This window comes from Phodopus roborovskii, unplaced genomic scaffold, assembly GCF_943737965.1.
Source record: "Phodopus roborovskii unplaced genomic scaffold, PHOROB, whole genome shotgun sequence".
Classification (NCBI taxonomy): domain Eukaryota; kingdom Metazoa; phylum Chordata; class Mammalia; order Rodentia; family Cricetidae; genus Phodopus; species Phodopus roborovskii.
In genome coordinates, this window is record NW_026126434.1 from 29,271,348 (window position 1) to 29,332,436 (window position 61,089).

General features: G+C 44.4%; 2 protein-coding genes across 2 annotated transcripts; one reads left to right on the top strand and one right to left on the bottom strand.

The window, feature by feature from the left end:
• Positions 1 to 17,252: 17,252 nt before the first annotated feature.
• On the top strand, positions 17,253 to 22,946 carry LOC127224285 (H-2 class II histocompatibility antigen, A-D beta chain). Its single transcript, XM_051187255.1, has 6 exons — positions 17,253 to 17,392; positions 18,703 to 18,972; positions 20,398 to 20,679; positions 21,115 to 21,225; positions 21,622 to 21,645; positions 22,221 to 22,946. Exons 1-6 carry the CDS (start codon positions 17,302 to 17,304, stop codon positions 22,232 to 22,234), a joined length of 792 nt encoding a protein of 263 aa, XP_051043212.1. The 5' UTR covers positions 17,253 to 17,301; the 3' UTR covers positions 22,235 to 22,946.
• Positions 22,947 to 39,310: 16,364 nt separating this feature from the next.
• LOC127224286 (H-2 class II histocompatibility antigen, A-F alpha chain) lies at positions 39,311 to 45,010 on the bottom strand. The gene is made up of 5 exons (XM_051187256.1): positions 44,884 to 45,010; positions 40,849 to 41,097; positions 40,239 to 40,520; positions 39,784 to 39,958; positions 39,311 to 39,623 (listed from the first exon to the last, which is right to left on the bottom strand). The coding sequence occupies exons 1-4, from the start codon at positions 44,966 to 44,968 to the stop codon at positions 39,804 to 39,806; spliced, it is 771 nt and encodes a 256-aa protein (XP_051043213.1). The 5' UTR covers positions 44,969 to 45,010; the 3' UTR covers positions 39,311 to 39,623; positions 39,784 to 39,803.
• Between the last annotated feature and the right edge of the window lie 16,079 nt (positions 45,011 to 61,089).

Here is a 61,089-nt window from a genome sequence, read left to right on the forward strand (position 1 = left end):
ATGATAAAGGGCTTTGGAAAATGGCATCAAGCAGTCAAAAAAAAAAAAAAAAATGACTATGGAACAAAATATCCCTTGATGAGTTTTCAAGGGTGGGAAGTACTCCACTCTCTCATGGTCACAAGCCTGACAGGGGAAGGCTAGTCTTCCCACACAAGCAGCAGCCCCGCCCTGTCTGACCCTTCTAGTCCTGAGTGGTTTTGGATCTGCCCAAGCCATCCTTCATCTCATCTGCAGATGGGAAATCTCATTAGGTTCCTTCATATCCCAAGAGTTTAGAAGCCTCCTGATGTTTCTTTTTCTCAGTTACTGATGGAAACTGTTTCTTTAGAAACATTGTGTTCCACTGTTTTGTTTGTTTTCCACTGTTGTCTTAGTTAGGTTACTATTGCTGTGATGCGATGCCATTGCCAGACAATTTGGGCAGGAAAGGGTTTATATGGCTTATGCTTCCATATTACTGTTCATCATCAAAGGAAGTCAGGACAGGAACTCAAGCAGGGCAGGAACCTGGAGGCAGGAGCTGATGCAGAGGCCATGGAGGGATGCTGCTCACTGGCTTTCTCAGCCTGCTTTCTTATAGAACCCAGGACCCCCAGCCCAGGCATGGCACTACCCACAATGAGCTGGGCCCATCAATCACTAGGTAAGAAAATGGTCAACAGCCAGATCTTGTGGAGACATTTTCTCAATAGAGGTTCCCTCATCTCAGATGACTCTAGCTTGTGTTAACATAAAACTAGCCAGCATAGGAGTCAAACTCCAGGACTTGTGCATGCAAGGCAAGTGCTCTACCACTGAGCTACATTCATAGCAGAGAGACAGAGACTCAGAGAGGAGAGAAAGAGAGAGAGAGAGAGAGAACAGAACAAAATAAAATTGTGGGTGTTCAGTAGATTTGATAATTAATTTCACAGGGAGACAGAAGGGACAAGTCAGAAGGTCCTCAGCAGGAACTGTGGGAGGCAGATGGCAGACAGGGAGGACAGAGACCATCAAATGGTCACAATTCAAGTCCTATTTGGTGTTTGTTTCCATGTCAAACTGTGACAAAATACACTGCCCATGCCATTCCCAGGACAGCTACAACTCTGAGTGTGAAGTGGACGACACACCAGCAGGTGGCCACCGTGTGCTTCCAATGGTCAGAGCAAGCAGCTGTGGTCTGGTCCCTGGCTCACTGGTCCTGACAGGGAAGGTCAGCGGTCCTGTCCAGAGGGTGTGGCCAGGTGGCTCTCACGGACTGCTCTGTCAGGGCCCAGTGGACAGAGAAGTGGTTTTGGATGCTGCAGAAGCAAAGAAGCGTGAGACTGAGGAGCTTGAGTCCGAGTTAGCGTGACGGCCCTGAGGAGAAAAGTCTCACACTTGAAGCCGAAGCAGAGAACCTGGGTTCACTTCCCAGCTCCACACAGTGGCTCATAGACATTTGTAACTCCTGTCCCAGGAGATCTGACACCCCTCTGGGCTGCGTAGACACCACACACACACATGCTGCACAGACATGCATGCAGCCAAACCTTCATACACATGAAATGATACATGAGTATAACAAACAACTTGATAAAAAGAACACCCCACCCAGGGCTGTCACTTGGTGGCTCCTTTTCCACACCAAGTTTTTGTGATTCGTTGTCAAATGTATTCTTAATACTTTAGCAAATGTGAAATTTTATCACTTATAGTTTAAAAATATCAGGATGCATGTATGTATTTTAAAAACTAAACAACAGATAGCAATTTTAATGAAAGTTAGAGCCCTTCTTACATTTAATGTTAAGAATATTTTACTGAGTAATTTTAACATGAATGGACCCTGAATTATGTCAAATGGTCTTTGGGGATATCTAAGGATTGATGAATTGTAAGGATTCAAATCACAGGAGGTTTACTGTGTGGGCCTTTTTTTTTTTTTTTTTTTGTCAACTGGAGTCACCAGGGAAGAGGGAAACTCAGTTGAGGAATTATCCTCATCAGAATGGCCTGAGACTAATGATAGGTATAGATGGGCCCAGTCCTCCCCGGGGTGGTTCTGGGTTCTATAAGAAAGCAGGTTGAACAAGCCATGAGGAAAAAGCCAGTGAGCAGTGTTTCCTCCATGGTCTCTGCTTCAGTTCCTGCCCCCAGGTCCCTGCCCTGACTTCCTGCCCTGACTCCCTTCCTGATGGAATACAGCCTGGGATATAAGACAAACCCTTTTCTTGCCAAGTTGGTTTGGTCAGAGTTTTGACACAGCAATAGAAAGAAAGCTGGGATATTTATTCACTGGCAAAAATGAAGTTTAATTAGCAGTTAATACAAAATATATCACCAAATATTTGTAAGTGAAAAACTGGTCTTATTTTGAATGAAACATAAGGCAGAGGAGAAGCCAGGGCAGGAATTTAAAAGTGATGGTACACACCTTTAATCCCAGCACTCAGGAGGCAAGGACAGGTGGATCTCTGAGTTTGAGGCCAGCCTGGCCTCTACAGAGTGAGTTCTAGGACAGCCAGGGCTACATAGAGAAAACCTGTCTCACAAAAGAAAAACAGCATTTTTTCCCACAGTGTTTCAATCAACAGTGACCACAGGGCTACCCAGGCCAGAAATGAAGAACTCAGGTCATCTGGCTAAGATTTTATCTTAAGAAATTAGAGCATGAAATATAAGCTATGGCCCAAAGGAATAGAACAGGAGGGATTATAAAAACCAGATCGTAATTCTGTCGTGTGGAAGTCACAGACAAAAACAGTAGAACAAAACCACTACTGTTTAGGAAATCACTAAGGTCTGGGAATTATCACACTAGGGGTTGATAGGGAGGGGCCCAGGCTGGGTAATCAAGGTGGTGACTTTCCATGATGGCCAGTGTCTTCCTTACACTTCTGATAAGGTTTGTATCCCATCAGCAGGCTCCCTGATGATGGAGTGGTTCACCAAATTCAAGGCTGGAATCAGGACAAGTCACACAGCAGTTGTGGACACATCAGTCTTTAAACTGGCCATCCCTAAAGAGGGGGAGGGGAACTCTCTAGAGCTTTAAAACCCCAGCACTGGAGAAGAGACTTCAGATCCGCTTTGCAGAGAGTCCTTTACACACACCTGCCACATGTGTGTGTCTCCTCACCCACAACAAACACCTTTCTTCAACATGTGTGTGTCTCTTCACCCACAACAAATGTCTTTCTTCAACTGTCAACTACTGATTGTGTCAGCGGTGGATGGAATCTCTCTGCCGCTACCAATGGTGCTTGAGATTTTTCCTGCCCTTCAATTCTTTAACTGGAAGGGAAAAACAAACTTGATCCAGACCCTTAGGCTACATCATCTTGAGACCCCGGAGTGTATCAAAACTAACCAAGAAAAACGAAAAACACAGTAATATCAAGAACAAGAGAAGGAGCATAATTATGTACCTGTATGAAAACCTTTATGTGGTTTAAGAAACTAGATCAAGGTTTGTATACAGATGTTCAATAACCAGTCCAGATACATCCAAAACAAAACAAAACAAAAAACCCAAAAACCATCAAAGCCATTTTCAGAGCTCATATGTTTTAAAAACAGGCAGTTGACCGGATTTGGTCAGCTGGCCACCACTTGTCAGTCTCCCATATAAAGTATCTTACAGAGTTCATTTAAACAACAACAAAAAACCAAAAACAAACAAACAAACAAACAAAGGCAAAGGGGCCAGAGAGATGGCTCAGAGATTAAGAGCACAGGCTGCTTGCTCTTCCAGAGGTCCTGAGTTCAATTCCCAGCAACCACATAGTGGCTCACAACCATCTATAAGAAAATCTGCTGCCCTCTTCTGGCATGCAGGTAGAACACTATACATAATCAACCAATAAATCTTAAAAAAAAAAAAAAAAAAAGGCAAAAGAAAAGCTCAGGATACAAATTCAACAATGGCTGTCAACTTTATATCATATTTCATAATAAAATATAAAAAATTAAAATGTAAAATTTTACTTATAATACATCACAAATTTTTATTTGAAATACCACCCAAGATGTAAAATATTCAGGAATAAACTCGACAGTATAGACAACTCATATAGTGAAAACTATGAAGCAGGGCTGAAGAAACTCATAGAATACTAAAAAGAATGGAAAGGTGAACCATCTTCATGGAGAAGAGCCAGTGTTGCTGATGGTTAATTCTCTCTTAATTTATGTATAGATTGGGCACAGTTTCATTCTAAATCTATGTGACTATATTGCATGGGAAATAAGATTCGTGGACACAATATAGGCAGATGATGTTTATTCAGGGAGAAATTGCTTACACCAGAAACAGATGACAGCTGCGGGTTCCCGTTCCAAGGGTGCTCCGGGATGCTCTCTGTCTCCAACCAGAAAGTAAGAGACTGAGCTGGGGTTCGGGACCCCAGACCTAGACCCCACAGGTCACACCAGCACCTCTCCCCATGCACAATGGGCACGGTCAGTACAACAGGTGTGGGCGAGGTGGATATCTCACTACAATTTCTCTTTTAGTCTAGAGAAAAGATTTAGGCTTGATACAAAACTATATACGAAGACAGTAAATATCAAGTATGCTCTAGGAGAAGGAAAATGTAAGAGCTTACATGTTTAAGATCTATTGCCAGTGAGGTAACAAGAGCAAATGGCAAGAACGACATATCCAGTCCTAGGGTGAAGGCATAACAGATTACTATAGAGTTGTCCTAAGCTGGAAAGTTTAAGTCTTGTACCTAATATTTATATCTAGGAAGAGAGAACAAGAATTGTGACAGTCTAACCTTCAACCTCATCAAATGCCTGAGAAGGAAAATAACAATACTAGGGTAGGCAGGAAGTGCAGATGGGCAGTTTCCAAAAGGTGCAGCGAAAACAGAAACAGCAGGCTACCTGGACAGTCACCCAAAGTCTCACAGCATCATAGGGGCAGCCATCTTTGGCTAAGTCCTAGAGTATCTGACAGACCACTACAGAAGCAGGTAGGTAGAAAGGCTGTCTTACCCTGACTTGACAAGGTTCAGCAAGCACAGGAGGATAGCAAGTCCAAGTCAGTGGTCAAGGTGGGGGCAGTTCTTTGCCTGAGAGGAGAGAATGGACTCCAGAAGAAATTGATAAATTTACATGGGAAATGCAAAGGATGGAATAGGAAGAACAATTTTGAAAAAGAATAAAGATGAGGTTCAGGATGCTGGATTTGTAAGACTTTATGCAGTTACATCAGGACAATGTCGTATGACTGTAAATATACGTGTGCACATCTGTGTCTGCTACATCTGTTCCAAATATATGTATATACTTGTTCTTTGACAAAGGTTCCCAGTGGTGTTGAAAAAATTGAATATCTATGCACAAAAATTGAATCTATACCCTATCACACATAAAAGTTGGTTCAAGATGGATCATAGCTGCCTAGGTTCCAATATGCAATGTCCCCCATGGGAGTACGGTTGGACATTTGGTTACCAGCTAGGGGCATTGTCTTGAGGGGCTTAGGACCTTAGGGACAGTAGCCTATCGAGACGAAGTGGGTTGCTTCTAGTTCTAGTCCACTTCCTGATCTGTCAAGACATGAACAAGCTGCACAGGAAGCTGAAGCTGCTATAGAGGAAGCTGCCATAAACAGCACCGTCATAACTGCCATTACCTCCATGATTAGCTGAGCTGCCTCCTAGTGGTGGGCAAGAATTAGTCTTTCCACCCTTGTTATCCTGGGGACATAACTCTACTCTTAAAAAAAAAAATAAAATAAAATAATCAACAAGAAAATGAGAGCTCAGAGGCACACACAGAGCCAATAGGGCTGGTGGTACTTCAAGAACAGAAATAGGCAAGAGGCTGAGGAGGGTGTGGTGCCAGGCTCTCCATCGTTTTCCATGAACCCATGAAAAGCGCTGATTATGAACAGTGCTTACTTCAGCAAAGAATGGGAGGATCAATGAAGCCCGAGAGGAGAGAACTCTGCCCTCCAGTGGCCGCAGAGGGATTTATAGATCCTGGCAGGGAGGGTGAGATGGGAAGACCACACTGACTGATGAGGTCAGGAAGAGAGGAAGGATTGGAGTGACAGAAAGCAGGGTTGGGGTTTTTGTTGGATGAGCATGCAAATCATCCAAAAAGTGTTCAGTGTGGAAACTGAGCACAGCTCACAGATGACTGAGTAGCTTAGCCATCCTGTGTGCAGTGACTCCGTGGGGAAGATCATGGAGGATACAGGAAGCAGCTGGAGATGCAAGGGAGGGCTTAATGAGCATCCATACACATATGACATTTATTTACACAGTCATATGTATATAGACACAAATAAAAATTGTAAAACATTGATCTGAAAACTTCCTTTTAGTATTCTAGGGGTTTTGTTTGTTTAAATCTTAGAATATGACACATCTTCCCAGTAACTCCTTTACTACAACATCTCACGTGTTTGTGATTTCCAAATACTCTCTCTAACATATCACTTATTTTATGCTGTTTCCCCCTAATTGCTCTCCCGGGCTTCTTGCTGGCGTTCTGGGTGACTTAGTCTGCCAGAGTCCAATGATGCTGCCTCACATTCCCTTCTCATTGGCTGGACCAGAAACCGCCATCTGTAAAGCCTCTTTGTCATCAATGTCTTTATTTCCGCCTTAGTGGTAAGTATGGGGTTTAAGTGTTAGAGTTTTGGGGAAGGGAAACAGCCGTGGGAAGTCCCCTGTAGAGGCACATGCCTTCCAGAGTGTCCTGATTTCAAAGGGACACAGTGGGATCAGCATAGGATTGGGGACACATCCCACCCTAAGTCACAATCAGGCGGTGGACCTTAATCCCAGGGTGGTCTACGAGATCTGTTGTAAGAAGCAAATATTCAGAGTCACTGCTTCATCGTGTTTCCCTGTTTAAAATCTAGGAGACAGTCTAACAGAGCGAGACTGGCTCACAGTCATCTTGTGCTGTTTCTGGTCTTGGCTCCAACTGATGAAAGGGCATGGCTCTCTGTGAGCATGTGAGCTCTGATTCTCATGGCTTCTGAAGCAAATGTGATTTCATGGTTTGCTAGGGGTGAGAAGGGAGCTGGGGATAGGAGAAACAACTAAAGCATCCGTGTCCCCAAGGAGTCCAGGAGGGCTGTAGAGGGCAGGCTGTAGAAGGACTAGTCCAGTCCTTCACTCCACAAACCCAAATAAAACTTAGCTTCTTTCTGTCCTGTACTCTTGGAACTGGGTCCTTGTTCCTGAACCCACAAGTGTCTTTTAGACCAGACATGTGGGCAGGTGCATTACCAGGGCTCATAATCACAGCAGTACCTTGCTGTGTACTTATAAGTACTGACTCACCAAGCGAGGTGGCCTTGTGACAATCACCATTCACATTTAGGGACGAGGAAGCTGGGGCAGAATGGCTAAAGAACCTGTGAGATGTTTCCTGAGTAAATGATGAAACCACAGTCAGCATCCCGGCAGTCCAGTTTCAGAGGAACATGCTCTGACACCCACACCATGACTTTCATTGCCTTTCATATGACCACACTCACTGCTCACAGAGACAACTGCATGAGTGTGCTTCGACTTCTCTCCACCTTTCCCCATGTCCTGCACGGATTCTGTCTTAGGGAATTTCATTGCTGTTGCTGAGTGGGCTCTTTCCTCTCAGCTTTCTTTCTTTCTTTTCTTCCTTTCTTTCTTTCTTTCTTTCTTTCTTTCTTGTTTTCTTTTTCTTTTTCTTTTTTTTTTTGAGCAGGGTTTCTCTGTATTGTTTTGGAGCCTGTCCTGGAACTAACTCTGCAGACCATGCTGGCCTCACAGAATCCACCAGCCTCTGCCTCTGCCTCCTGAGTGCTGGGATTAAAGGCATGTGCAGACATGCTCTGCTATACATGCCTTATATAAACATTTAAAGGAACTGACACCATCTAAGGTTAATAAAAATTGTTTTCACATAATTAACCATAATCAATTGAAGCTGAAGACTCCAGAGCTGTGTGCACAGCACACAATACTTTGATAGCCGGCCCCCCCCACCCGCCCCCAGAGGCTGCTCCCTCTTAGTTTTCCCATCTCAGCACTTACATTTTCCAAATGGATGGAGCTTGGCTCACGGGGGATCATGAGAGCTTCTTGTCTTCTCAAGTGACAGATGAGGTGAAGGCATTATGAAAGATGATTGTGTGTGAGAGGAAGGAGAAAGACCAATGACTAAAGTCATGGAAAAGGACTGGGCTGTGGGTTTAACAGGTCAGATGACGATGTGTATTGCTGTGACCACAGGAGACCCTGATGGAGATGAACACTCGGAAGATTTGATTCCTTGGCTCTGAGAATTCTGTGAGTTTGCGCTGTGCTCTCACCTGGACTCTGGTTTGGGCCAGTGAGGAACAATTGGGTCAGAGGAAGGTGGGAAGTGGCTCTGCCATGTCTTCTGTATCCTGTCTCCAGCCAGGCTCTGGAAAGCTGTCAGCACCAGGCTCCCTCTGGCTGTACTCTGACTGCAGGGCCCTCCATCACCTCCTTCAGCTCTCAAGCTTGAGATGTGTGTGTATGCTACTTTGTTTTCTGTTGCTGTGATGAAACATCCTGACTTAGGAGAAAAGGACTTGTTTGGCATATGGTCCTAGCAGAACAGAGTCCTTCAAGGCAGGATGGCACTGGACAAGGCAGGAATGGTGGGGCACAGGCAGGGATGGCCCATCAGCAGGGGCAGGTCTTGGCCCACTGTCCTTTGATTGCCTAGAAGGAGAGTGTGACTGTCCTGACATGTCCTGACCTGCTCTCTCCGGTGGAGGAGGCACCCCAAGCAAAGGCCTTCTTTTCCCAGTCGTACCAGGAGCTGGAGAGCTGGCTCCATGGTTAAGGGCACTGGCTGCGGAGAGTCTGGATTCACCTCCCAGCAATCTAATGCAGCCTTTATCACTTATAGCTCCACATCCAGAAGATTTGATGCCCTCTTCTGGCCTCTGCAGGCACTGCATGTATGTGACATACAAACATTTAGGCAGGCAAAACACACTAAAAAAAAAAAAAAAAAAAAAAATATATATATATATATATATATATATATATATATGCAAGCCAGTGTTAGCTGTTTCATTTCTATGAAGAGACAAATGACCAAGGCAACTTAAAGGAAAACAATTGGGGGCTGGCTTATAGTTTGAGAGGGTGAGTCTGTGACCATTGCGGTAGGGAGCATGGCATCAGGCAGAAGGCATGACACACACACCTCCTCCAGCAAGGCCACACCTCCTACTCCTTCCCAAAGAGTTCCACCACCTGAAGCTTCTGAGCCTGGAAGTGGAGAGCCAGCTTTCAAGTGCTGAAGGTAAGAACTGTTGTTATGAATTTTACATTTGGCCAGACAGTCTGTCAGGAATGAAGACAAACACGTACTCAGACAAAGGGAATGAATAAACGTTTCCCCTAGAATCGGTGCCACCCCTCTTCCCACCTTAGGCGCCTCACTGACCCTGTGGGCCTCTGACTTGTCTTCTGGCTCACGTCCTGCTCACTCCCACTACCCACTGCCCTTTACCCCTCAAACCTGAACTCCTGTGGGTTTTATTACGGTCTGTTCACACTTTCTGCTTTGTTGACCCTTCCTCCCCTTCCTCCCCTCCTCCAGCTCTGCACCTGCTGGTTTTCATGTCACACGCTGTCTTAGCTGGGGTTTTCATTGCAGTGATGACTTGTGATGTTAAAGGTTTATTTCATCTTCACTTTCACACCACAGTCCATCACCCAGGGAAATCAGGGCAGGAACCTGGAGGCAGGAGCTGAAGCAGGGGCACGGAGGAGTGCTGCTTACTGGCTGGCTTTTCATGGCTTGCTCAGACTACTTTCTTATATAACTCAGGACCACGTCCAGGGTTGGCAACACCCACAGTGGGCTGGGCCCTCCCACACCAATCATTAATAAAATGTCCTACAGACTTGCGTACGGCCTGATCTTATTTCACAATCAAGTTTCTTCCTCTCAGATGACTCTAGCTTGTATCAAGCTGAAGAAATCCTAGCCAGCACACATGTATTCTATTGCCCTCTCTTTCACTTTGTTTCCCCCTCACCTCACACACTGAAGAGCTCTTTTTCCTTTCTCATGATCTCCCTAGCTTCATAACTTACCTGCTGCCCCCACATGTAAAAATTAAAGTCTAGGATCCTCCTATGAGAGAAAAGAGGTTCCATTTGTTTTTCTGGATCTGGGTTATTTCATTTAATACAGTAATTCCCAGGTCTATTTCCTTGCAAACTTCATGATTTCAGCTTTCCTTATGGATGAATACATGTCCGTTCTGTGTATGCACCGTGTTTTCTTTGTCTGTCACGATGGACATCTAGGCTGGTTCTTAACTATCGAGAGCAGTGCAGCAATAAGCATGGTTTGCAAATCTCTCTCTGGCAGGACTGAGGCCTTTCAGGACACACCAATAAGTGGAGCAGCTGGGTTGTTCTGTAGTTCTACTTTACTTATTTATTTTGCTTTTCTAGACAAGATTTCTCTGTGTAGCCCTAGCTGTCATGGAACTCACTCTGTAGACCAGGTTGGCCTCGAACTCACAAAGATCCCCCTGCCTCTCCCTCTCGAGTGATGGGGTTAAAGACATGCAACACTTGTTCTATTTTTAGCTTTTTGAAAACCCTCCACACTGATTTCCATGGTGGCTGAACCAGTTTACACATCTGTTCACAGTAAACATGGGTGTCCTGCCCCAGAGCATTTGCTATCATTTGTTTCCTGGTTGGTGGCCAGTCTGACGGAGGTGTGTGGGGAGAGACCGAGTCCATGCTCAGCTTTAATTTTCATTTTCCTGATGTTTCAGGATGTTGAACATTTTTTCAAATATTTGTTGGCCATTGTGTTTCTTCTTTTCAGAGTTCTTCATTTAGTGCCTCACCCATTTATTGACTGGAAGTCCTGAGGTTTTCTGGTTTTGAATTTTTTTTAAGTTTTTTTTTTTTAAAGTCTGGAGGTATTAATCATTGTCTGAAGTAGGCTGCCAAAGGTTTTGTTTTTGTTAGCAATTATTTATATGTGTTTATTGCTACTGAGAAAACAAAACAAAACAAAAAACATAAAATCAAGTTAATGTTCAAGTTAAGGCACGCCATGTCTGCCGATGTTTAGGAAGGTTCCTGTAGAAGAACCCGATGTCATCGTCTGCTCGCTTACATGGCTGGTGGATATTTTATCATCTGTTGCTCCTGCACTTGAACCTTGTCCTGAAGTTCACTTAGTAGCCTTCTCTGCCTGAGACAGGGGAAGCTGCCTCACACCCATGCGGCTGGACCAGGGATGCTGTGTGATAATCTGACTGGAACAACTTTTAATCTTTTTTTAAAATTAATTAATTTACTTTTTATTTAAAAAAGGACACCCCACATTTGCTTCTGTCCTTTTGCCAAGACAACCTGCTCTTCAAGGAGGGCCTGACATGTGATAAAAACACCTTTTGTGTAGCTTGTTATACTTCTTGTCCTGCCTATATGGACTGCTAACTGTGTGGACCCATTTCCTTCTTTTCTGTTTTGAAAAGAAATTTTTATTAAAGAATTTGGAGGAGCAGGTTTTTGGGTTTTTTTTTTTTTTTTTTTTTTTTTTTTTTTTTTTTTTTTTTTTTTTTTTTTTTTTTTTTTTTTTGGTTTTTGTTTTTTTTCGAGACAAGTTTTCTCTGTATTGTTTTGGAGCCTGTCCTGTAACTGGATCTGTATAGACCAGGCTGGCCTCAAACTAGATCTGCCCACCTCTGCCTCACTAGTGCTGGGATTAAAGGCATGCACCACCAACGCCCAGCTAACCAGGTTCTTACTATTAGTAAAAATGCTGAATTTGAATGTTGTAAAGAACAGCGTGGTGCAGCAATGGCCACAGCGTTTGGCTGGGAGGGGACAGGCCAGGGTGACAGTAGGGACAGATAAAGAGCTAAGAGATCCTGTGAGTCTGACACTCTCAGTGCACACACCAGGAGGGAAAGCGCAGGGCTCTCCTGTCACCAATATTAACGCCCCAAATGCCATTGTACAGCACAATACACAGTAGCAAACTGAATTCTTATGCCCGTGTCAACCTGTGTGAGCCCAATCCAGCCCTAGTGCTGAGGCCGCTCTGTGTCCACCCCTCACCGTTGATATGCACCCTTTCCCCAAGGGGAATCTTACTTCTTCTCCATCCTCCTCCTCTTAGTCCACTCCTCTTCTTTGCAATGCCTGGTTAGTTCTGACTTACAAAACACCATAGGTGCACCTATAATGTAACTTCCCACAAATGTGAAAAAAGAAAGTACAGCACCCTCAACTGCTGAGCTATCCCCCCTTTTCCTACAAATTGTGTTTCTCTTCAGAGGTGTCATCTTGAAGAAGTTGCTGTAATTTATGAGAATTTGCTGGTGCTTATATTTTGCCAGTTGAAGTGAAATGGGAAACCTTACCTCCTTTTGTAAACCTTACCCTTTGCCTTAGTCAGTGTTCTGTTGCTGCCAAGAGACACCATGACCGTGACAAACTCTTATGAAGGAAAGCATTTGATGGGACTGGCTTACAGCTTCACAGGTTTAGTCCATTGTCGTCATGCTGAAGAGCATGGTGGCAGAGACGCTGACATGGTGCTGGAGAAGGAGCTGAGAGCTCAATATCCAGATGTGCAGTAACAGGAAGAGAGATTCTGGGCTTTAGATGCCTCAAGTCCACCCCTAGTAACACACTTCCCCCAACAAGGCCACTGTCCTTATCCTTTCAAATATGCCCCTTCCTGATGAGCAAGCATTCAAATCTTCTTAGATTTGACCCCTATGAGGGTCACTGTCATTCACACCACCACACACATTTACAATAGAATGTTCTCAGCATTTCCTCTCTATAAGTGAGAACTACACAGGCCATTGGAAAAGGTTTGCTCCATACACAACATGATTTAGAAATCACAAAGGAAACAGAAGACTTATGCTTACATGTCTCTATATTGCTCTTTTTAAGCATTTTTATTTGTTTTTAAATGTGTGTGTGGGCACACGCATGCATGTGTGTGCGGGTGCCCTTGGAGGCCAGAAGAGGGCATTGGCCCCCTGGAGCTGGAGTCACAGGCAGCTGGGTGCCAGCTGATATGGGTGATAGGAACCAAGCTTGGGTCCTGTGTGACAGCAGTGTGTGCTCTGAAGCACGGAGCCATCCTCCAGCCCATCTTGCAAGCATTCTCCAACCTTTTACAGATGCTTGGGTGAGTTCACTTTGCCATCTTTTTGTAGCTAGTGGTAACAAATTCTCACAGTTCATTTTTTGGAAGGGCATCTTCATGCCACATGTGTTCTTGAGTTCACAGTTCATCTCTTTCAGCACTTGAAGACATGGTGTTTCATTCTGGCCTCAATAAGAAATCCATTGACACTGGGATTATTTTCCCTATACAGGCAATGTGTCTTCTCTTTTGTTTTGTAAGGATAGAAAAATACAGTCTAACTCTCCACTGACCCCAGGAAGCTAGAAGTTTAAAAACACTAAATACCTTAAATACCAGACCCTGCCCTCAGCCAGTAAATAGGCTAAAGGTCACACTCCTTGCCGCTTACCAGACTTTGTAAACTGGCTGTGAAACCTCTGCCCCAGTGACCTAACTTAACTGCCATTTGTCACCCCACCTATGAGCCAACACAAATGCAGACCTCCAGGGCTATGGGGAACTGATTGGTCTATAAAGCATGGGCTTGGATGTTTTAAATTGATTGGTCTGCACTGTGCGGGCTCTGGATGCTATTAGATGATTGGTTTATGATGCGCCGGCTTTGTTGTAACCCTATAAAAGTTGTCTCAATTCTGTACTCTGGGTCCTCAGTCCTCTACCCCTGTGTGGCACATGACTGTGGACCCCAGTGTATTTGGAATATAAAAGACCTCATGCTTTTACATCAAGACCGCTTTTTGTGAGTGACTTGCGGAGGCCACCTTTCCTGAGTCAGAGCGTGAGGGCCCACGCTCTGCGGGTCTTTCAGTTTCACAGTTTATAAGGTTTGATTTAGTTTTCATAGGTTTCATTATCATATGTCTTCCCATAGGTTTTGTGATTAACCTGTTTGGTTTAGTTCTTGGTGAATAGGTAGGTTTGTATTTTGAGGATAAATTTCATGATGTGTGTTAGTCAATTTTCTACTACTATAACAAATGAGTTTGTAGAGACAAAAGGTTTGTTTAGGTTTTGGTTGGCAGTTTCAGTCCATGAATAATTCCTGTTGCTTTGGATGTGTGGTGAATGCATGGCAGGGGAAGTCTGCTTACTTCATAGCTGAGTAAAGACAAGAGAGAAGGAGAAGAGGAGAGGAGAGGACAAGAGAGGAGAGGAGGGGAGGAGAGGAAAAGGGGAGGGGAGGGGAGAGGAGAGGAGAAGGAGGAGAGGTAGTTATCAGAGTCAGTCTATAGGCAGAACGCTTGCTTTGGCTCCCAGCTCAGAGGTTTCACACCATGGTCCTTTGGCCCCGTTTCCTGTGGTGGGACACAGAGGGAAGGAAACTGCTAGTTTTATGCAGTCTGGAAACAAGGAAAGAGGAAGGATCCCGAGCCTCTGTATTCCCAACACACCTGATGGCAGGCATCCTTCTGGTCTCTACCTCCTGAAGGTTCTGCCTTCTCTCAGAATGTCCTGGGCTAGGAACCAATCCTCTGATACGGATTGTCGGTAGCCATTCAAAATGTAAGTTGTAGAGCAGAAAGTGATGTGTTTGCAGGTTATCAGAGATCACAGGGATGTTCAAGAATTGCATCTGCTTCATGCAGTGGTCTGTGGTGTGCATTCCTTCTGTCAGTAAAATTGAATCTTCTGAGTTGAAATGGCTTTTCTGAACCTGCTTTGCTGCCCATTTGACTCTTTGAATTTTCTAAAATGTGACTAAAGAAAAAACTTCATAATAATGAAAAGCATATTTTATATGTATAGCAGACGTTAATACAGCTCATTGCTCAGAGTTGAATAGTGGAAACGTAAATAACCTCAAACAGACTAAGGAAAACTTGGGGATAGTTGCTTGATATACTTTTTATTAAAGGAAATCCCTTCCTGTTACATGAATACTGGGGGTCTAGGAGCCATGGGGCCCTGCAGGTGCACTTGATTCCTGAGGTGGGCACAATAGAGTCGTGGGTGAGCTTCGGTGACAAATCGGTTACTAGTTTCACAATCAGCCTCACTGACCAAGTACTGATTCCCAGGGATGCTGGCAGAGGAGAGGGTTTCTTCTTGAGTTCCCTGGAAGGAACTCAATTTGTCTTGAGCAGTCAGGTGGGGTCTACCTTGTGTTGTTCTTCTGTTACAATTATAGGAATAAAGCTGGAAGGGGGAGTCCCACATGGGGGACTGCCAGGCAAGGGTGACTGAGGTGGAGGGACATTTTTGCCAGGCAGACAGAGCTTGAGTGAGAGGTTTATTTAGAAGGGGAGGGGGAGGAGGAAGGTAAAGAGACATAGAGGCACCAGAAAGAGAAGAGAGACAAGAGCCGGCAAAAAGAGCGTAAGTAGGCAGGGGTCTGTCTTTTAAAAGAGCCCTTCGCACCTGCCTGCAGACTAGTACTCATGGAACCCTGGGCTGACTAGAGTATTGCCTGAGTGCACTCTGCCAGGGGACAGGGGCGGGCCAGCCAGGGTAATGCCTGAATCCTTACACCTTGCACCTCACTCTAAGTGTCCTACAGTGTGATTCAGGGAAGACACTGTGGGGTGAGGCATTGGGATTCCTTTCAAGCCAGGCCAGTAGTGGGTGACAGTCCAGTGTGACATAGAAGGGACATGAACCCTGCCCAGAACTCTAGAGAAGTCTGGGCTAGGCAGAAGGAGCTGGCAGAAGCCCAAGGCACCGCCTTCCTAGTGTGACTTTTAGCCTATCAGAAAAAGATTCCTGGTGACACTTTTGTTGCTAGATGCAACACCAGTGTGAAGCAGCCTGGAAGAGCTGGAAATCCCCTGTGTGACACAGACTTCCCTCCACAGCACTGGGACAAAGACGAGGAGCCCCCCCCCCAGGAAAGGAGCAGGAGAGGCAGAGCCCCCAGATTATTGTGTGGAGGTGTGAGGTAGGTGTGAGGACACCATTCATCTCCAAGGTCCCCCTATGGCCACATTTGTCTGCTCTCTGCACAGGCTGAGGTGATCTGTGTCCATCCTGAGCTGTTGGGAGCCCAGGAGCCCAGGGCCATCTGTCTGGTCCTCTGTATCAGCATGGACCCAGCAAGATTGCAGTTAATCTGTGCTGCCAGTGTCCTCCTGAGTGGTCTTGCTCCCTGTTCCTACCCCTTTCCCGGGTCCATTTTGCTTTTATGTCCTGTCCCCTGTTTAATTAGGATCTAAAACAATAAAAGAGTGTCAGTGAATGAGGGAAAGAGACTTACTGCTTACTCACTGGTGTTTGCCAGGCATTGCTCTAGCTGACTGATCAGGAGTGTGTGCTTAGATGAGGAGTGCACATTGATGGCTGCCATTCAGGCTGGCACAGGGTGACAAGCCTGTGGACATCCTTCCTGAAGCTGCTACTTTGTACCTTTGGCCTTGAAACTCCAGGTGACCAGTCTGATAGTCCTAAAATGTTATGGAGCTTTCCTTTGCTGACACCAGTGGACCTACTTCATGGTTGTGAGGGATTTAAACAGCAGAAGAACCCATAAGAGAAAAGATGGACTAATTAACTTCTCAAGTGTTTTCATTGGGATACCATGAATGCAGTAGATTCCTGAGTCTGCAGGGCTAGGCCACACGCTGACCTGCTGTCTCCAACACTCACACACAATTGTTTTCACTATTAACCACTCCACATCGCTCTATACCCCGTGCATACGAAGCTCTGGGTGTACGGTGCACAGGGCATGGTTCACAAAGAGAAGTTCACGGTTAGGAAGAGGCTCAGTGACTTGTTGATTCCCTAAGAACTCTGCTTTCTCATTTGAGGTGCCTCAGAGTGTCAGACATAACAACAGATAACCTCTGTCACCTAAAACATGGCTTCTATCTAATTTCCCTACTACCCACCCCCAAGCGTAAGGACAGTTTTTAAATATCTATCCCAAAGTTGTTTATACAAAGTCGTTTTCTCTTTTGGCTCTTTAAACCCCAAACACAGTCAGTCTGCACTGGACAGGTTTGCTTTGTAACTCAGAGGAGCTGTCACTGCAAGTTTCACCCAGTGGAGCTCCATGAAGATAACAGACCACATACAGCATAGAGAGCCTCTGTAAATAATGTCTGCCCAGAGACGGATGACACGCTTCAGCTCTGGTGCTGATTGGTTCTTCTTCTGGGACCTACCCTGGTACTCATAGAGGTGTCTGCAGATTTCTGCTCTCTGAAGGGGGCACAGCAGGTGTGAGTCCCGGTGACTGTCGCTACCTTTTTCTTTGAGATGGCTCTACAGGTCCCCAGCCTCCTCCTTGCAGCAGCTGTGGTGCTGATGGTGCTGAGCAGCCCAGGGGCCGAGGGCAGAGACTCCCCAAGTAAGTGCAGGGCACTGGGGGACCAGCTCTGAGGGACACTGGAATGTGTGTGTGTGTGTGTGTGTGTGTGTGTGTGTGTGTGTGTTGGTGGTAAGATCTCAATTTTAGTACTGTCTTTTATCATAGATTTCCTTTCTCTAAAGAGGGGTCGAGGCTACATTCTCATTTCTATGTTGTAATATTGAAGCTGGGATTGTGTCTAATACACAGGCTGATCCTGGCATAATAAAGTGGAAGGAGACGGAGTTTAAATCTAACACCAAGAACGGGCAAAGGGAGCACGGGGTAGTAGCGCCCCCCACCCCATTGTCTGGATCCTGACAGGATCTTGGAATTGCTAGATCCTGAGATGGGGAAACACGGGCCAGTGATGGTCGTGTAGTCCTGGTATTTGAGGAACATTCCTGACATGGAGTGGAGATTTAAGGGAGGCAAACTCTGGCGTCTAACTCCGAGAGCAGCCAGCAGACAGGAGTCTAAATTTCTTCATCAATTGGGAACTTGAGGTCTAGGACACTTAGGTTGGCAAATTGAATTTCCAAGGGAAAAAAATAGTCATGGAAGGGAAGTGTGTGACACTCACAGGGACCCCCCTCAATTCAGAGACAGGAGAGTACTTTATAGGAAGCCCCAGTCCCCTCCCCACAACCACCACCGTGCACCATGGTGACTTCCCTTTTGCAGTTTCACTTAAGATGCTGCCGGAGGGACCCGCCCAAGCAGGCAGTCCCGGAGGTCACCTGGAGGCAGCTCACCTGGGGTCACCTAGGGCTCTTTCTGAGAATAAATGCCCCCTCGGGTGTGTGTTGGGAGCTGGGCCGTTTGCACTCGGGAGAATCTTATGCGGTTGGGTTGGGTAGCAGAAACAGCCGAATAATTTATTTTTCTTCCCATCGTTTTATCAATTCGTTGAGAATCTCGTACAGTGTATTTTGGTCATATTGACCCCACTTCCAACTCCACCCAGACCCCTCTCCCCCACCCAACTTTGAATGCTGTCTTAAAATACCCTCCCCGCCCCCCCTGCACCGAGTACAATTTGTGCTTCCGGAGATACCCTTACCAGGACGAGCTCGGTCCCAGGGTCCCACTCCCTCCCTCGAAGTCTTCTCTGCGGGGAAGCCTCTCGGAGCTGCCCCGGAGCCGGCGGAGGCGGGGTTCACCGGCGCCCCGGCCCCGGCCCTCTGAGTCAGGCGGGGGCTCCCTCCCGGCTGCCCGTGCCGGGGCTCTGGGGTCTCAGGAGACCGCGTCGTCCCCTGTCGGTCAGTCCGCGGGGTCCGGGGCTGACCGCGTCGGCCGCCCGTCCGCAGGGGATTTCGTGTACCAGTTCAAGGGCCAGTGCTACTACACCAACGGGACGCAGCGCATGCGGCTTCTGAACAGATATATCTACAACCGGGAGGAGCACGTGCGCTTCGACAGCGACGTGGGCGAGTTCCGCGCGGTGACCGAGCTGGGGCGGCCGGACGCTGAGTACTGGAACAGCCAGAAGGAGATCCTGGAGCAGAAGCGGGCCGAGGTGGAGACGGTGTGCAGACACAACTACGGGGTTTTCGACAGCTTCATCGTGCAGCGGAGAGGTGAGCGCAGGGCGGGTCCTCGGGGGCGGGGCGTGGGCCCGCGGACCCCGCAGCCACGGTTCCCCGCTTCCCCGCGGGAGCAGCTGCCACAGACTCCCCGCCGTGGGCCCCGCACCGCTCAGCCCTCCCCAGAGTCTCCCCCTTCCTCACCTTTGCCCTTTGACCTATGCCCCTTGCGGCCCAGGCTGCCCTCTGACCCGGCTCTGCTGCAGCCAGGAAACTCCTCAGTGCGGGCTGAGGGAGCTAAGCGGGGGACGGGCCCGGGGCGAGGCCGCTGTCCTCCGAGCTTTAGCTTCCGGGCCTCTGAGGCCCAGGTTCGCTGCCCGGCACCGACCCCAAGACGTTCTCCGTGCTCTGCAGTAGACTGTGTAGACTTGGATCGTACTAGAAGTTTGTGAATCAAAATCTGAGGGGAAAGTACGTAAGAAACAAAAGATGGCGTCGTCATTGGAGCCCTGGGGCTGGAGTTACAGGCGGTGCCGGGAGCTGAACCCAGATCCTCTGAAGGAGCAACAAGCGCCCCTAGCTGCCGCTCTCTCAGCCCCCGGGCTGCCTTTCCCGAGGGGACCTGCTAGATGAGCCATGAGGGCGCCGTTACTTTATGGGGCAGGGGACAGCGCTGGGGTAGCCCTCAAGCTGAATCCCTTACACCCTGCCTTCCTGGGCTCATTTCCACTTCCGGACACTCCCTCGTACTCCCAGAGCCTCCTAGAGACGCTGCCAGTTAAAGGGTCGTGTTAGGCATCGTGTTCGAATTTAATACCGTACATTACAACTGCGTGAATGATTAACTAAAAAAGTTGCCATGGCTTCCCAGGAGACTTTGTATTCCACGGAAACAATCCACTCTTGAGTCCTATTGGCAGCTAATTCCTCACAGCAAGGGAATGCAGCCATGTCAACGGTATTTAACACACTTAGCTTTGGAAAGACAATGGGGTGGGCGGGAGGAGAAAACCAGAGAACATAGTGTGTTCTCCGTTCATAAGATACATTATGTATGTTTGCTGTTTGAAGCTGAAGTGATAGGAGCACACACTGAGAAGGCTTCTGAGGTAGTGAGCACGGTAAAGTCAGTCGGGAAAGATGTCTGTCTGACTGACAGTCTGAGGAGATGAAGGAAGTAATGATGAGCTGGGGTTATTTTCACATTTTTCCTCAAAAATAGTAAACTTGAAATCATATTTTTTTCCTTTTTTTCTTACTACATTTCGTGTCATATAAGAGCAGGGCTACTCCTCCTATTTCCCTAGTGACTGTTAAGTTTATATTTGTGGAGTTGATCTTCATTCAGTGTTAGAACCCAGGCATTTCCATCTTGCCTCTTCCCCATGGGGACTCTTCACATGGCCCCCACCTCACTCACCCTCTCCCTGACCATGTGACCCCATCCCACTCACCATCTTTTCTCCTTTGTTCCCCTAGAGCAGCCCAAAGTGGCCGTCTCCCTGTCCAGGACGGAGGCTCTCAACCACCACAACCTGCTGGTCTGCTCGGTGACAGATTTCTACCCAGCCCAGATCAAAGTGCGCTGGTTCCGGAATGGCCAGGAGGAGACTGTGGGGGTCGTGTCCACGAAGCTTATTCAGAACGGGGACTGGACCTTCCAGGTCCTGGTCATGCTGGAGATGACCCCTCAGCGGGGCGATGTTTACACCTGCCATGTGGAGCACCCCAGCCTGCAGAGCCCCTTCACTGTGGAGTGGAGTAAGGGAAACTTATTTCACTATGGGCCCCATATGACAGGATTTTAGTTTTTATCCTGTCCCTCCAATGCCACCAACCTCATCACTTGTCCTGTGCATTCTGATTCCACTACTGAGCTGAAAAGTACAAGAAACCATATCTCTGGCCTCATAGTAAGGGCGGTAGTTCTGGGTGATCACTACATACACAGAGCCCTGGAACTTGTCTCTAATACCCATATGAGCTGACAGTGATAACTACTGGATATTTTGGCCCAAAGTTACAGGTATGTCTATAAGGTGCACTTAGCCCCTGCGTGCTAGATTTCTTATCCGGCCCGTCCGTGCTCTGGAATGGGTCCTCCCAGCTCCTTTACCTCATGTGACTCAGGCTGGACTTTAGGCCCTCAGTCAGGATGTGTGGAGACAAAGCTGACACCAAGGCTCCGTTCCCCAGGCGCACAGTCTGAATCTGCCCAGAGCAAGATGCTGAGCGGCATCGGGGGCTTCGTGCTGGGGCTGATCTTCCTCGGGCTGGGACTGTTCATCCGTCGCAGAAGTCAGAAGGGTGAGGATTCTGGGGAAAGTGGGGGCGGTGGGCTGTGCTGAGGGGAGGAGCTGGGCTGGGGGAGGAGCTGGGCTGGGGGTTGGAGGGCACAGGAGACGTGGAGTGGGAGGGGGCTGTAATCGGACTTTGCTGGTTGTGTGACTGCCACAGAGTCATGGTGGAGCCCATTCTGAGACTTCCACCGCTGTCCAGCACTGTCGCAGCCTCCTTTCCAGAGCATGGGCCTTGCTTTCTGTCCTTCTGGTGGCAGCTTCATCCATTTTGGGGATGCTTGGGGTCTTAGTGAACACAGTGTGAGAGAACAACTTCAGCTGAGCCTCTGTCCTGTTGCCCTTGGGCTTTGTAAGAGATTCCTGTTTTTATAACAAGCCCTTTCTCTGTGACTTCGTTTTGTAGGACCTCGTGGGCCTCCTCCAACAGGTAATAATACTTCAACCCTTATTGGGGGTGTTTGTGCAGGGGTGTGGGTTTGTGGGAGGGTGTGAGACAGGTGTAATGGACAGAAACCTGGTTTATCATCTGTCTCTGCTGTGGGGTTGAGAGTTTAACAGTCGGTGTCTGCAGGAAGCTCCAGAGGTTGCCCCCAAGCAGGACCTCACTACCATCACTTGAGTGGAGCCTGAGCCATGCCTTGAGTTTAGACACTAAGACGCTGCCTGCTCTGAGCCCCACACTGGAGTCCACGGCCTTGAGCATTGATAGTGACCAGAAGAGGCTGACAGTCCTGCAGAGCAGACGGATCTCTCTGACTTATCAGAAAGACCAGATCCTTCATATTCCCTGGGGGGGGGTGGCTTCCCTTCCACCTCCCACTCATTTGTGTCCTGTGAAACTGTGCCCCTTTAGCTGTCTTTTACCTTTGCACAGGTGATGGGGAAGGTGGTGGCATGGCCTGGTCACCAGATTTCTTTGTCTTAACTCTATGGGATCCAAGAAGAGAGTTGGGCATCTCCAGGGTCCCTTTTGTGACCACTCCTTCTCTCTGTCTCCCACAGGGCTTCTGCAGTGATTCACGAGAGTGTTTTGACTGAGTTGACTGCCACATTATAAGACCTGCGACCTGCCTGTTCCTGCCCCAAATTCCCATCTGTGCCTGCCCGTCCCTCTCTTCTTCAGAGTCTGGCATGGTGCCAGTGTACTCGACAGTTCACTCCTGTGATCCCTTTGACTCTGCTCCTGGGCTGATTCCAGAGAGAGTCTGTGTACTGCAGCACAGTCTCCTGAGACCCCCAGGCCTTCTGTTTCCACCGTCCCGCACAGGCTGCTGAAGAGATGCGCTGAAAACATTTGCTTCTTTTTCATAATTAAACATATCCTGAATTATGTGTATCCCTAACCTCCTTAACTGACTGGGCTGGGTGGAAGCCATGTGGGACCAGGTGACCCAGCCAAACTGTGCCGGGAGTAGAGGTTTCTGCTACAAAGGTAACGCAAAGCATCCTGGGCTCCATGTTAAGGAGGGCTGAGGAGACAGGCGCCTGCTGCCTCATCGCTATGGCTTGTACTTTTGCTCTTCAATGTGCTGTTTTTACCCCAGCCTCTTCCAGGTCAGTGACAACAGTGCAAGTAAACATAGTGGAATTGCTGGGTGACAGTGCTGGGCCCTCTCATCATTTCAAATGTGTCCTGCGCAGTCACATTGATTGGCGCCCACTTTCACTTTTTAAAGATTACAGTCAACAATAAAAGTAATTTTGTGATTGCTGATGACAAAAACCCAACTTAATCCTGTTTTGTTGGTGTAAGGAATGTGGGGGTTGTTGGGCTCAGAAGTGGCTGGATGCGGGTCATTGATGAGAGTCATCTCTCCTCGGCTGTCCGCTCCATCCGCTGCTCCCTTTACTGCATGTCCTTGTCCTTGTGTCTCCGTGTCCTCTCCATGCTTGTCACTTGTTTCTCTCATGTCTGTTTCATTGCACCAAGCCTTTTCTCTCCACCTTCTCTGCCTGCACCTTTGCCATGGTCTGCTTTTGCTCTTTTCTTTGTGTTACTTTTGCATTTCTGTTTTCTATGTCTCTCCTAAAATCTTATCCCTCTTTCTGTGTGTATTTTGACTCTGTTGTATGTCTTCCAGTGTTTGACAATTTTGGGAAATCCTTACTGACAAATCCTGGGAAACATATACAATGTTGAAAAACATCACGCCCCAAGGCTGTGAACAACAGACATGTGTTCATCTCTCTTATTAGGGAAGTGACTCTCCAGGGCCTCAGCATGGGGGTCGTTACATCACCCTGGTGGAGCACCTGGATCTCCAGGTTCCCTCAGGTGGGGAATGGGGTGGTTTGGCTTTGGCAGCCCCCAGTTAGAAGTTTTGTCATCCTCAGTGTTCCTTGTTGCTTACATTACAGGACCCAGTGGGTGTTGTCCTCTTTTCCACATTGACCACAAAGACCACTTTCCCTTGGGGAAAGGGAATAATTTGTGCTGAGTTCTCAGAGGAGCTCTCAGTTCCTATAGAGAGAACATTACTTTTGATCTTGCAAAGGAAGGAATCAAGGGTAGGAATAACCAGCACTTAGGGAGACACTGAGTGTGCTTTTTCTAGTTGAATCAGAGAGGAGAGTAGGAGAACACATGCTAAGACATGTTTACAGTCCAACACTATCACACCACTGGCTGGAAGGTTCTTAGGGCTGGGTTCTGACAGTTGTAAAGAAACAACTATTCATTGGGCATTATAATATTTAATTAATAACTTAATGAGTAGCAAGTACAATATTTACAAACACATTTGCTAAGAAATAGAACTATGTGAGGACAGTGTATAGGTGACTATGAAACAAGGAATGGTCAGTTCTGAGCATTTAGCCTTAAAGAGCAGGCCGTGGTGGTCATGCCTTTAATCTCAGGAGGCAGAGGCAGGAGGAGCTCTGTGGGTTTCAGGCCCAGGTTCCTCTGCTATGTAGTGGAGGTAAAGTGATTAGAACCAGGAAATAGAGACTCAAGGGGGTGTATGTAGCTTGTCTGTATTGTCTCGTGCCGCCAAGAATGTGGTGCCATCACTGTAGTGTGTGGGATGTTAGAAGCTCCACAGCCTAAGGCTTTTGAATGAACTAATTATTCTTTACTGAATTAAGCCACTGAGATTCGCTCACTATTATGAGTTAAGAATATTGCAGGATGATTTTGTCCTTCCCAATTATCCTGGTACATTTCAGTTAAGGGGATTGTTAATAGTTGAGTCAATTAACTTCATAAGAGACAATATCTACCACCTCACGTACTTAACTTTTTGTGTGTTATGGGAACATTTGAAATTTGCTCTTGTAATTTTCAAACATACAGTATACTATTATTAATGACAGACAGAATGATGCATAATAGATTTCTAGAAATTATTCTTTCAATCTAACCAAAACTTTTTACAAACTTTGATGGACATCTCTCCTTTCCTCTCCCTCCCTCTGATTCCCACCCTCTGCCCTGGGAACCACCATGATGCGTTATGCCACTTTGAATGTTGATTTTTTAGGATTCTGTGTGAACTCACGCAGTACTGTCTTTCTGTGCCTGCTTATTTCACTCTGATATTATTTATGATTTATTAAAGCTTCCTGGGGGTTCAGAATGCAAAGCTAGCCATAGGCCATAGAGGCAATGAGAACTATAACTGTAAGTATCTAGTCTTCAATTCCTTCAGAGGCCCGAGGAGGAAATAATATTAATTGAGTAAGCAGGAAATGTGAGCAAACAACTTCCAAAAAAATGTGAGAAATGACAGAAACAGCTGGCTTTCTGGATAGTCACCCTAGGTTGCTCTGAAACATTGGGGAATCCATCTTCAGCCTGTAGGCCTAGCATATCTGTCAGACATTTCTGTGAAACAGGCTATTCTGTAGGACTGTCTAGCTTTGTCTTGGCAAGGTTTACAATTACACTCTTTTGTGTCCTGTTTGTCCAATTTGGACAGCATACCATCAGCAGTCAAGGCAAGGGCATTTTCTTGCCCAGTGGCTTATTTTTGTCACAAAGAAAGTAAACTCCATGTGGTGTTTCTTTGATGCCCATCATCTTCTCTGAAGTAGATCGGTGCTGCCAGGAGCAGGCATATCTCATTATCATAAAAAAGGACCTACATTATTAAAACATATTAAATGCCATATTCTGTAGATCTCTGAAGTGTTTGAAGATGACCTGTCTTTCTAAAATATATGTGTTTGACCTTGTAAACACCTAATGTGACTACAAGTTTGATTGTAATAGGTGACTAATTATCTACATTTCTTTATTATCTTATATAGTAGGTAATAACTTTTTAAGGACTAGAAATTTTCATTGCATTGTTAAATGAGTTAAATGTATAGGTACAATACCTTGAACAATATTAGAAATGTATGTACAATATGTCTTAACAAATTAATCTCAAATTTGTATCAATATACAGTATTTGTACACAATATACAGAAGTTCAATCCAATGTAAAACATTTAAAACTAGTAGTTGCTTTTTAAAAGTAGTTTCAAGAGATCTGCCAGACCAACCTGAGTCCCAGCCTGGTGTATCTTTGACCCCCATCGCTGGGCCTCTGCTGGAGAGTCTGGGACAAGTTTGGGTTGAATACCCCCCACACCCTTCCCTGGGAACTCTCCAGATTGCCCCCGAATCCTGCTCCCCACTGTATCCTGTCCCCAGCGAGCACTCGGGTGCTCTGATAAACACACACACACACACACACACACACACACACACACACACACACACACCACGAAGAGCCTGCCCTCCCCCAATCCTGAGCCATACCCTGCCCACTGTCCCACAGCTCTGGTTGAGCACTGGAACAGGGCAGATCCAACATCCCACCTTCCGGGAACTTCCTGGAGCTGCTCTGAGCACACTAGACCTGCCTATTCAGGTGGGACCACCCTCAATCCCGGCCTGTCTGATCTCTGATCCCCACTGCTGGTCCTCTGCTGGAGCTCTGGCCCAGGCCAGAGATCTGCCTACCCCCACGGGACCACCCTGAGTCCCTGCCTGCTGGATCTTTGACCTCCTGCACCAGGCCTCTGCTGGAGCCTGATCTTTGGCCCCCATCACTAGGCCCCTGCCTGAGGAGAGACCTCCTAGAGAGCTTGGACCACCTAGAGCTACAGACTTCGAACTTCTGACCCACCTAAGCCCAATAGGGGAATACCATAGAGAGAGAGAGAGAGAGAGACCCCCACCTGCACATACTGGAAAAAAACCATGGGAAGATGGCAATACAAGAAAACACCTAACAATAGAAAGGCAAGCATGACATCACCAGAATCTAGGGACTCTACACCAACTAGAGCTGAACACCCCAAAGCAGATGAAGCAGAAGAGAACAATTTAAAAAAAAAAAAAAAAACTTCATAAAAATGATAGAGGCCCTCAAAGATGATGAGAGAAAATCCCTTAAAGAAATGGAGGAAAAAACAAGCAAAAAATTGGACGAAATGAACAAATTTCTTAAAGAAAATACAGAAAGTCTAGAAAAAACAAACAGGTGAAGGAAATGGTCAAGACTTGAAAACTGAAATAGAGACAATAAAGGAAACACAAACTGAAGAAATGCTGGGAATAGAAAAACTGGACAAACCATCGGGAACTACAGATGCAAGCATAACCAACAGAATATAAGAGATGGGAGAGAGAATCTCAGGCGCTGAAGATAAACTGGAGGAAATAGATTCATCAACCAAAGAAAATCTTAAATCCAACAAATCCTTAACACAAAACATGCAGGAAATGTGGGACACTGTGAAAAGGCCAAACCTAAGAATAATAGGCATAGAGGAAGGCAAAGAAGCCCAGCTCAAAGATGCAGAAAACATATTCAACAAAATCATTGAAGAAAACTTCCCCAATCTGAAGAAGGACATGCCCATGAAAGTACAAGAAGCATACTGAACACCAAATAGACTGTACCAAAGAAAAAAGACCCCTCGACATATAATAATCAAAACACCTAGCATACAGAATAAAGAAAGAATATTAAGAGGAGCGAAGAAAAGGCCAGGTAACACATAAAAGCACACCTATCAAAATTACACCTGACTTCTCCATGGAAACTCTCCAGGCCAGAAGGTCCTGGATAGTCTACGGATGCCAGCCCAGGCTACTATATCCCAGCAAAACTCTCAATCACTATAGACGGAGAAAACAAGATATTTAATGACAAAGCCAGATTTTCACAATACGTATCTACAAATCCAGCCCTACAGAAAGTTCTAGAAAGAAAACCCCAACCAAGGAAGTTAACTATGCTCACAAAGACATAGGCAATAGATAATCCCAATTCACCAGAACCCAAGGGTATAGCAGGGCAAATATGTTCACAATACCACCGCCAACAACAAATCTAAAACAAACAAGTGTTAACAATCAATGGTCCTTATTTTCCCTCAACATTAATGGTCTCAACTCACTTATAAAAAGACACAGGCTAACAGAATGGACATGAAGACAGAATCCATCCTTCTGCTATGTACAAGAAACACATCTAAGCTTCAAAGACAGGATAAAGGGTTGGGAAAAGATCTTCCAATCAAATGGACCCAGGAAACAACCAGGTGTGGCTATCCTAATATCTAACAAATTAGACTTCAAACCAAAATCAATCAAAAGAGATGAAGATGATCATTTTGTATTCATCACAGGAGAAATCCATCAGAACAAAGTCTCAATTCTGAACATCTATGCCCCAAATACGAAGGCACCCACATTCATAAAAGAAACACTACTAAAACTCAAAGCTCACATAAAACCTCACACACTCATAGTGGGAAACTTCAACACCCCACTCTCACTGCTAGACAGAACCACCAGTCAGAAACTTAACAAAGAAACAAAAGAACTAACAGAAGTTATGTCTCAATTAGGTTTAACAGACATCTATAGAACATTCCATCCAAACACAAAAGAATATACCTTCTTCTCTGTAGTGAGATAGTTCTGTGGCACTGACCACGCCCATTGGGAGGTGGAGCCATGGGCGGAGTGACCTGTGGAAGGAGGTCGGAGGGGGCCAGGAAAGGTGCTCTCTTTCTGGCATGACTCGGACAGGAGAGGATCGGGTTGAATTTCCTGGTGTTCATCTGTCTAGGTTGTAAGTTATTTCTCCCTGAATAAACATCTATTCGGCCTATTTGTTTATCCTGATCCTTATTTACCGTGATATCTGGTGTCAGAAGTGGGATTTACCTGGGTTTTGCCCCCAGGCGGCAGAAGCTGACCCCCCTCCCCCACCTTCCCCAACGGGCAGGGTTTAACCAGGTGGACTCACCACAGCTTTGGGACATTTGCCTCTTCCTTACTGCAAAGGAGATCTTTGCCACTAAAGCAGACCTGAGAAGGCACTTACGGCTTAACACTTTTTGCCCATTTCCGCACCGGACTTTGCATTTGCGCAGAGCCGCTCGGCGGCACCCGCCCGGCTTGCACGCGTTTCGTCTTGTGTTCCAAGTAACTCCAAAAGTCCCCCTTTAACAAAATTCTGCTTGTCATAGTTTGTTAAGAGCTATTTTACAGGGACCAGAATCAGAAGGATCGTCTGCTGCCGGACAATATTTGGTGGCACACTTCTAGGTTGCAGAACCGGGATCAGACGAGCCTCGGCGGCTAGGCGCTATTTGGTGACACACCTCCAGGCGTAATTACCACAAGATGAGATATACAACTAAAAGCATCAAAGTTCCAGGACAGCAGAATTACACCTAAGGTAATTGTAAAATCCTTTGCAATTTAAGCTGATATAAAATCTGAAATAAATTGTTCCATAACTATGGCAGATAATTTTACTATGCAGAACTTTAGGAATTATTTTACTTCATATGTAGAAGGGATTTTAGCAGAAGAAACTTATGACTGGACCAATATTTTGTAATAGCAATGGGTTTCATCATTAACATGATATTCTTAAAGAAATGGTTTGAGATTACAGCAAACAATAAGGAACTTGTACAAACCATAGGAGACTTAGTAACAAGGATTCGAAACATTGAAAATGATGATAGAATTCAAAGCATAGAGACAAAGATTCAAACATTGAAAATGATAGAATTCAAAGCATAGAAAGTATAGAAAGAAAGGTTCAGAATATTGAAGATGGCGTTGGCGAGCTGACAGGTAGAATTTGTTTCATGTCAGATACCTCAATAACCAGAACAGAAACAATGCAATGCATTAACAAACTAGCAGAAACAGCTCGTTCCTGGTCGGAGGAAGCTACTAATAAGTTTAAAAAACTGGAACATCAGATAGAAAGACTAGATGACAGAATCTCTTCCATGTCTGAGGATAATGGCAAGCTAGCAGATAGAACATTGTTTCTGGAAGGCAGTTTACACGCCATTCATATAATATCTAAGGATGATAAGATTAAAAACATGGAATCATTTGTAGTTGGAGAAAGTAAGAAACTGACTGATGCAATGAAGTCTCTAGAAAGTTATTTGATTCAAGAAGTTCAGACACTCAAAGAAACAATGGTGAATAGATTTCAGGCTTTAGAAGACCTTCAGTCTGATACATCAGAAGAAGAACTACAGGTAACAGGGCATGAAAAAGATTTAAAATTTTCCACACCATTTAGGGTCAGGGGAGCTTTCCCTGTATCTATTCATAAAAAGCCAGCAACGAAGAAACATCCAAAAGGTGTCGTTGCATATCAGTAGGAACCAATACGTATGAAAGATTTAAAAGGTATAAAGGAAGCAGTAGTCTCTTATGGCATGCACTCACCTTATGTGAAGCAATTAGTAGAATCATGGGCATGGAATGACAAGGTAAACCTAAGGATTGGGATCAATTAATATCAGCTGTCCTTGAACGCTCCTCTCAATTAGAATGGAGGGCTTTATGGAGAGAGGAAGCAAAAGCTCTTGAACTTCAGGGCTTAAAGAAAGGTTATAAAGCTCCCCAAGATAAAATTCTTGGTGAGGGTCTCTATGCTGACCCAGAAACCCAGGCTGCCTATGATGAACATATCTTGTCTCTATGCAGTACAGCAGCTCTGAATGCTTGGGATAAAGTTCATGAATTAGAAGAGAGGATAGAACCCTATACCAAGATAAAGCAAGGACCTAGAGAACGTTTTAGTATCTTTCTAGAAAGATTATCTAGGGCAGTACAATTAGAGATAGCAGACATAGATGCTAGGCGAATACTCATAGAATCTTTAGCTTATGCGAATGCGAATCCTCAATGCAAACAGGTGCTTTAGCCTTTAAAAAGCGATCAGCACCCTTGGATGAATGGGTCCTATATACAGGCAACATTGAGTATAATGACAATAAGACTGAAGCATGGATAGGAGAAACCATATCTAAAGGCCAGAGAAGATATCAAGATAACAGAGTTCCTTACTATAGTGACTTAGCAGCTTGGGTAGGAGAAGCCATCCCCAAAGGTTTGAAGAGATATCAACATGTCAGATATTATAACTGTGGTAAGATAGGACATCTAAAAAGAAATTGTAGGCAAAGCTTCCCTAGAAATAACACCCCCCAGGAATGAATCAAACAGAAGGCCTCAGCCTACTGGGTTATGTAGAAGGTGTGGCAAAGGCAGACACTGGACAAATGAGTGTAGATCGACCAGAGACAAGCAAGGAAACCCTTTACCATAGGGAAACTCCTTGGGGGGGCCTCTCGAAGGCCCCCACGTCACAGGTGGTTCGAACATTCCCAGTCACAGTGGAAGACAATCTCCCACAGGACAATTAGAAAATTCTGTGCCTATTATAAAAACTCATACTGCTCTGGATGACAAACTAGTGACAGAAGTTGAATCAAACATGACAGAAGGAAATGAAAAACGTATATTTTGGCAAACCGCTATAAATAGTCATAGGCCTAGATTGATAGTTAAGATGAATAATAGACTGTTTGAGGGTCTCCTGGACACTGGAGCTGATGTAACTGTCATATCTAATAAATCTTGGCCTCAAAGATGGCCCCTGCATGAGGTAAATGTTCAATTCTTAGGGATTGGAACCCTGTCTCAGGTAAAACAAAGCACGAGATGGATTGAATGTATAGGACCAGAAGGACAGAGAGGAAGGTTGAGACCATATGTGGCTGATGTAGTGATAAATTTATGGGGTCGTGATCTATTACAGCAATGGAATACACAGATTAACATTCCTCCAGTATTAGATAGGAACCATAGACGACCTCATGATTGTGGAAAGAATACTGTTAAGTACTATACAAGACAGAGACCAAATATCCAGGCAGTACAAAAACAAAATACAAGTGCTGAACAAACAGAGGAACCAAAGCCCTACCTTTAAAATGGCTAACAGAGGAACCTGTCTGGGTAGGACAATGGCCTATGACCTCTGAGAAGTTAGAAGCTTTATAAAGCCTGGTTCAGGAACAGCTAAATGCTGGACATATAGAGGAATCAACCAGCCCTTGGAATTCTCCTGTATTTGTGATCAAAAAGAAATCTGGTAAATGGAGAATGCTTACAGACCTGAGAGCCATCAATAAAGTTAGCCAGCCAATAGGCTCTCTACAGCCTGGAATGCCCTTACCTTGTTTGATACCCAAAGAATGGCCTATTATAGTTATTGATTTAAAGGATTGCTTCTTCACTATACCTTTACAAGAACAAGATAAAGAGAAGTTTGCCTTCACGGTACCTAATTACAATAATTCTCAACCGGTGAAGAGATATCAATGGAAGGTTTTGCCACAGGGAATGCTAAATAGCCCCACCCTGTGCCAATATTTTGTACAAAACCCACTACAAATAATTCGTAAACAGTTTCCATAATCCATAATCTATCATTACATGGATGACATATTGTTAGCTGACTCTAAAGGAGAAATATTAGAAAAAATGTTTGAGAAAGTAAAGGAAGTTTTACCTCACTGGGGATTACAAATTGCACCTGAAAAAAATACAAAAAGGACAGTCTATCAACTACTTAGGATATAAAATAGGTCTACAGAAAGTTAGACCACAAGAAGTACAGATCAGGAGAGATCGCTACCAGACTCTTAATGATCTTCAAAAATTACTAGGAGAGATTTCTCAACTTCAAACCATTATTGGAGTAGAAGGGCATGATTTGAAAAACCTGAAAATGGCCCTAAAATGGGACAAGGACTTGAATAGTCCACGAATACTATCAGCTGAAGCTGAAAAGGAATTAGAGTGGGTAGAAAAGAGGATACTAGAAGCACATGTGGACCATGTGGGTCCAAACCTAGACTGTATTCTGGTTATATTATCATCTAGCGAATATCCTTCAGGGATTTTGATGCAGAGAGAAGATATCATATTAGAATGGATATTCCTACCACATAAACAGAATAAAAAACTAAAAACATATATAAAAAAGATCTCTGACTTGATTATAAAAGGTAAGTTAAGACTTCGTCAGCTAACAGGAAGGGACCCAGCAGAAATTATAGTATCTTTAACTAATGAGGAAATTTCCTCCTTATGGAAAGATAATGAATATTGGCAGAGAGCATGCAGTAATTTTTTGGGAATGATTAGCAACAATTATCCCAAAACTGAGAGAATCAAATTCATAAAAAAAATGATTTGGATCCTTCAACGCATTCTAAGAAAAACACCTATTTCTGGAGTTCATACATTCTACACTGATGCAAACAAATCAGGTAAGGCAGGATATAAATCAGGAAAAATTAGCAAAGTGGTTCAAAGCCCTTACAATTCTGTACAAAAGGCAGAATTGTATGTCATTCTCATGGTACTTATGGATTTTACAGGACCCCTCAAAATAGTTACTGACTCTCAATACGCAGACAGAGTCGTTTTACACATTGAGACTGCAGAATTTATTCCTGACAATACACAATTAACTTCATTGTTTATACAGTTACAAGATACTACCAGAAAGAGGACTCGTCCTATATATATAACACACATCAGATCCCATACGGGTCTGCCAGGTCCTCTAGCACAGGCAATGATGAAATTGATCGTTTATTGATAGGAAGTGTGCTAGAAGTCTCAGAGTTTCATAAGAAGCACCACGTGAACAGCAAAGGTTTTAAAAAAAGGATTTTTCTATCATTTGGCAACATGCCAAGGAAATAGCATTTTTTGTTTCCACAGAAAATGAAAAGTTGTGGATTCCTTCCAGACTAATGTGGTTTGATCAAGCCAGGCCCCCTGAAACAGAGTCATGGTGATCCAACATTCAACATACAAAGCAGCCTTGCAGACTACAGCCAGGATTTCTGCGTCTTCTTAGGATCCCCATGACAGCAGCAGGAAGTAGTTTGGAAAGAACGACGCCCAAATTCCCAAATATTGTTTATAAATGTTTGTTTTCATTTAAATGGACTTGGTTATAAATGGGTAATGATCACAGCCAATTCTTTTTAAAAGTGAAAAGGGGATTATGGTATAGATATGAATACTTTGTTTTGGACTGGATTTTCATTTATTGATACAATTTAAGGTCAATTTTGTCATATGTATATTTCTCCTCGTTTGTATAGCTCATTTAGAAATGTAATGTATAATGTAGTACAGATTATAGATAATTACCTATGATAGTCAAAGCTTAGAGTTTAGTTAGGGTTTTCAAGATACACAGAGATGTATTTAAGATAGATAGGAATTCTTCAAACCTTTCAAAGGCCTACAGAATATGGCATTTAAAATGGTTTAGGGTTTTACTTGACAATGAGACATAAATGCTCCTGGCAACACCACCTGCGTCAGAAAGAAAGATGGACATTAAAGAAACATGTTATGGAGTTTACTTCCAATATGGCAAGACTAGCCATTTGGTCTGGACTGTTTGACTTTATGCTGTATAAACTGGACATGCAGGACCCACAGAAAAGTGACTGCTGATTCAAGATGGACATTGCTACAGAGTTCCTGCTTCATGGAAGAGTCTGCGAGACAGTATGCAGGACACAGAGAAAAGTGACTGATAAACTGCCAATACAAGAAGACAGTTTATAGTTTCCTGCATTGCTGAAGAGTCTGCTAGACACACTATGGCCTATGGGCTGAAGATGAAAGATTACAAAAGAACTTCGGGTGACCAGGCAGTGAGTTGTCTCTGTCATTTCTAGAGCTTATATATTATCCTTCTGTGGTCTTTGAAGGAGTTGAAGACAGGTAGTTATGGTTATAGTTTTCATTAGTTAGGATTAAAGATAAGTTACTTAGACTTTAGACACAAAGATAGAATAGATGATCAAATATTTTCTTCAAATCTTGCTAAATGTTAATGGACTAAATATTGTTAACTGTGATTCTTACTTGATAACTGTTGTATAATATATTTTGCTATGTTAAGGTTAAAACCCTTCTTTTTATTTAGACAGAAAAGAGGATGGGAGATGTCATTCTGTATATGTTCCTCATACTGATTAATAATAAAGCACTGTTGGCCAATAGGAAAGGAAGATAGGAGGGACTAGGAGACAAGGAGGAAATAGGAAGTAGGAAGGAGGAGTCAAGATGGAGGGTCTGAAGACAGCGGTATGCCGCCGGCTCCCCGGTAAGAGAAATACATAGATCAGCAGAAATGGGTTAATAATTAAGGCAGAGCTAGCCGATAAGAAACAAGTAACCGGGCCAACAGCATTGTGTCAAATACAGAGTCGCTGTGTGTTAATTGGGGCTGGCGCGGCAGCAGGACAAGACCAAGCGGTGGCAGGCGGAAAAACCGTACTCGTTACAAGAGGGAGGTAGAGGGAACTGGGATCGATATGTAAAATAAAAATTTTTAAAAATTAAAAAATAAAAGTAGTTTCAATAATCTACCCTTATATTATATCTGTATTTCTTTTTCTTTCCAAATCAAAAACCTTGAATCTAATCTCCTTTGTTTAGCGTTCTTCCTAGCCATAACCAACATTTTGTTACAAATATTCTTAAACAATGACAAATATCCATAACCTAATGAGTGACCAAATACCACCCACCCCACCTCTTGGGAATGTGGGCATAGTGTTCTTAAAGTTACTTCCTGTTGCCTGGGAGTGACAGCATCTTTACGGGGTCCTGAAAAGAAAAATTGGGTTAATTGTCAAGCTCTATCATTTGTTGTCCAGTTTCTGCATAATGGGAAAGTGCAGTGTTTGTCTCAAGTCCTGACTAATTTAGTCTGTGAGGCTGGATCATCTGGCCTAGCCACCTTGAAATTGTTCTAAGTAGTTTGTAGTTCAAAGTCCATCTTTAGTTGGTGTTGTTTAGCTTAATTGTGTTATCATAGTCCTGGTGTTGTTGTGGGGTCCTATCTTTTTTTGTTTGTTTGTTTTTTATGACAGGTTTTCTCTTTTTTAACAGTCCTGGCTGTCCTGAAATTCACTTTGTAGATCTGGCTTGCCAATAATCACTGAGACCCGACTGCATCTTCCTCCCAAGTGTGTGTGACCTGTACCCAGCTTGGATTCCATCTTCTTTTTGGAAACTTTAGAGATCACATTAAGACAGATTATTTCTTTCCTTGGTAATTTTTCCATGCAGCTATCCCTTCTTCTTTGGATGGTTATTTGTCCAAAGGTCTTTAAATTCCTTAAGATGTTTGTTTTTATTTTCCTGAAAAGACAAAAAACAAAACCCTTCCCTAACCCCAACTTTGGGGAGATTCCTAATCTAATCTTTATCAATTTTGATTTATAGTTTCTACTGAAATTTTTGTTTTAGCTTCTAAAGCTCTTCTATCATTCAGAAAAATATGTTTTCTTTCAATAGGCATTAGGTTTTTTAATTCATCCTCATTGGCAGGAAACAAATGAACTGGTTTTGGCTTTCAAGAGGTCCCTCAAGGCATTTCCTAAAGGTAAAGAATTGCCTTGACAATCTCTTCTCGACCTACATTCTTAGTCCAATGCCTGCCTTTGCCACACTTTCTGCTTAATTCAGAAAGGAGGAGCATTCTGTTTGGATTATGTCTATAAAAACAATGTTTCTAGTAATACCCTGTTTATAATCCCTTTTCAGGTGACCTTGTCTGCTACAACTAAAGCATTTGTCATTTTAAGTTTTCTTTAAACCTCTGGAAATCATCTCTCCTATTCATGTATCATTATCATGGTCATGAGATTCAATATTAATTGTATCTCAGATCCAACCCTTCAAACGTGCTGATCTTCCTTTTAAAGGCCTAATTATCCTTTTGCAATGGGCATTGGTATTTTCAAAAGCCATTGTTCCCATTATTATTTTTCTGGCTTCTGAATCTGATATCATTCTATTTAACTGCTGATGACAGTCTTTGTACAAAATCCATGCATGCTTCCTTGGGCCCCTGTATAACTTTTGTAAATGAATAATTTTTTTCCTGCTTCTCCAATTCTTTCCCAAGCTGTTGCATGGATTAAACCATGAGACCATATAGACATTGCCTTTCTAAAATAGCATAATCTCCTTTTCCAATAATTTTATCTTGGGAGATATCCATACTTGTTGCTTTAGCTTTTTGTTCAACATTCTTAGCCTCTTCTCTGAACCAGAAAACCGGTTGTAATTGTGCTCCAGGCTTTCAGACAGCTTTAATCAAGTCTATCCAATCTATAGGGACAACCCTATTACAAACTACTTCACAAATGGTGAATGGATGCCATATGAGACTACAGTTTCCTTGAATTTCCCTAAATCTAACATTGTCACAGGCTTCTAAGTAGCTCTTATAGTATCTCTTTCATTTGGCACTTTTCCATTTAATTTCTGAATCTGGGTTTGAATATCTATATAATCTGTTTTAACAAGTTTTTCTAAGGCCCACATCTTAGCATTCATATTAACCAACATTTTTAGAGATAAATCAAGAATTATCAAAACAACAACAAAGATTATCAATAATTAACAGTATGTCAATTCTGGGTATGTTGATTATCCCTTCATTTAATTATTCCATTTTTAAACCATCCATTTTAATAGTGTTTTCCATTTTTTAATATGAGGGGAAAACTCTCTTTTTTAAAACTTATCCATTCCTTTAAGAATTTCCAACTGACTTACCAAATCTGTTGACAATGTCAGTGAACTACGGAGACACAGCACATCTGAATCAGAGAACTAGATCGTGGCTGTGAGCTGAGAGTGTTAGCCTGTGGAGAGAGGTTCTAGGAAAATCCCCAAAGCCTCCCAAATTTTGGTGGCAGCTGAAGACTGCTTAGAAAATCTACAACTGAAAAATCCCAAACTTACTCAAAGACTTGAGGAGGAAACCTAGCTGGTCTGGCAGGGACTCAGGCAGGACTAATGCATGATTACTGAAGGATACTTGGTGTAAGGTGTGGATGTGTAACCTAAATAAGAGATTTGATTTAAGGTGTGATTACTTGATGGGAGATATCATTCTGTAAATATGTTTCTCTTATTGGTTGATGAATAAAGCCTTGTTGGCCAATAGGAATGCAAGATAGATGGGACTAGGAAACAAAGAGGATTCTGGGAGATGTAGTAGGAGAGTCAAGATGTAGAAACTTGAGAGATAAGAAGTCTGGACCCTCGTTCTGGTAAGATAAGACCACATGGAAACACTTAGATTAATAGAAATGGGTTAATATTTAAGACAGAGCCAGTCAATAAGAAATGCTAGTAACTGGCCAACAGCTTTATATCTAATATAGTGTCTCTGCATGTTATTTGGGGCTGATGCATCTGTGGGACCAGACCAGCAGGAAAACTGCATGTAACAGTTACTAAATGTTTGGAGAATTAAGGAAGTAAGTCTTTGTTCCTTGTATCATGGTAAAGAAGTCTTTTGTCTTTTCCTCCCTTTTGGTTGGGGTATATAAGACTTTTGAGCAATAAACTTGAAGCAGTTTGTATTCACTGGAATGTCCTCCCAACTCTATTCTGTGTCTTTGTCTTTTCTTTAGTATCTTTAATTTTTCTACCTGCCATTTCTCAGTCCACACTCCCCTTCTCAGATACAGACAGGGCAAGTTAGCTGGATCCAACTGAAGCCCTCCAAAGACGGGTTCCAACACACCTCATCTAAATGTCTCTGGAAATGTCCTCACAGACACACCAAGATATTGTGGAATATTATTTTAAAATGTGTTACATTTATTTATGCTGTGGAACATTTGCTTAATGATGCAATCTTGTGTTGCATTCTTCTATGTTGCACTTAACTGTGAAGCTGTGTTACTTTGCCTATCTACAAGACCTGATTAGTCTAATAAAGAGCTGAACAACCAATAGCTAGGCAGGAGAAAGGATAGGCAGGGCTGCCAGGCAGAGAGAATAAATAGGAAGAGAAATCTTGGAGGTGGAAAGGAAAACCAAGAAAAGAAGGAGGACATTAGGGGCAGCCACCCAGCTACACAGCAAGCCAAGGAAAAAGAAGTTTTTTTTTTGTTGTTGTTGTTGTTTGTTTGTTTTTTATTTTTTATAAAGGTCTATAGAATAGAGAAAGATAAAAGCCCAGAGGCTAAAGGTATAATTTAAGAAAATTGTTAGCTACCAACAAGCCAAGTTGAAGCCAGGCATTTATAAATAAGAATAAGCTTCCAGGTGATTTATTTGGCAGCTGGTTGTCAGGTCCCCAAAAGAGTAAAAAGAGTTAAAAAACAAACAAAAACAAAAAACCCAACAACACTAAGAGCTGGGTCATTAGGAAGATTCCAGAAAGTTTTGACTTTTTATATATTTTTGTTATGAATTTTGACTTTTTGTAACATTTTTAAAACTTTCAACATTTTTGCTATTCTAAGTTCTTTTCATTAAGAGGTTATGTTAAAGTGGAGTTCTTTTTTTCTTTTCTGTTTTTGCTTTTTCGTTTGTTCTTTTAGGCAGGGCCTTCCTATATAGCTCCAGCTTGCCTTGTGTAGACCAGCTTGGCCTTAGATTTGTGAGGACTCCTCTGCTGTCTCTGAGTCCTGGGATTACTGGTGTTCACCCTGTGCCTTGCCATTTCCTTACATCGTTGAGTGAACACCAAGGCCGATTTCACACCTTACCTCCCTGGTGCCTGGCTGGAGAGAGATGATAGTGGTCAGGGATGGGAATGAAAAGAGAGAAAGTTCAACCTTTGTTAAGATCCCTGAGCATTCCATGGCTGTGTTTGGTTGTTTCTGTGTCACTGGACATGGGATTATATGGCCCTCCTCAGTGAGCTCCAAAAGCAAAGACAGGAAAAACAAAAACCAGTAACTGACTTACAAAAGGTGATTTATTGGTTTTGTGCCGCTACTGAATCAGGGCCACTGAGAGATTCTACAGTAGATATGATTTGAAAGACGCCAAAAACAAAAAACAAAATGAAACAAAGCAAACAAACAAAAAACTCATGTCGGGGGAAATTCCAAGGGTATGTGAGCTGTGAGGGGACAGTCACAAGTCCAAGGGAGAAGTGAGATGAAGTGAGATGGGGGATATTTGGAGAAGACAACGTGATGAATGAGCAGGAAAACACTCCATGCCCGGTCGTCCAGCTCATCACTTCTGCCCTGGAGAGGGCCACACACCTGCAACAGACAGGAGAGGCATATGTCCCAAAGGCTCCTGAGATGTGATCATGCCACTGCACAATTCTCCAACAATGTTCCAACTGTGTTTTCACCCGTCTTCCCTTCCCTCGCTCCCCGGTGTGTGGTGGCTTCGGCTCCCACATACACAAACCCTCACCTTCCTTTCCAGGGTGTGGCTCATAAGGGTCCTGGGTGTCTGGAGGGGCCACCAGATCTCAGGCCTTGAATGATGAAGATGGTACCCACCACGATGCCTACGATGCCCACGGACAACCCCAGGGCACAGACCACAGTCTCTGGCAGCTCTGACATGGGGGCTGGAACCTCGGGTTCTGGGAAAGGGAAGATTTTGGAGTCAGGAGGGAGTGTGTTCATGTGTGTGTATGTAATAGGGCCTGTGTGAGGATGGAAGTCAATCCATACAGACTTTGGGGGTAGGCTTATAGAAGACCATGAAGTCTATCATTGAAATCTCTTTAAGAGTGGAAAATAAGTTTGGTCACAGAGCCAGAAGACAGACTGTTCTAGAGATGGCAAAGAACAAGAAAGTGCAGAAACACATCCCTCTCTTATCTGTTCTGTTGCAGGTGCGTGGCCCTGCAACATACATACCCCAGTGTTTCAGCACCGGCTCATCCAGGCCCCAGTGTTCCACCCTGCAGTCATAAATGTCATCGTCAGAAGGGATGAAGGTGAGGTAGGTGATCTTGTGGAAGGAATGGTCACTGTTGGAGAGGAAGCTGGTCTCATAAACACCGTCTGTGACTGACTTGCTGTTTCTCAGCCATGTGATGTTGATTACAGGAGGGAAGATGTTGTCCACGAAGCAGATGAGGATGTTGGGCTGACCCAGCAGCACAGGGGATTTGGGGAACACGGTTACCTCAGGAACCTCTGGAAGGGAAATGGCCTGGATGTGAATGCACTGTCTGGTGAGGGAGCCCCCTTGACAAGGCTTGCATCCATGTGGTCAAGGAGCCAGAGCTTTCCTCCTGCTTGGAGCTAATGTGCCCTTCTCTCTAGGGTGTTAGGAAGTCTGTTGGAGCCTCTTTGAAAGATTCAAGGAATGCATTGTTGGAACAAGAGCTTTACAGTACACAGAATATGTGATTTGTAATAAGAGAGGATGAGGGCATGCCTCAGAAAGGAGAGGGTTTTCTAGAGCAGTGACTCACATTCCCCACCAGGGAAGGGAGGGAGGAGTAGCATGCTGAGCACTTACCATTGGTGGCTGGGGTAGAATTGGACCTCTGGATCAGAGTGCCCAAGTTGTGTTTCATTGTAGCTATGCCTTGCAGTCCACCTTGTGGGTCAAAACTTGTCTGTTGACCAAACTCAGGGATCCTCCAGATGGTCTCCTTCTTATCTGAGTCCACATAGAACAACTCATCACCATCAAATTCAAACATGTACTGGCCGTTGGGTTGATGAGACTGGTAGAAGCTTAAACCATAGGAGCCGACATGGTCAGCTGGCGAATTTAGGGGGAAATTGGAAAATAGGAAAAAAATGGAAAACAAAAAGAAAAAGGAATGTTATTAAACAAAATGATAGAAAATACTTTTTTAATCTAAATTTGAAATAAGGTTGTTTTACAAGTCAACCCCAGTTCTGTCACCCTCCCGTCTCCCACCCCACCCCCCAGTAGCCCCAGCCCATTCCCTTTCTGCTCCCCAGGGAGGGTGAGGCCTTTCATGGGGAATCTTCAAAGTCTGTCACATCATTTGAAGCAGGGCCTAGGCCCTCCCCCATGTGTCTAGACTGAGAGGGTATCCCTCTATGTGGAATAGGCTCCCAAAGTCCATTCTTATACTAGGGATAAATACTGATCCACTACCAGAGGTCCCATAGACTGTCCAGTCCTCCTAACTAACACCCACATTCAGGGGGTCTGCTTTGGTCCTATGCTGGTTCCCAGCCGTCAGACTGGAGTCCATGAGCTCCCCTTTGTTCAGGTCAGCTGTTTCTATGGTTTCTCCAGCCTGGTCTTGACCCCTTTGCTCATCACTCTTCCCTCTCTGCAACTGGATTTCAGGATGTTGGCTAGTGTATAGCTGTGGGTGTCTGCTTCATAGAAAACACTTTAAAATAGCATGAGTATAGTGATATATCCACCCCGCCCACACTTGTAGCGCTGACCATGCCAGTTTGGGCATGGTCACAAGTGTGGACGTGCCTGGAGTGTTTTGAGGTTTGGGGTTTGGGCACAGGTGATTCTGTCTCTCACTGGGTTCTGGTCAGGTCACAGAGGACTGGGTGTGGATCATTGGAGCAGCAACTTGCAGGTCATCAGTTTCTTGTGTAAGTGACGTCTCCCCAAATAAAATTATAATAACCCATATTAACCTAGTCCTGTGTATCTTAATTCATGTATCAGCACATGAGCTTCCCCTCCCCCTTGGGTACATTTCCAACACCCACTCCTCCAAGTCCAGTCTTTCCCTCTGTGACGTGTGTGGCAGAATGTCATGTGTTTGATTTCTGCTACCCTGACTGCCTTGATCAGTGTCTGGTACACTGATGGGTTATGTAAAGTATATTTTCTTCTCTTATTAACTTTAGTGTCCCACTGATTTTCCAGATGTTAATAACATATATATTACATTTTATTTCTCTTCAAAAAAGGAGATTTTGACACAAGAAAATTTTCTTACTTTTTAACAAGTAAAAAAACATATAGAATCTTACAGAAAGAGAACAATGACATCATTACAAAATATATAAAAACTATTATGTCTAAAGTTCCTGCATTGTTAACTGTGGGGATCTACAGAATACTTTTCTAATTTGTCCTGGAACAAAAGAAATAGAGATTTTATTGGATTATACGCTTCTGCCAATCCCTACCTCTGACTTTTTCCAAATTAACACTGACATTTACTTGCAGATTCGTGGTGAATTAAAGCTTTTTCCTCCAACAGTGAACATGTGTGAGATGCTACAATGAGCAGCCACCAAGCAGGCAATTCCACCCAAAGGACACCAAATAAACATTATTGTCAAGGCACAGGTAGTATCTAGTATTCATCTTTTCTTCCTTCATTTATTGAGTTTCAGCTAAAGTCAGACATGACGCTGTGTAAGGAGCAACTGGTCAGCCAGGCTTGGCCTCTGCAATAGCGAATTCTGGGAGAGGTGGATGGGTCGCTAGACAAACGGAGTGCGTGCAATGGCTGCGAATGGCTATGGGCAGTTACAGTCTGTCATTCTGCACAAGTAACTGTCAATCAAAAGTAACTACACCATCCTCTCATGCTCCTGCTGTTTGCAGGGAGGCAGAGGGTTCTTTTTCTCATTGAGATAAAGGTTATTGCTGTTTTTTAATTTGCTGAAACCTCTGTCTCCTAGCCACCTTTGACTGCTCCTCTGGTTCCTCCTTTCCTAGTGTGCCTGTCTTGGTTGGTATTACCAGCCCTCCCCACTTGCCCCACCACACAGACACCACAACTCCCCTCAAAGCTTTCTTATTCATTATTAATAAACCTTAGTTTGTTTTCCAAATGTGGATCACACAGCATGTGCTCTAGCAGGGTCTTCTCCTGGGCCACAAGTGTTGCTGAAGACACTGCATAGCCTCCTGTTGTTACAATTTTGGCCTCAGCTGGGTCCATTGCCCTTACCAAGAGGCCTTTCTGGTTCCTGACCTGGGTCTGTGTCTATCGCCAGCCTGCACACTTCCTAGGGGCAGGATGACACTTCTTCCTAGGGGCAGGGCAACATTTCCTGGTACAGGCATCAGTTTTTATATATTTTGGCTCCCACATCTTAGCTGAGCAAGTGCTAAGAAGACCATTGAATGATAATTTCTAGTTTTGAGGACCATGGGCACTCTGGGAATGACTGACAGGTCATAGAACCAGGTGAAAGTTGGGATCAGCAATGCCTAGGGCTGCATTAAGACAAATGAGCCCCATACATTTAGCTTGGGTCCCTTCCTTGGTGAAATACTAAAAGTCATCCTTTACATATAAGACAAATGCAATATAGGCTGAGTTAAAATCAAAGCATTTTCTTTATGTGTGTGTGTGTGTGTGTGTGTGTGTGTGTGTATTTCTTATTTTACATATTGATCCCAGTTCCCTCTCCCTCCCTCCCATACCCCTTGACATCCCCCCCCCAAAGCATTTTCTTAGACCTTGAAATTTCACTTTTTTTTTTAATTCAAAGGAAATGGGTTCACAGTTCAGTGGTTCCTCGGAACTGTGGCCACTGTGCCTGCTCACACTTGACTCCAGCAGGCTAGTGTGACACTGGGGACAAAGCAGCCCTGGAGAAGCAGGCCAGGCTTCTACCTCCCACAGGCCTGGAATGAGCACGACCATGGTTCACAAGGTCACGCCATCCCTTTTACTTCCTGTTTCAAGCATTTACAAAGCTGCTATTAACATCTGTAAAATGGCACAGAGTTAAGAGGGATTCTGGAGGAGGGCAAGGAATTACACAGAGAGTGGGGAGGGGTGGGCAACCCAGGCCGAGGGGCCACAGGCTGCTGTATCTTGTGTCTGCCTATGTTGCTGGTGTAGACTGTCAGCAGACGGGGTGTAGGACAGGCGGCCTATATTCCTTACTTTGTTAAAAAAAAAAAAAAGACTCTATGGAATGGAAACAAGGTAAAATTGACATTAAAAGGCATTTACTAATACATTAATAGTGGAGTCTCACTACGTAGCCCAGGCTGCCCGTGAACCCATGCTACTGCTACTCCTGCCTCAGCACCTAAGCACTGAGCTACCAGCATGAACTACCAAGCCCAGCTTGGTTTACACTATTATTAAAGCACATGTACATAATTATTTGCCTTGGTTACTTGTGAGGTGACTCATGAGGAAACCAAGATTCAGGAGGATTGTCCAGTAAAATGGTGGACCCCTTCCCTCAATCCAGGGCCAGTTCCTAGCATGAAGCATTTTCCATACATTAGTAGACATGACTCATGGAACTGTTTTCCTTAAGCTACACTACAAGAGATGGCTACGGAGGACTTCAGAAACTCTCAGAGAAATTTGAGAGTAATAGTTCATAGATTTTTAGTAATGAAAAACCACCCATTCGTGGACAGACTCACTCCTACGTCTTGGGACAACCCCTTCTCACAGAGCCCTCTATACTTCCCTCACTGGACTCGCTATTAGAATTATGACTTGGTGAGCAGTTCGCCAAATAGAGCCTCCTGAAGACCGGGTTCACATAGTTGTTAGACCTAATATGGAGATTTCCCATTTTCAAGCTCCAGGCATCTCTCAGCCGGGCAACTCACCCTTGATGTCATCCTCACCCCCACAGGGGCTGAGCACAGGGGTCAGGGCGAGGATCCCTAGAATCAGAGCTCTGCTGGTCGTCATCCTCTTCCCTGGGTGGTCTCTGCAGCTGCTGTCCTGAGTCCTCCAGAGAGTGTGAGGATCCAGCCAAGGAGGTTGACACCAAACCAAACCCCACCAGACCCAATCAGAAAATTCCGTCGTGATGACGTCACAGTTGCCAGGTGCAGAGCTTGTAGGGAGAGGCCTGGAAGAGGCAAGGGGAACCCCATGCCTGGCTGATGCCTCTGCTGGGAGTGGACCCGAGGGATTGCCCTGGGAAGGTGGGAGGTCCCACTCCAGACTTTCTCCTGTGCATGTGTGTGCGGCCAGCAAGAGAGGAGGGAATTTCTGAAAAGCCTCATGGATAGGTGAACTCTGATAATAATGACGCTCTTCAAAATTTTCTGGGCTGTTTGGTCCAGCAAGTCTCCCCTGAATTCATTCCTTTCCTGTGGCTTCCCCAACCCCAACACCTAGCCACTTTCTCAGGCTCCCAAACATGAGTTAGCTGTTTTTTTCTTTTCATTATTTCTTTTCATAGCGTGTACAGAAGACTCCAAATTGTGCATTGACCACCTACCCAAGGGGTCCCCGAAGACAGTGGTGGGTCAATCAATGCCCCTGTTCTTTCTCCTTGTATAAACCCGGGGGGTGGGGGGAGAGGCTTTTTGCTCAGCTTCGGGACTGGCCACAATCAGGACTGCAGGGCCTTTTATCCAGATTTCCCCCTTCTTTTGAGTAATCTTCGTGCTATGTCTAAAGGAAGTTTAGGGACACACAAAAGGAAGTCCTGGCTGGCTCGACTACTCTTAAAATGTTTTTAAATGTAAGAATGTTTAATCAAATGTTGAAAGGTATTCTTGCAACTTTAAAAGTATCTTTGTTCCCCAAACTACTGGGTTTTCCAAATTTGTTATCCTTTTATGTTTTGGGTAAGTGTGAGGGACTGAAGATTAAATCAAGGCAACCTAGGGGGGTGCTATTCTTTATAAAGTCTGAGTTTTGTGCACTCTGTGGAGGCCCCAAACGTGCATCACTGAGGACCAGTTGCTGTGTCCTTGTGAGATGAGTGTATGATCTGGGGAGTGGAGAGACAGGACACCCCAGCACCTGCCTGGATGCAATGAACTAGGTGCTGCTTTAGCCGTAGCCTCCTTCTGGGCAGATTTATTAAGGTAATCACATAGCTTTCCTGACTGCTCCCACTTGTTGATGGAATGAGGGAAAATTCCCTTTAGATACTGTAGGAACCAGTTTGAGTGTCTGGGTTACAGCCCCCTGTTGCTCAACCAAACACCCTCCCAGTTATCTGTGAATGTATTCCATGGATGCGATTAATTTTGTAAGTAAGAGAGATTACCCTGGACTATTGGGCTGAGTTGGCCACAGCTGGGAAGTCTTAAGAGCAAGCCAAGGCTTGTCTGAGGAGCAGGAGAGTCAGTGTGGCATCTGCCTTCACCAAGTTCCCATATGTCCTTGGACATGCTAGTTCACCCCCACATCTGCGTAAGCAAATTCACTGCAACAGTTCTCCTAGTATATTTCCCCACTGGCTTTACTTCCTTGCATCCACACTGGTGAGTTTTCTTTGTTTCTCTGCTGATCTCTGCCTGGAGGTCTTAGCAGATCTTACTAGGTGTTGTATCACTTCCTGCAGAGAGACCTGAACAAATGTCTGTTCACCCAACAGGACATAGGCAGCACACTGCGATGACTCCACCCAAGTCCAGCTTGGTGAAGCATCGAGTTTGTTGGAATTACTGACAGGACCATGGGAGAGGAGTTACAGGCACATGGTGACCCAGAGGCAGCTACACAGCCACACACACACACACACACACACACACACACACACACACAGACAGACACACACACACACAGAGAGTCTACTCCATGCCAGGCAATGACTTATGAAAGCTGTATCTGTGAAGCCCCTTGCACAAATTGCAGCCAGCTCCATGGGAGAGCGTCCTGTGGAGAAAAGGAGGGATGAGCAAGCTATGGTCAGTCAGATCCCCTGCATCTGGGGTCACAGGTGGTTGTGAGCAGCCATGTGGGTGCTGGGACCTGAATTCCAGTCCTCAGCGAGAGCAGTCCGTGCTAGTCACCACTGAGCCCCTTCTAGGCTGCAGGGGATCTGACGCCCTCTTCTGACCTCAAAGGGCACTGCATACACATGGTGCTCATGCAGGCATGCACACATGCAAATACATTTAAAAATAAAGTATAAAAATAAAAGCAAAGATGAGCACACACAAAATGAAAGAAATAAGACACAAGAAGACATGTTATGAGGCCACAGATGGTTCAGGGGTTAAGAACACTGACTGCTGTTGCAGATGAACTGGGCCCTTCCCTGCACCCACATGGGACCAACAACTGACTGGAGCTCCAGTTCCAGGGCATCCTTTGACCTCCCTTGGTGCCTGTGTGTGGGGTGCTCATAAACTCACACAGTCACACAGTAACACACACACACACTAAATAAACATTCTAAAGAGAATATATGTTACATGACTCCTTTTATCAGAAATCTTAGAGTAGACATGCTTATTCTATAACATAAAATTAGGATAGCGGTCAGAAGTGCTGCATCCACAGTGAACTCTGATGTTCATGAGGCATGTTCTTTAAAGATTGCTTTTATTTTTAACTCTGTGTGTGTGTGTGTGTGTGTGTGTGTGTGTGTGTGTGTGGCTATGCACATGGGATGCCCATGGAATCTGGAAGAGACGTTGGGTCCCCTGGATCTACAGTTACTGGCAACTGGTACAATAGCACCAATGGGGTATGGGGAACTGAACTTAGGACCTCTGCAAGAGCAGTAAGTGCTCCTAAACCCTGAGCCATCTCTCCATCCCACATCTCTTTTAAATACTGTTATTGGAGCATATTCCTTGTCCATAGAATTAGGTTTTGTAAATACACTTTAATACAAGTGTGTCATGAGTCATGAACCTTGGCCATTTTCCCCACCATCCCTTCCTCCCTTCTCTGTTATTCCCAATCACTCTCCTAGACAGTATACAACTTTCTGCATACCCCCACCCATGATTTTATATGTATCTAGAAAACCATATCTTGACAGGGGCATGAATTATGATTGTAATTATTTGTCAAAACTTATTGAATAGTATTCCTAAGACTTATACAAATGTTATCAAAACAATAAAAAATTTGCAAAGTTGCATAAGACTAGGACTAGTTCACAAACTATGCAATGAGAAAACTGTAATGTTTTAAAGTTCTTTCTGCATTTGGCTTCCTTTGATCTCTGAATATTGGAGACACCTGAGGTTCATTCGTCAGTTTTTGCTGCATAGAAGGAGATGGCCAAACCTGTAAGGGCCTTCAGCCCAGCGGAGATTTATTAGGGGCATTCTGACAAACCAAAAAAAGAGAAGCAACCTCACCAGGCTGGCCTCAAACTTGAAACCCTCGTGCTTCAGCCTCTGAAATGTGGAATTTCAGGCCCCCTGGAGCTGTCATGTCTGTCTCAGAAGCTAAGGTTGATGAATGATACAGTGCTAGCATCTTACTGCTTTGTTCATGCAGACGGAACTATGGGGATTAATACAATTAGTTTGTTTGTTTTTAAAACATAATTTAAGGTCTATGTATCATTCCTATTGGTTTTCAGATTTATGCTGTTCATTTTGGAATTTCATTTATTTAATTTACATCATATTTCTATCCTGGACCCTAGGCCAGTGCTTTGGCTTTAGAAAGTTTTGTTATGTTTCCTGTAAGCCAGGTTTGGCTGGCTTTATGACATGGCTGCCTTTGTCTGTACCTCGGCACTTTTCTTGTGAGTTCTAATAGCTTGTTCTTCCGGAGACAAGTGACACTGCTGTCCACACCTGCTCCTCATTGGCTGAGGAGAATGTGTTCCATGCTGGACAGTTTCTCTTCTGCACAGCTTAGGCTGAGACTCCTGGCTGTGAATCCGGTTAGCTTCTGCTTCCTTGGTGGGTATGACTTGCTGGTGGGGCCCCGAGGGGGTGGGTAGAGAGCAGAGAGCCAAGCTACACCGCAAAGCCACTATGTTGTCCTGAACCTACCCTTAGAATCAACTCTTTATTACAGAGCTATAATTATTATCACTGTTATAGATGTTACAAAATAAATGAAAAATTGTCTCCATATAAGAACAATAAATATAAACAGAACCCTGAAATAAAATTAAACAATGTGGTAGTGGGAAAGGCTAGTCTTAAATGTGAATGTTTGTGTTTGTGTGTGTAATCACCTTTCATATTGATGCCTAGAAAAACAGCCTCACCTTCATAAAAATTCATGTAGATATTGAGTGCTTTTAAATTACACATTATACTCATCCTTTAGAACATAGAAATCACTTTCAGTCCCCCAAAGTTTTAATATTTTAATAATTCATTATATTCCTTATTAAACATATGAATTCAGATTTCTTTCTATGTGTTTAACTGTGGTGATATATTGTTTATGATCTAATAAAGCCACTGGAGATCCATTTGCAAAACCAGCCACACTAGTTAGCTATAGAAATAATCACAGGACTCGGGATTAAGAGGAAGATAAATCTCTGTTAGTTCAAGGCCACCCAGGGCTTTACGAGATTGAATCAGTCTAAAAGAGTGAATCAGAGCTCACACATTTAATTCCAGAATTGAGAGGTATAAAAGGTAGAAGCATTCAGTCTGAAAGTTAGTCTCTACCCATATTGAGGAGAGCATAGCAATCTGAGTGAATCTGAGGAGCAGTGAAGTCAGGAGCAGTCTGAGGATCGCCCCTTTGGTCTGAGCATAGGTATAGAGGTAAGAACTAGTGGCCAGCTGCTTTGCTTTTCTGATCTTCAGCTTGAAGCTTGAACCCCAATATCAGTCTGTGGGTCTTTTATTTTTCATGCTACATTAAATAGATACCTCCCTGCCCCCAGTAGTAACTAGATGTTATTTCCATAGTTCTTTACAATGTCTGACTTTATTGTTGTTTGGATCCAGCTTCTGCATAGCTTGCTTGTGATGGAAGCCTGGCTAGACAGGATTGAGGTGGCTGAGTTTGGGGATTGGGTTAGGGAGATATGGATGGGACCAAGTCATGGCCGTGCCTTTCAGAAGGCACTGTCTGAGAAAAGGTTCTTCATGAGGTGAAGGTGGGCAGGAGGGTATGGGCACAAGGCTGCCTTTGATCTCTGGGTCATAGTCAAGCTTTGGAACCTGGCTGGCACATGTGCACAGGTCTGAAGTGAACAACTTAAAGTGACCTCTCTCCCATCATGGGAATGAATGCAGAGGGCATTTCATATCTGTGTCTGTTCAGTCCCAGTGAGTTCAGGATCCTCCGGGTTAGCTCTGCTCTGCTTGCTAAACTGCCAACGAGGGGCCGGAGAGATGTCACCACAGGTGAGAGCACTGGCTGCTCTTACAGAGGACCATGGTTCAGTTCCCAGCACCCACATGGCAGCTCACAACCATCTGAACTCCAGTTCCAAGGGACTTGATGCCCTCTTCTGACCCCCTCAGGTACTGCACACGTATGGTACACGTTATGCACACAGGTAAAATACCCAAACATGTAAAATAAATAAATGATTTTAAAGTGGTCTCACTCAGATATTCACAGTTTAAGTCAGCCAGAAAGTCTGGGCTGTGTTAATGATGGATGGAGGTGAGGGCATGAACCCAGATCTGTGTTGGAGCTCATTCTAAAAGTGGCTACACCCATGCAGAACAGGTACTGACAGCCCTCCATTCTCACTCAGTGCAGAGAATTCTAGTCTTCCAGTGGATCCTGTTCCCTGAAACTTGCTTCCCAGAGACAGCATGTTCTCCTCTGTCAAGATAGTGAGAAAATGAAGGCATTGCAAGGTTATGTGCCAGCCACAATGACCACAGTGGCCAGTGACACAGTAATTAATAAGTTACTATGATGATGATGGCAATGATGATGGCAACTCTCTTCTCTGTACTTCTCTCTTTATACCTTCATGTGGTCTGTGAGGTGGAAACTTTCTACTCTTCCTTTTTCCGTTTTACCCAGGTAGCCTAAGTTCTGAGGGATGAGCCAAGTGGGCAGTTGTGATGCACCGTGGTCCTGAGGGAATTTATGCCACACTTCCTCTCGTGGGCTTCACACATGTCAAAGGGTCCAGACGATTCCCCCAGAAAAGTGACTCACAGGAACCAGCCACCTCCACCTTTGGCCGACTTCCCTTTTCTGTGAACTACTCTCCAGCAGGGAAGGACTCTACTCTCTCTCTGCTCTGATGAAGCATCGGGAGCATGGCGAGGGGCTCCTGGTGGGTCCAGCATTGCTTAGCTCCAGAAAATGTTACAGTGTTGTCATAAATAGGAAGGAATCAGAATAGAAATTCAGTAGGATTTGCTTGGAACTATTACGTACTTTGAGGCTACCAATCCTTTTCAGTTTCATCAAAACCCAAAAAACGTTCTTGAGCCCAGACTGCAAGAGGCAGAATCAGGGTTTATGTCTAACCTGGATCCAACCAGAAGTTTCTGTAGTTGGCCTGAGATTGGTATTTCCTTCTGAAACTTCCCATCTTTGGGATGGAAGTATAAAAACTCCAGCAGGGCTCTGCCCAGTCTCTCCTCATCTATGAGTCTATGTTCATCAGATGGTGTGGGGGATGTTCTTGCTTGCCTCTGTGAGGAATTATAGTAATGTGAAATCTGTGTGGTGTGGTATCATGGCAGCATTATTTTAGTCCAAGAACAAGAGATAAAATGTAACAGTAAAGATGGCTAAAGAATTAAAAAAAGAATTGGACAGTGTCTTTGAGCGTTTAACCCAGGGAACCTGGCATTTCTGCAATGGAGAAGGAGAAGCAGAGATAGACACTGGCAACCCGGGTGGTTCCATTAGGAATTCTGCTCCATATGCAACCGCCCTGACATGAGGATTCTCACGACCACAAACCTTAGTTCCTCAGGCCCAACTGAGACTGAGAATAGGGCCAGGGCAATGCCTCACAGGTGCAGGTGCCGCCACCAAGCCCAAGTTCCTTCTCTGGTACCCACATGGTGGAGAGTCTGACATCTGCAAGTAGCCCTCTGACCTCCATATAATGCACACACACACAATACATACAAGATTGTTATTTTGACTTTATGGATTATGTCTCCATCCAGATCAGTGATACCTTCCCTTTTTCTTCCTTCCTTCCTTCCTTTCTCTCTCTCTCTCTCTCTCTCTCTCTCTCTCTCTCTCTCTCTCTCTTTGTATTTTGTTTTGCTTTTGTTTTTTTGTAAAATGTCATTTTCACTTCCTCTCGATTATATTTTTCCTGTGAAAATTATCCTTTCTCCCAGGTGTTAATGGCACCACTCCCCTCCCTGTATCATTGAATGTGTCTTCTCTGCTACTGAGTCTTCCGGAGACAGCTGATGTGGCCTCTCTGCCTTGCCTATTAGCTGGGAAGAAAAGTAATTAAGAAAAATGCCATGGTTTCATGGAGATGTGGTTTATGCAAACATTTATGTCACTATCCTTCCTCATCAACCATAGCCCTGGCCAAATAGCCACTTCCTACACCTGGGTAGCCTTCTTCTTTTTTTTTTTTTATTAGTTTTTTTTATTTGTTTTACATACTGTCCACAGTTTCTCTTCCTGTTCCCTCCTCCACCTCCCTTATACCCCTGCCCCATCCACTCCTCCTCTGTTTCCATTCAGAAAGGAGCAGGCCTCCAATGGAAGTCAACAAAGCCTGGCTCATCAAGTTCAGGCAAGACCAAGCTCCTCCCTCTGCATCAAGGTTGGGCCAGGCAACATGACATGGGGAATGTGTCCCCAAAAGCCAGCTCAAATGCCAAGGACAGATCGTGATCCTTTTACTAGGAGGCCTACCAACAGACCAAGCTACACAACTGTCACACACACGCAGAGGCCCAGTTTGGTCCCATGCAGGTTCCCTAGCTGTCAGTCCAGAATCCTCCAACTCCCTCCAGCTTGTCAGCTGTATCTGTAAGTTTTCCTGTCATGATCTTGTGTCCCCCCCCCCCCCACACATACAATCCTTCCCCTCTCTCTTTAACTGGACTCCCAGAGCTCAGCCCAATGTTTGGGCTGAGGCTGTCTCCATCTGCTTCCATCAGTTACTGGATGAAATCTCTCTGGTGACAATTAGGGTAGTCACAAATCTGATTACAGGTGAAGGCCAGTTCAGGCTCCCTTTCCACTATTGCTAGGAGGCTTAGCTGGGGTCATTCTTGTGGGTTCCTGAAAGTTTTCATGGCATCAGGTTTCTCCCTAACCCCAAAATGCCTCCCATCGAGATATTTCTTTCATTACTCTCTCCCTCTATCCCCAACCAGCCCAATCTGATCCCTCATGTTCCCATACCTCCATCCCCCACCCCTACCCCAGTTTCCCCAGGAGAGCTCTTCGATTTCCCTTCCCAGGGAAATCCATGCATCCCTCTTCGGTCCTTCTTCTTATCTAGCTTCTCTGTGATTGTAGATTGCAGTCTGGTTATCCTTTACTTTACAGATAATATCCACTTATGAGCGAGTACATACCATGTCTGTCTTTATGGATCTGGGTTAACCTCACTCAGGATGATATTTTCTAGTTCTACCCTTTTGCCTGCAGATTTCATGATGTCATTGTTTTTGTTTGTTTTGTTTTGTTTTACTGCTGAGTAATGCTCCATTGTGTAGATAGATGTATCACATTTTTTTAAGTTCATTTTTCAGTTGAGGGGCATCTAGGTTGTTTCTAGGTTCTGGCTATTATGAATAATGTTGTGTCCTTGTGGTATGATTGAGCATCTTTGGGTATATGCCCAAGATTGGTATAGCTGGGCCTCGAAGTAGGTTGATTTCAATTTTCTGAGAAACTGCCATACTGATTTCCAAAGTGGCTGTGCAAGTTTGCACTGCCACCAGCAGTGGAGGAGTGTTCCCCTGACTCCACATCCTCTCAGCATAGGCTGTCATTAGTGTTTTTGATTTTTAGGTTAGTCCTCTCCTTGCAAGAATCAAGCATATTATTCATTTTCTGAGATCTCAATGTAAAGTTTAGTTAGCTAAATGTTTTTCGTTCGATGCAATAATCTTCACACAAGGCATGAAAAATATGAGAACAAAGCTATTAATAACTAATGGTGTTGGAGAGTAGTTCAGAGCTGTGATTGGTGGGTACCAGGCTCTTTCTTTTGGGTCACCAACCAGCTCCCAAATCATGACACAGAGACTTACTAGTTTTGAATGCTCATCCTAGCTTAGGTTCAGTTCTTGCTGGCTCTTTTAACTTAAATTAACCTGTTTCTCTTTACCTTTTGCCTGAGGGCTTTCTACTTTTCTTTCCTTCTGTATATTTTACTTTCACCACTTCTCCATGGCTTCCTGGCCTCTTTCTCTTTCCTTCTCTCTTCTTCTTCTCTCTTCCCTGTCTAGATACCTCCTCCTATTTATTCTCTCTGCATGACAACCCCACCAATCCTTTCTCCTGCCTATCTATTGACCATTCAGCTCTTTATTAGACCAATCAGGTACCTTAGGAAGTCAAGGTGAAACAACAACACAATTTTACATTGTTAAACAAATACAGCACAAATAAATGTAACACAATTTTACATGTTAACAAAGGCAGCAGAAACAAATGTTACATGCATTTACCCAGTTAAATTAATATTCCATAGCATAAACAAATGCAACACATCTTTACACAATATATTCCACAGTGTAAACAAATGTAAAACACCTTTGCACAATTTAAGTAATATCCCACAACACAACTACAATAAGATGACCTTTTACTGGAAGCTTGCTGGGCATAAGAATTCTATAGGACCAACCTCATCTCAACCGCCCAATAGTGTTCTTCTACAGGATGGCTTGGCTGATTTGTATCTTGCATTTCTCTGCAAACTTTAGAATCAGCTTGATACCTACTGAGGATTCATTTGAGACTCTGCTGGAGGTTACTTTTGAGATATTGCCATGTTAGCAATGTGGTCTTCCAGTCCATGAACTTGCTGTGTCTTCCTGCCAATTTTTATTTTAACTTCCTTCAATAGCATCCTGTAGTCTTTAGAGTATTCATTAGTGTAGCATTTCCTTTGTTAAGTTTACCATTGTAAATGGAATCATTTTATTGATTTCATTTTTTTGGGTCATTCCGGTGCATAGTGCAATTAACTTTTATTGAAATTAGTTTTCAGACATTTCTTTTTCTGTAGTAATTGTCAATTGCTGAAATGACCAATGGCAACATAATTAAAAAAATTAGTGTTTGCTAATATTTACTTGGTTCCAGGAACCAGCTGGGTGCTAACATGGAGATCATGTAATTCAACCCACCCATTTTATTATAGTCATGAAGAAACAAGTTCAAAACACTGAAAAACTTGCCCAAATTATGCCAGCTGTAAAAATCTTGCATGTGGATGTAGTATTCGTTCATCCTCTTCCATAATTGCAACTGAGCTGTAGAGTAACTGGTCAGCTGGACTACTGCTTTTTATTGGATGGTACCAGAGGGTAAACACTGCATCCCAGATGTGGTGAACTCACAAAACGAAGTTTTATAGGACTTTTGTCCAGATACCTTGACAAACTAATGTTTTTTAAAATTTATTTTCGCTTTACATGTGTGAGTATTTATCCTGCATGTATGTTTGTGTACCACATGCTTGTAGAGCCCAAAGAGGCACCAAGAAGGAGTTGAATCTCTTGTCACTGGAGTTGCAGATGGTTGTGAGCTCCCTTGTGGATTCCTGGAATCAAACCCAGGTCCTCTGGCAAAGCAGTCAGTAATCTTAACCATTGAGCCATCGTCTCAGTCCCCCAACTAACTTTTTTTTTCAATTCCTAGAATTTGAATTAGGCAGAACTGGGTTTGAACTATTAAAAAAAAAACATTCTTGGATCACTAAAGATGATTAATTCTTAGTGTCATATCCGATTAATTAATTAAAAATATTTATTCAGTACCAGGAACTGTCATAGATGCTAAAGATCCAACAGATGATAAGAATACAATAAAAGATTTCTTGTGGTAATTAGGTGGAATGGGAGCGCAGGCATGGCTGGCCCGTGGTAACACGACTTCCCCTCACCTTACCCCATGACAGTCAGGTGTGACCGCGGACTTTTCCAATTCCCACCTCATCCACGGTACCACAACATCACTAGCAGGGAGCCTCTGCCATCACAGTCACTTACTTCCCCTTTCAAACGCTAACCAGGGACTTCCCACAGATGCATGAAGAATGTCTGATGTCCATCCCACCCCAGCTAATATCACATACTAAATCCTCCCTCTCTGCTCGGTTTCAAGACCCTCACTGCGACCCTGCCTTTCTTCAGGGCAGATCTTCCTTTTTTCCCTCTAAACCAGCTTGTCAGAGACTGCCCACTCCTGCTGCTGCCAACTTCTGTCTGTGCCCCCCTCCTTACACACTTTTTCAATACCTTCATCAACTCAAACTTTCTTAGCGACATCTGCTGGAAACAAGTGACCACCCTTCTCTCTATATTCCTATTGGTCGGAGGAAAGCCTGCCTGTACGGGGGTTTCCAAAAAATGTTTTTCACTCTGAAAAGGCGTCAGTGCAGAAAATGCTGGACTACTTTCCCAAATAGGAACTGGCTAGCCAGAACCGAAACCATGAGATGAAGTCTGGGTTTGAGTGCCGGCCGTGGTGGCCGCCTCTGAGAAAAAAAGGAAAAGGCCCAGGATGCGGTGTGGGGGGGGGGGGTGCGGGGGGGGATGGGAGCGGAGAAGGAAGGAAGGACCGACTTTAGAGGCTTATCTTTCTCTATTCTTCGAGTTATATTATCTAGTACAGTTATGAGAATATCGGCCACTCAGTAAATCCAAGCTCTCTGCTCCACCTGTCACTGGGTAGGCAGCCTTACAGCTTTCTTTCCTCAGAGGAATACCCGAGGCAGGCTACTAACGTAGAAGTGAGTTGCTCAGTCATAGTCGTGGAGACACAGACAGGGCAGCTACGTGGGCTCATTCTGGCCAGATGCACGCACTGCTGTGGATTGCATCGGTGCAGATGTGAGCTAGGAAAGCAGAAGTGAGGCAGACACCGAGACAGAGAGAGACCACCCGGCAGTATTCCTTGTGTAACAGCCTCTCAGAAGAACCAAGGTCTTACCAAAGCGGCAGGTGACTACCTCCTATGTCCCCAACAAAGGCTCCAACTAACTCTCATGTCTTTACTTTCTTGTTTGTCTCTAGACAGGGTCTCATTCTGTAGCCCAGGCTGTCCTAGAACTCACTATACAGCCCCAGCTGGCCTGGAACACACGACAAGCCTCCTGTCTCAACCTCCCAAGTGCAGGGGTTACAGGTGTGAGCCACCACACCTGGCTTGTCTTTACTTCTTAAGGGTCCACAGTGTGTTTTGACACCACCCTCCTGGGGAGGCTTCAGTTTGATAGATGCCTTAGGGGATTCCCACACATCCCAGCTGCAGCACCAACCCTGGCTTCTGATGTTTACAACTGCTCATCTAAGTTCAGCATCTTCCTAAGGAAGAGACCATTCTAAGGATGTTCACATGAAAGGCTCCTGTGCAGCCTCCTTATCCCAAACCATCTGCAGTCTGGGTCTCTCCCCACCTCCAACCAAGGCTTCTCAGTCCCCTCCCCCAGGCCTATTCTTGCTCAGGTAGGTGGCTCAGGCCTGAGCCAAGTCACACCCTACTCTCTGCTTCAGGCCTCACTATGCAAATGAGCTCCTTCAAGTGTTCCATGTGCTATGGTCTGTGAATACGCTCATTCTATTCTATTCTATTCTATTCTATTCTACTCTACTCTACTCTACTCTACTCTACTCTACCCTACCCTACCCTACCCTACCCTACCCTACCCTACCCTATTCTATTCTATTCTATTCTACTCTACCCTACCCTACCCTATTTATTTTGATGGGTAGAAGTGTTTGCCTGCAGGTATGTATGTGTACCACAGAGTACCTGGTACCCTCAGAATTCAAAATAGGACATCAGATCCCCTGGAAGTAGATGGTTACAGATGGTTGTGAGCCAACATGTGGGTGCTGGGAATTGAACCTGGGTCCTCTGCAAGAGCAGCCAGTGCTCTTAACTACCTGCTCATTTCCCCATATCTCTCTACTTACTATTCTTAAATGTTAGTTTAAAATGTTATAATTTGTATTTTCATTGTAATTTATAAATATCTATAGTTTTAAAGATTTTATTTTTATTTATGTGTGTGTTTGCATGCATGCATGAGAGAGAGGGAGAGAGAGTGTGTGTGTGTTCTCCTGGAGCTGTAGTTACAGGCAGTTAAGTGAGTACTGGCAACTGAACTATGCTGTCTGCAAGAACAGCAAGCACTCTTAACCACTAAGCCACCTCTCCAGCCCATTAGTGTCTATACTCATGTGTAACATATGATTTACGTAGGATACACCATGAACATAGCAGTTCTTCTAAAGGAAAGCATTTGATTGGGGCTTGCTTACAGTTTCAGAGGTTTAGTCTATTAACATCATGGTAGGAAGAATGGTGGTATGCAGGCAGACATGGTAGCTGAGAATTCTACTTCTGGATCCCAAGGCAGCAGCAGCAAGAGAGAGAGAGAGAGAGAGAGAGAGAGAGAGAGAGAGAGAGAGAGAGAGAGAGAGAGAGAGAGAGAGAGAGACTGTGCCTGGCTTGAGCTTTTGAAACCCCAAAGCCCACCCCAGTGCCACACTTCTTCCATCAAGGACACATCTGCTCCAACAAGGCCACGCCCCGCTCCCTCTCAATTAGCACCACTCCCTAATGACCAAGTATTCAGATGTATGAGCCTATGGGGGTATCCCTATTCAAGCCACAACACTTAATTATGATTTATATATTTGAAACAATCGATAGCTACTGCTTTTGAGCCAGGTCTCTTTGTACAAGGAACACAGGGCCTCAGGCTGCTGGTTGTATCCAGGAAGCAGGCAGGAGCCAGAGTGCCTGGCTGGGAGGTGGGCCAGGCCATGACCCTCAATGGACTACGCTCTGTGTCCCTCCTCCTTTAGTTAGACGCACAACCTCCTGAAACATCATCTGGGGACCAAGTCTTCAAGCACATGAGCCTGGGGGCGACAACTGGAGAGCAGAGTGGACAGGAAGAGCCTTGCTGCCCTTCTGTGATACTTGTGCTGGCTTTAGGTCTGCATGGGTCTATGGACAGTGGGACAACAATGAACAAATTGTGCATTAATTTCTTCTATTCACAAGTTCTGTTTCACTACGTAATGTTAAAACTTCACATTTCTGATCACTTCTCAGTAATTCAGTATTTAATAAGTTTTCCTGGAGGAACAGGCTGTCTTAGTGTGCTCAGCGTTTGGTGGTCCGTGGCAAACGGTGTGATCCACTCTCTTCTGTGCTGCAGTGAGATCAGAGGGTATCTGGTTCCCTAACTCAGACTCTGGTAGAAAGTAGATGATTCGTTCGGTGAGAACCCCAAGTTTGAGCATGAGCCAGAGCTGAGGCTTCAGGTCTTTCAGGGACCCAGCTGCTTGGGAACCAACAAGACTCCAGCAAGTTTGCTGTTTATTTACGTTAATGTTTCTTCCCACATTGCATTGCCCAGCAAACACTTTTCTCACACATTCAAGTCCTAATTCTTCAACTGAAGGAAATTCTCAGCCTTAACAAACAGATCAACGGCCGTGGCCTGGGAGCAGGGATAAGGGTCGAGTGCTTGCCCAGCATGTGTGAGGCTCCAAGTCCAGTCCCCTACAGGAAACAGTGCTGTCAAGTTTCCCCCAAGATTCACAGAAGACCTTCTGGCCTCAAGTGTCTGCTGGAGACAGCTGACGCTGCCTCACCTTTCATCCCCATTGGTGGAGGGGGGTAATCTGAGCAGGGAGGGGACTTCCAGTAAGATCTTCTCTGGTCGGTGTGACAGTTTAGACATGAGAGTATGTGAGAGAGAGAAAGAACATAGTTTCCCTTCTATAAGACTCAGTTGCCCCCACATTAGTGCTTAAACTGCCTCTGTTTGGGTTTCCTGGAGTTTCCTTACTTCCTCTCCTCCCCTCATTCTCCACCCTTGGGAAAAGCCTGGCCCAGCTCCTGCTTGTTCTGGGCTCCTGACAAGAGCTCCCCTCCATCCACCACGAGAACCACCAACACCTTGACACCTGTCAATGCCACTGCTGAGGTGACTTCTTTGTCTGGATAGACTTTGGTGACCTTGGCTAAGGGAGCCACCTTGACTGACTCACTCCACCTTGCCATGCATCTGTGACCCATGTGCAGAGTATAACACCTGCCTCCCAGGGAAACCACAGAAAATGTGATGCTTGTCTATCGTGAACATTGTGGAGGGCTTTAAAAAATACTGGTTTATTTTACTAGGACAAATTTAACCTATTTTATTTACTGTGATAAAATGTATATTTCTGTATTTAACTTGGTAAGTATTTAGTATTTGTTTATTGTGTGTGTGTGCGCACACACACGCACACATACAACACAATGATGAACAGGAAAAAAAAAGCTACCTTGATTGTCTTTTTTGTTTGTCAGAACATGGTGACTCAGGGGCTTCTAGATCCAATTAATTTCTGATTACTCCATGATGTCAGCAGGTGTGTTCTGGGATCACTGAGATATGACGTAGAGGATGACATTGTGATGGCAGGGGCTTACTCTCCCCTAACCTTATTCTATAAAATATTTAAGCTGATTTTATTTAGGCAAAATGTCATTAATGTGAATAACTACTATTAATTTCTTGTCAGTTAAAATATTATTAGTCATCTGGTGTGGTCTATCAGTAAAGTAAATACTAAAATACTTCATTTAATTTTAAGAAAACAACCTCCTGGAGGTTCGGCTTACAGAATGGACTGGAATGAGGTGGTCTACAGGCTTATTAATGTCTCCGTGTGTGTGTGTGTGTGTGTGTGTGTGTGTGTGTGTGTGTGTGTGTGTGTGTGTGTATTTTCAGGTATGTATGTATATCTATGTGTATGTGCATGTATGTGAGAGCATGAGTGTGCATGTATAGATGTGTGTGTACATGTAGATGTGTGAACAACTGTGTGTGTATGTAAACGTATGAATATGTGTGAGGGGACATGTGGAAGCCAGAGGTCAGACTCTGTTGTCGTTTCTCGGTGCTACTAACCTCATTCTTTTGAGACAGGGTCTATCACAGAGACCTAGAGCTTTTAGGCTGGCAGGCCACTGAGCCC

Excerpts from the sequence above, each read along its gene's own strand:
- LOC127224285 (XM_051187255.1), top strand. The coding sequence starts at position 17,302 with ATGGCTCTACAGGTCCCCAGCCTCCTCCTTGCAGCAGCTGTGGTGCTG. Across the intron at positions 17,393-18,702 it reads CGAGGGCAGAGACTCCCCAA|GGGATTTCGTGTACCAGTTC; the intron begins GTAAGTGCAGGG and ends GCCCGTCCGCAG. Across the intron at positions 18,973-20,397 it reads CTTCATCGTGCAGCGGAGAG|AGCAGCCCAAAGTGGCCGTC; the intron begins GTGAGCGCAGGG and ends TTGTTCCCCTAG.
- LOC127224286 (XM_051187256.1), bottom strand. The coding sequence starts at position 44,968 with ATGACGACCAGCAGAGCTCTGATTCTAGGGATCCTCGCCCTGACCCCT. Across the intron at positions 41,098-44,883 it reads GGGTGAGGATGACATCAAGG|CTGACCATGTCGGCTCCTAT; the intron begins GTGAGTTGCCCG and ends TAAATTCGCCAG. Across the intron at positions 39,959-40,238 it reads GCCGGTGCTGAAACACTGGG|AACCCGAGGTTCCAGCCCCC; the intron begins GTATGTATGTTG and ends TCCCTTTCCCAG.